The 66599-nt window shown below is 55.4% G+C and overlaps 5 protein-coding genes across 18 annotated transcripts in view; all 5 read right to left on the minus strand.

Moving 5' to 3' along the window:
- Window positions 1–2443: 2443 nt before the first annotated feature.
- On the minus strand, window positions 2444–7262 carry LOC137458885 (myosin heavy chain, clone 203-like). The gene is made up of 8 exons (XM_068170194.1): window positions 7132–7262; window positions 6768–6949; window positions 5954–6492; window positions 5247–5375; window positions 4684–4851; window positions 4311–4543; window positions 3650–3784; window positions 2444–2603 (listed from the first exon to the last, which is right to left on the minus strand). Exons 1-8 carry the CDS (start codon window positions 7260–7262, stop codon window positions 2444–2446), a joined length of 1677 nt encoding a protein of 558 aa, XP_068026295.1.
- Window positions 7263–9542: 2280 nt separating this feature from the next.
- On the minus strand, window positions 9543–15488 carry LOC137458880 (rho guanine nucleotide exchange factor 17-like). 6 transcript variants are annotated; one of them, XR_010991988.1, is made up of 10 exons: window positions 15351–15488; window positions 15009–15233; window positions 14578–14824; window positions 13701–13787; window positions 13194–13288; window positions 11985–12132; window positions 11543–11627; window positions 11145–11435; window positions 10136–10270; window positions 9543–9704 (listed from the first exon to the last, which is right to left on the minus strand). XR_010991988.1 is itself a non-coding variant. In XM_068170185.1 (9 exons), the coding sequence occupies exons 5-9, from the start codon at window positions 13229–13231 to the stop codon at window positions 9586–9588; spliced, it is 588 nt and encodes a 195-aa protein (XP_068026286.1). In that variant the 5' UTR covers window positions 13232–13288; window positions 13701–13787; window positions 14578–14824; window positions 15009–15226; window positions 15351–15486; the 3' UTR covers window positions 9543–9585. The 6 variants fall into 6 exon arrangements, 3 of the variants coding, with proteins under 3 accessions (XP_068026286.1, XP_068026285.1, XP_068026287.1); XR_010991987.1 differs by having other exon boundaries at window positions 11145–11438; XR_010991986.1 differs by lacking the exon at window positions 11543–11627 and having other exon boundaries at window positions 10136–10528; window positions 11145–11319; window positions 13221–13288.
- Window positions 15489–25489: 10001 nt separating this feature from the next.
- LOC137458877 (centrosomal protein of 131 kDa-like) lies at window positions 25490–35161 on the minus strand. 3 transcript variants are annotated; one of them, XM_068170177.1, is made up of 11 exons: window positions 35069–35161; window positions 34705–34886; window positions 33891–34333; window positions 33184–33312; window positions 32621–32788; window positions 32248–32480; window positions 31584–31718; window positions 30205–30282; window positions 28142–28237; window positions 26067–26153; window positions 25490–25696 (listed from the first exon to the last, which is right to left on the minus strand). In XM_068170177.1, the coding sequence occupies exons 1-8, from the start codon at window positions 35146–35148 to the stop codon at window positions 30258–30260; spliced, it is 1395 nt and encodes a 464-aa protein (XP_068026278.1). In that variant the 5' UTR covers window positions 35149–35161; the 3' UTR covers window positions 25490–25696; window positions 26067–26153; window positions 28142–28237; window positions 30205–30257. The 3 variants fall into 3 exon arrangements, with proteins under 3 accessions (XP_068026278.1, XP_068026277.1, XP_068026276.1); XM_068170176.1 differs by lacking the exon at window positions 28142–28237; XM_068170175.1 differs by lacking the exons at window positions 25490–25696; window positions 26067–26153; window positions 28142–28237; window positions 30205–30282 and having other exon boundaries at window positions 31298–31718.
- A 2343-nt stretch (window positions 35162–37504) lies between these two features.
- On the minus strand, window positions 37505–41702 carry LOC137458882 (rho guanine nucleotide exchange factor 17-like). 7 transcript variants are annotated; one of them, XR_010991992.1, is made up of 6 exons: window positions 41664–41702; window positions 41185–41252; window positions 39949–40096; window positions 39109–39283; window positions 38100–38492; window positions 37505–37666 (listed from the first exon to the last, which is right to left on the minus strand). XR_010991992.1 is itself a non-coding variant. In XM_068170189.1 (6 exons), exons 3-6 carry the CDS (start codon window positions 40066–40068, stop codon window positions 37548–37550), a joined length of 549 nt encoding a protein of 182 aa, XP_068026290.1. In that variant the 5' UTR covers window positions 40069–40096; window positions 41158–41252; window positions 41664–41702; the 3' UTR covers window positions 37505–37547. The 7 variants fall into 7 exon arrangements, 2 of the variants coding, with proteins under 2 accessions (XP_068026290.1, XP_068026289.1); XR_010991991.1 differs by having other exon boundaries at window positions 38100–38234; window positions 39109–39399; window positions 41158–41252; window positions 41664–41696; XR_010991990.1 differs by having other exon boundaries at window positions 38100–38234; window positions 39109–39402; window positions 41158–41252; window positions 41664–41696.
- An 18239-nt stretch (window positions 41703–59941) lies between these two features.
- LOC137458878 (centrosomal protein of 131 kDa-like) overlaps window positions 59942–66599 on the minus strand; it is a 9573-nt gene continuing 2915 nt past the window's right edge. The window contains exons 7-10 of the mRNA XM_068170178.1: window positions 65940–66074; window positions 64614–64691; window positions 60519–60605; window positions 59942–60148 (exon numbers count right to left, since the gene is read on the minus strand). Coding sequence (XP_068026279.1) covers window positions 64667–64691; window positions 65940–66074 — 160 coding nt within the window. The 3' untranslated portion in view covers window positions 59942–60148; window positions 60519–60605; window positions 64614–64666. The remainder of the gene's footprint in view (window positions 60149–60518; window positions 60606–64613; window positions 64692–65939; window positions 66075–66599) is intronic.

Below are 66599 nucleotides of genomic sequence, written 5' to 3' on the forward strand. Positions count from 1 at the left end.
CCAAGATCATCAGGGGCACCACCAGACCCTAAACCCTGCCTGGATAAGCCCCAGAGCTGGGCTCCTCTTGCACCCCCAAGCCAACATCTGCACTAGGAGCAGCCTCAAAGGGTCCTTCCCTCCTGCAACAACATCTGGTAGAGCATCTCTGGGTCCACCATGGGAAAAGCCTGGCTGGGTGTTGGGATTGAGGTCCTCAGGGCCGTGCCCAGCAGATGTCCTGCAGACACTGCTTTCTAGGGAGCAGAGCAGAGCTCTGCTCCTCTCGGTGTTTCCACTTGCAGACATGTGGTTGGACAACCCACACCTAAGCCAAGCCTGACCTAAGTCTCCAGGGCACTGATCACCATCAACCTGTGTGGTGAAGAGGTTATTAAATTTATGAGTATGAAATATGAATTATGAAAAATATTATTTTATTAATTATCAAACTATTAATAACCGACGAATCACCAACTTATATACATGTTCTAGTGCACGTTCGTGAAATAGATTCCACAACTGGCTTAGTGTTATGATTAGAACGTAATTGAACTATCTAGAAACCCTTTCTATATTTATATAACGAAGGGTGTAGTTCCGCCGCTTGGCCACTAGATGGAGACTCGGCGGGACGCGGGCGGCTTCTGGCTCTACACAGCAATATTATAATCTGTCTATGCGTCAGCGCTTACTCTGCTAGACGCGGATCCTTTGAACCGAGTGCTAGTGGGTGGAAAGCACGTGGACGATATTAAATCCCCTTCAGACAACAGGGATCGGTCCTGGTCAGGGTCGGCCCTGGGATCGACCCTCAGAAGTCGGCTCGCACGGCAGGGCGGGACGACGGTGGCCGGTAGGTGGGCTCGAACGACGGAAGCAGGCGAAGCTATGGGGGTCGGCCCAACCACGGCGGTTCTCGGGGCTGATGCAAACAGCCTCGGGGAGAGAATGCGGCTGCGTTAGACGGCGGATTCTCTTTACCGAGGTTAAAGGAGCAACAGGACTCTCAGAGTGGTCCCGGGTCCGGTGCAATACAAGCACGAACAATGCTCTGGTTTTCCCTGGAATTCACAGGGCTCAGAGCGGCACTCGACGGCTCTGAGAGAGCGGCACTCGGTATTGATCAAGTCCCTTCTCCCCGGCAACTGGGCAGATCTTACCCGCGGGGGTTGGTCCAGTCCTCCGGTGGCACGATGGGCTCTTCCGATCGGCACGACTGGTTGTAACAATGCTGAGCTCCTCAGGCTCAGCGAAGGTCCTCCCTCTGGGCTTCTTCAACAATGCAGAGGCTTCCAGTATGCGTGCATGTATAACAGAAGCTAACAACAATAGGCTCAATGGCAAAGGCTGCAGCTCGAGAGTTACTCTCTCGAGCTAGCACAGAGACAAAGTAAATGAGGGGGCAACGTGTTCACCAGCTGGGGTGATACTTATAGATTCCTCGAGGCTGGGCTTGACCAATGGGCACTCTCATAAGCAACTGGCTTCAGCCTATAGAAAGCGTGAAGCTAGAATTATGCCCATACTTGGTGTCAGCACAAGCGCTGCATGCGCTGGGTGCGTGCAAGCCTGGCTAATGCCTTGGCTTTTGTCTCCCTCCTAGAGGGAGGGGGAACTTGCCCACATGCTGGGACAAGATTGAGTATTGGGGCATAATGTGCCTTCACCACAACCTGAAACACCTTCATTAACATCTCAAACGTGGGGTGGGCCCTGGGGCCAGGTTGCTCCAGGGGGAGCTTTGGAACCAGCTTAGTGAAAACAATGTACAACCCAGGACTGGAGAAGAAGCCTCAGCCCATGGCTGAAGATGGTAAAGTTGAGCAGAGAATGGGGGGGGGGCATGGGTACTGGGGGTGTAAAGGGTCTCCCACCATGGCAGGGTCATCAGCAACCAGGAGATGAGGTTGCCGAAGAGAGCTTTGGGAGGGGGCTGGCGTCAAGCACTGGAAGGGGCTTGTGGACACACCACCTGCCAGGTGACAACCCACCAGGAACGTTCCAGGCTTCGTTTGGGGGGACAGATGTGACCCCTACACCCCACTGCTGCCACCACTGCCACCCTGATGCCCACCGCCCCCCACCAGCCCGCGCTGCCACCCCTTCCCAACCCACTCCTGTGCCACCTCGGTGCTGGCAGGGGACCCACAGCTTGAGGGCTGCGACTTGGGGGGGACGGGGGGACGGGGCCAAGCAAGGGAGGGCTACACACCACGAGGCATTTGGGGCGGGGGGAGGGGAGGCAAGGGGAGGGGAGGGAGTCACCTCCCCCGGCCCTGCCACCTTACCTGCATCAAGGTGCGCAAGGACTCCACGTAGGACTGCTGGCTGTCCAGCAGCGTCATGATGACGTGTTTCCTCGTGTCCTACCCGGGAAGGAAGGGGGGACAGAAGGACAAGATGAGGGTTTGGGGGGCGGGGTGGGGGGTGGTGACACGACGGCACGACGGAGAGGAGCAACCTAGTGGCCGTCGCTGGCTCGCTCGGGGCGGCTGCGAGGTCCGGGAGGCGGCCGGCTGGCCTCCAGCTCCCCCCTCTGCTCCCTCTCCAGCCCGATGGAGGAATCCGGGAGGATTAGGAAGTACATGACACCGAGCGTACAGACACTGCCTGCTTTCCTCCTCGGCAGCGTCAGCAGCCCGCCCCGGAGCTCACAGCCCTACACGGCTCGGGCCCGACGCCCTCCGGCTCTCCGCGGGCGCCTTGGCTCGGAGCGCTCCCCTAGGAATTCACCTCCCGCCCCAGCACCCCGGCGCCGGGATGCGGACCCCTAGCCAGGGGATTCGCGGGGTGCTGGAGCGGGATGGAGAGGGGCTGAGGGAGGGGATGGTTTGTCAGCCCTTGGGAAGCAGGTGGCTCGGGGTCTTGGTGCTGAGGCTTGGAGACCCACCTTGAGTGCAGCACCCAAGGGCAGAGCAGCCTAGGGGGAAGATGCTCCAGAGCACAGGCTCTAAGACACCCCAAAAGTGTGGGGCGCAGAGATGCTCCAAAGACTCTGAATGTAGACATGCCCCAAAAGTGTTGCGTGTGAGATGCTCCACAGACCCTGAGGGCTGTGAGACACCCCAAAAATCTGCATGTGGATCTGCTCCACAGACCCTGAGGGCTGTGAGACACCCCAAAAATCGGCATGTGCATCTGCTCCACAGACCCTGAGGGCTGTGAGACACCCCAAAAGTATGGAGTAAAACCATGCCCCAGAGACCCTAGGTGTGAGATCCCCCAAAAGCTCTGGGCGCAGAAATGCTCCAAAGGCCTTGGCTTCAGAGACACCTCAAGGGTTTGGATGGTGTGGCTTCTCCAGAGACCCTGGATGTGACACCCCAAATGTTTTGGGTGCAGAGGGCCTCTGCTGACCCTAGCAAAGGAGACGATGGTCCCAAGAGCTGGGTACGTGTGGTGGTTTAGGCTGGGTGCCGGCCCGGATGCCACTGCACAGGCCACACCTGGGATGTTCCCAAAGGGGGCCCACAACACACACAACTCCCAAATGGCATCTGCTGACCCTTAGACCCTACACCTTTTCTACCTCACAGGAACTGCCTTGGCCTCATCAGGAGAAGCAGGCAGCTTCTTTGCTCCCACTCCACCTGGCCACAAACGACACGGCAAAGACTCCCACTCTTTCACTAACACAGGCAAAAGCCAACCAGACTTCTGAACCCACCTGAAGACTGAGGAATCACACTGGAAGATGCTCCAAGGAATTTCCCCTCGCTCCCCAGCAAGCCCCAGGCAGGGTGTGAGAGTAGGGTTCTCCTCCAGACGCCGCTGCCAGTGCCATGCCAGCCTCTTGTGGCTCCTGTGGAAAAGGCAGGAGCATCAACAACAGCTGCTGCTCACACAGGCACAAAGCTGTCCCCCAAGTGGGAGATTTTGCTCTTAAACTTATGAACAGAGACTTCTGAGCCCCCCCCACCATGTCTTCCTGCTCAGGCGTCCGAGTGACCTGTGCTCTGGCTTTGGGGGACCTTTGCTAGAAGGTGGAGAGGACCCTGGCTCCTGCTCTCCTCCCAGTGCATACTCAGCCTGGCCATGCACCGTCAGCACAGCACCTGAGAGAGGACGTTTTGCCTCACAGGCTCCTCTTCTGTCCCCTCTGCCTTTTCCAGCCTGTCTGTCCCAAGAGGGAGGACAGCAGCAGCAGAAAGGGAGCTCCTCTTTCCCACCCTACGTGCGGGAAGACGAGAGGCCTACAGCAAATGCTGACAAGAAACTGGCTACAGCATCCCCCGGATGGGCCTGAGGAGCTCTGGTACCTCAGGGGCTGTCAAGAGAACTGTTCCCAGTGTCTTGTGTGGGCACAAAGAGAAAACATTTGCCCTTACAGTTCTAAATCCACTTGCAGGCTCCTGATGGTTTTGTCGCTCATCTGATAAAACTCCATAAAGGACTCTTTAGCTGTCTTCTCAAAGGCCAGTTGCCGCTCGGTCTCCTTCTGCCTTCTCCGGGCCCTCTCCAGCTCCTGCTCCAGAGCTTGACTCTTCTGCTCCAGCTTTATAATCTTTAAGGAGCTGGAGGCTTCAAGCAGTTTCAGGGCATTGCCTGCAGATGCCTCCAACTAAAAGAGAAGAGGTAGCCTTTTACAGCTTCCCCCCATGGCACCAAAGCCACCAGGCTGCCCAAGAAAGCAGATGCCCAAGAGAAGACACCTCACAGACGGGGCCACAGCCACACACATCCCACGGGAACATAACTCACCTGCTCAATCTTCTTCAGAAGCTTCATCTCTCTTCTCCGTGCCTGTGCCTTCTGCTCACACTGCTTCCTTTCAAGAGTCACAAGCAGCCCTTGCAGCTCCTGATTCCTGGCTGCGAGCTGCTGGCATGCCTGGGACTCCAGCTGCAGCTCCATGGTCAATTTGCCTATCTGAAGTGGGGAAAAAGCAGCCTGCCTTAGGCACAGGGGTCTGATGCCTACTGTCACTCACCTGTCCTTCTTGGCCATTCAGAAGCCTGACAGCTCTTAGAGCAAATGGCTGATGAGACACAGGCAAGCAAAAGAGGACTTTCCTTCCCCCAAAGGCTGCTGCCAGGCAACTCGGCACCAGCCGAGCACAGGCACCCGGAGAGGAAAAACCTTGTGAGGCAACAGCCAAGCCCAGAGACGCCTGGGAGTGCCTGGGGTGCAATATGGCATCATGGCCACGGCCGCTGGACAGTGGTGGAGCAGAAGTGAGGCTCCAAAGAGCATAGCTGCCTCACTCCTGCCCACCCAGATGCTGCCCCCAGGCTACTGCTTTGCCCCTCAGAGACTTTGCATACCTTGTCCCTATCTTCCTTCAGCTCTTCTTTCAGGTCACTGCAGGCACAGGCAGAAGCACTGGAGGTTTCTGTTAGCTGCAGGCGACTGAGGGCAGGCTCAGGGTGTCCTGGCAGCTGTCCCCCTCTTCTCTAGGGAAACAAGAAATGTCATTGCTTATTAATGAAGGTGTCTCTATCCAGGCACATCAAGAACTGTCTCAGCCTGTCCTCCCAGGGGTACAGCTGCAGCCCCAATCATCTTTGTGGTCCTCCCCTGGAGCTGCTTGAGCAGCTCCATGTCTGATTTGTGCTGGCAGAATCCTTCCCCTTCACCCGCTGCTGCTGCCCACACTGCTTCTGGTGCACTCCAGGATGCCACTGGCTCTCTGCGCTGCAAGTGCGCATAACCAGCGCCTCCCAGACACCAACCACTGACCGCAGCTCTGCAGTCTGTCTAGACAATTCCTTCCCCACCCACTGGGCCACCCCTAGAAAGCCAGGTCTCTTCACTCTACAGACAAGGATGTTGTGTGGGACAGCGTCAAATGCTCTCCATGAGCCCAGGGCGCTGACAGTAGATACACAGACACACACGTACAGAGGCAGCAGTGTGTCTCAAGGCTGGCCCAAACCTTCTGCAGCACCCCCACCCCCACAACAAATCTGGGCAGTGCTCCCCTCTCCTCTTCATCTACTCTCTCGGCCTCACACGCAAAGGCATCGCTCACCTGGCCTTCTTGGCCACCCTGCTGCAAGTTGCTCAGCTGCTGGCGGAGGGAGAGGTTCTCCTCTTTCAGCTGAGCCACTTGGTGCTGCAGCACTGCTGCCTTCTTCATCCTATCAGCTTGCTCTTCCTCTTGCTTCTTTTGCTGAGCTTCCAGCTCCTTCGCCATCCTCTTCAGCGCTCTTTTTGCCTTCCCCAAAGCCTCTGTCTTTTCCTGGAGTGCTTTATGCAGCTGGCTCACCTCACCCTCCAGCCTGCTCACATTTATGTTTACATTCTCCCCATGGAGTTGAAGCAGGCCCTTGCTGACTGCATTCCTGTCCACGATGCCCTCACTCAACTTCTCTTCAATCCGAGACAACTGCTCTACATGTCTCTGCAACTTGGCAGCCTGCTCAGACATCCACAGCTGGGCACGGTGCGGGTGGAGCTCTGTGGCGCACTCCTCTACAGGAAAACCATGTAGTTTGGGAATCAGAGTGAGCTTGGACAGCCCCATGATGCCTCCAGTGCCTTCCCAATCACCTGGCTTCCAGAGGCACCCTTAGCAGACACACACACCGCAAAGCCTTGAGATCCCAGCCAGCCCCCTACCAACACGCAGCTGGTTTCCAGCTTGGGAATGTGGTTTCCTGCAGCACACAGACCTGTCCCACGTGCCAGGGAGATGTCGCCAGGTGCTCAGGAACCAGCCCCAAAGGAAGCAGCGTCTACAGAATCCTGCTCTCCTTGGACCGTGCCTAGCAGAGCATCTTTGCCCAGCATCAGCAGCACCCCCACACCACCCTTCCCGGTCTCCCAGCTCCACAGCAACCTACCGAGAGGGCATCTGACAGCCTCGTCCCCACGGCCTCCTTGCGGCTGCACAGCGCTGCCTGCTGCGCTCACAGCAGGGGCAGCCTTCGTCTCTCCAGCAGCTCCCGCTGCACACAGAGCCCAGCTCGGAGCAACCTCTGCCCTCTTCCCCTGCTCCCGGGGCTCCACAGCCCGTGCTCTGCAGCTGTCAAGAGAGAAAACACAGCCCCGTGGAGGCCCGACCACGGCCCTGCTCACAGACCCTTCTCACCCGCCCGGCCCAGAGGGAGCTCCTGCAGAGGAGGAGGAGCCACAAGCCGCGGGGCAGGACGAGAGCCCCGGAGGCTGCCACCCAGCGCCTGCCTGCCTCTGCCCCAGCCCCACTACCTGCGCTGCTTGTGCTGGCTGCTGCTGGCATGCTCCTGGCCCTCAGGCTGCAGCTCATCTCTGCCGCTCCCAAAGGGCATGGGGCTCACCCGGGCCGTCCTGCGCCGCAGGAACCTCAGGACCCTCTTCATGGTGATCGGCAGCAGCACACGGGCAGCTTGCTGCGGGCTCTGCCACCACCACAGCCACCACGACCACTCCTCCCACTCCCACACCACCAGACCCACGCAGAACAAACCTCACCACCACCACCAAACCACAACCACTCCACCAAACCACACCTCCACAACCACTCCACCAAACCACACCTCCACAACCACTCCACCAAACCCAAACACCTGAACCACTCCACCAAAAACACACCACCACCAACTCACCACCACACCTACAGCACCAAAGCCACCAAACCCACACCACCAAAACCACTCCACCAGACCCACACCACCTAAACCACTCCACCAAAACCAAAGACCAGAACCACTCCACCAAACCCAAAGACCCAAAACCACTCCTCCGAACCCAAACAACCAAAACCACAGTCCCAGAACCACACCAGAAGAACCAAACCACCAAAGCACACCACCAACGCACTCGCCTAGCACACTCAGCACCGCCAGGTACCGAGTACACAGACGGTTGCCAAGGTGCCACAATTCAGGAACCCAGCTGTGACATCAGCAGGACCCTGGCTGAGGCCAGCAGCAGAGGCCAGTGGCTCAACCCAGCTCCTTCCTCGGCCCTTTGCGCTGTCCCTGGAGCCCTGCCGATGCCTCTCAGAGCATCCCCCCACACCTCGGCATCCCTTCCGGCACGCCCTGCACCGTCGGTGTTCTGCCATTTTGGGGGGGGGGGCTCCTCAGGAGCCTTTTCCCATAGCTTTCACCAGCCTGAACAACCCAACTCTCTCAGCCTGTCCACACAGTAGTCCTCAACTCATTCCTGTCTTCTCCTCTGGAGCAGCCTCCACAGGTCCCTGTACAAGTGGCAGCAGTTACTGACTCATCCCAGCTCAGGGGTGTCACAGCCGAGGAGATCCAGGCCTGATGGAGAGCACTTTGCAGCTCTTGGCACTGGTGCTGCTAAGGAAGGAGCTGGAGGTCTCCCTTTGGAGCTGCAGGGCAGCCACTGCCCTGTATTGGCACGTAGGAAGCGCTGCAGGAAGGCAAAGAGATTTCTGAGGCTAATGCTGCCACTGAACAGCCTCTGATCACCTTCATGGCCTACTCCAGCCCTGCTCCAGCAGCTCCTGTGCCGAGACCCCCAGAGCAGGAGCCAGCACTGCAGCTGGGGTCTCAGCAGAGCGGAGCAGAGCAGAGCAGAAGGGCAGAATCCAGGGCTGTAGCCCAGGACAGGCTTGGCTTTAAAGGAGGTTGTGTCACTGGTGGAGGGAGGTCAAGGGGAAGGGAGGCCAGGGAGCATTTGCTGGGGGTTAGGAGAGGAAATGGTGAACTGCTGTGACCGGGTTTGTGCAAGCTGGGTTTCCTCAGCTGCAGAAGAGGAAAGCAGAGCCTCGACCATTGCCACTAGCTCGGATGTGTTGCTTGATGCCAAATCTGGTTGGTTTGGGTGTTTTTTTATCAAGGCTTTGGAGACTGCTGGTGGCTTCAAAGGCCTGAACATTGTGGAGGTGACCTCCTGGATGTCACCTGATGTACGACGTCTCATGGGCCTAAAGGTGGTTGAACGTCCAAGGGCTGTGCCTGGCAGAGGTGGCTGAACCACTAGGCTTGGGAATTCATGGCCTTTTTTTGACCCCTTTTCTACCTTTTCTTAGGGAATACAGCCCTGCTGGGGGCAAATCTGCTGTGTGAGATGTCCTGTCTTCCCCCTGCAGCGAAGACAGTGTGAGCCTCTGCCCCAGGCCTGCTGCTTGTGCTGGCTGCTGCTGGCACGCTCCTGGCCCTCAGGCTGCAGCTCATCTCTGCCGCTCCCACAGGGCATGGGGCTCACCCGGGCTGTCCTGTGCCGCAGGAACCTCAGGACCCTCTGCGTGGTGATCGGCAGCAGCACACGGGCAGCTTGCTGCGGGCTCTGCCACCACCACAGCCACCACTGCCACTCCTCCCACTCCCACACCACCAGACCTACACCATTAGGCTAGAACCACACCACCAGAATCTCACCACAAGAACCACAACACAAAAAACTCACCACCAAACCACTCCACCGGACCCTCTCCACAAGCCACAATGCCAAACCACACCACCAGAACCACACCACTAAAGCCAAAAAACCAAACCACACCACCAGAACAACAGCACCAAACCACGCCAGAAGAAGGAGAGCTTGAGCCTCATTCTGAGAGCAGGGGAAGAGGAGCTGGATTTCCTGCCGGGGATACCCAGGTGTCTCCAGCAGCAGGACTGGTTTAGGCTCCTGGCATGTCGATGGAAACACACAGCCACCTCCTCTCAGGGTAAAATAGTTTATTGTGGCTGACAACCTGTGGTCAGCTCAAATCAAAATGACATCAGTGCCAACAAATAAAAAATAGACATCAGTTCCCAGTGGTGAAAGAGCAGGAGATGTCCAGGCAGAAGCCCACGCACATCTGGTTGTGTTGTCACGAGTGGCTGGGAGAGACAAAGCAAAATCCAGAGTTAGTTCTACGGCAGCAGACCCAGCCCAGGAGATGTCCATGCACAGCCATCGGCCATGACAGGACACTGTCAAGCTGTGGAGACATGAAAGCCCTCCAGAGGAAACAAAGGGTGAAAGGGACACACAGAGAGGAAGAAAGACCATTTTCCATGACTGTCCACTGGCTTGCTAAAGCCCAGGAAAGAAAGTCCAGAGGCTCCAAACAAACCAACCCAGGCACACCCCCAAATGGCATCTGCTGACCCTTAGACCCTACACCTTTTCTACCTCACAGGAACTGCCTTGGCCTCATCAGGAGAAGCAGGCAGCTTCTTTGCTCCCACTCCACCTGGCCACAAATGACACGGCAAAGACTCCCACTCTCACTAACACAGGCAAAAGCCAACCAGACTTCTGAACCCACCTGAAGACTGAGGAATCACACTGGAAGATGCTCCAAGGAATTTCCCCTCGCTCCCCAGCAAGCCCCAGGCAGGCTGTGAGAGTAGGGTTCTCCTCCAGACGCCGCTGCCAGTGCCATGCCAGCCTCTTGTGGCTCCTGTGAAAAAGGCAGGAGCATCAACAACAGCTGCTGCTCACACAGGCACAAAGCCACTTGTTGCTGCAGCACTGCTGCCTTCTTCATGCCATCAGCTTCCTCTTCCTCTTGCTTCTTTTGCTGAGCTTCCAGCTCCTTTGCCTCCTTGGTCCTCTTCAGTGCTCTTTTTGCCTTCCCCAAAGCCTCTGTCTTTTCCAGGAGGGCTTTGTGCAGTTGGCTCCCCTGACTTTCCTGCCTGCTCACATTTAGGCTTGCATTCTGGGGGAGTTGAAGCAGGGCCGTGCTGACTGCATGCCAGTCAGTGATGCCCTCACTCAACTTCCCTCCAATCTGAGGCAACTGCTCTGCATGTCTCTGCAACTTGGCAGCCAGGTCAGACATCCAAAGCGGGGCAGGCTGGAGGTGGAACTCTGTGGCCCACTCCTCTACAGTAAACCATTCAAAAGCCTGGAGCTCATTCAAAAGCCTGACAGCTCTTAGAGCAAATGGCTGATGAGACACAGGCAAGCAAAAGAGGACTTTCCTTCCCCCAAAGGTCTCTGCCGGGCAACTCGGCACCAGCCGAGCGCAGGCACCCAGAGAGGAAAAACCTTGCGAGGCAACAGCCAAGCCCAGAGACGTCTGGGAGTGCCTGGGGTGCAATATGGCATCATGGCCACGGCCGCTGGACAGTGGTGGAGCAGAAGTGAGGCCCTGAGCATCAACCAAGTCCAACCCAGAACCCTACTCCTACAAAGTTCACCCCCTCAAACCACAGCCCCCAAGCACCACATCCAAAACCCGCTGGCAACCGCGACGGGCATCCACAGGAGACCCTGATGGGTACGACCGCAGTGGGCACCCACAGGAGCTGTGCCTCCAGCTGGGGACTCACCAGCCAGCATTTTGTGCACGGGAGGGGTGATGTCAGCTTCGGCCAACTGCTCGTAGCTGGTGGCGTGGTAGAGCCGGACCTGGGCACTGCTCTGCAGTGCCACCCAGACGCCGCTGCCCGCGCTCACCATGCAGGTGACGCCGCGCCCGCTGTCCTGGCCCACCTGGAGCGTGTGCTGGGGGTGACAAGAGGCACAGCCATGCCAGTGAGGCTGCTGGGGGGGTTTCAGGCTGTGCCTTTAAAATTTCCCCACAGATCTTGAACAGAAAGCAGTCAAACGGCAACAAATCACTGCTGGGTGGAAAACGGGAAAATAAAGATCAGCTTTTTCATTTGCTTCCAACTGAGCTGCTCTGGCAAATTTAGTGTTGGGGGTGGGGGGGGAACTTTCAACCCACCACAATGCCAACAAACACAGGATCACAGGCTCCCAGGAGGCCAGGGGTTGGAAGGGACCTCTGGAGATCGTCGAGTCCAGCCCCGCTGCCAGAGCAGCACCATAGAATCCAGCACAGGTCACACAGGAACACATCCAGATGGGGCTTGGAAGACTCCAGAGAAGGAGACTCCACAGCCTCTCTGGGCAGCCTGTGCCAGGGCTGTGTGACCCTCACAGTTAAGGAGGTTCTGCCTCATGTTGAGGTGGAACCTCCTGTGCTGCAGTTTACACCCATTGCCCCTCTCTATCCCAGGGTGCAGCTGAGCAGAGCCTGTCCCCTCCCTCTTGACCCCCAGCCCTCAGGTATTGAAAACCATTTATCAAATCCCCTCTCAGTCTTCTCTTCTACAGACTAATGGTCACCACCACCCCTCCAGACCTCCCACTGCTGCCCACTGTACCTCTTGTGCCAAGGTGGTGTGCTGAGGACGATGACTTGGCTGTGGCAGCCGCACCACAGCTTCCCGGCCACTGCCACCATCTTGGTGATGAGGATCCCTGGGGAGCCCAGGGACAGGCATTTGGAGTTTTGGGGGTCCCAGAAGCAGCCTGTGAGGGTGGTGGGAGTGGGCTTGGTAGTCAAAAGTCTGCCAAAGAAATCTCCATCTTCACCAAGCCATTAGGACCATCCCATGTTGTGGGGGGCGGAGATGTCCACCTCCAGGTCCTCAGCAAAAGGGGACATGAGCTGAAGACACCAGGGGATGCAAGCTGGTAGGCAGGGACCAGAAGGAGGAGGCACACCTCCACCTGACTCCAGTTTTGGGTCTCCAGAACCCTTCAAGGGATGTCATAGAATCATAGAATTGTCAGGGTTGGAAGGGACCTCAAGGATCAGCCAGTTCCATCCCCCCTGCCATGGCCAGGGACACCTCACACTAGAGCAGGCTGCTCACAGCCACCTCCAGCCTGGCCTTAAAAACCTCCAGGCACCTCCCTAGGCAACCTGTGCCAGGCTCTCACCACCCTCCTGGGGAAGAACTTCTTCCTAACATCCAATCTGAATCTACCCACTTCTAGTTTTGCTTCATCCCCTCCTGTCCTACCACTTCCTGACACCCTCAAAAGTCCCTCCCCAGCTTTCCTTCAGATACTGGAAGGCCACAAGAAGGTCTCCTCGGAGCCTTCTCTTCTCCAGACTGCACAGCCCCAACTCCCTCAGGCTGTCCTCTTAGAAGAGGAGCTCCAGCCCTCTGCTCCTCCTCGTGGATCTTCTCTGGACACCCTCCAGCACCTCCAGATCCTTCCTGGAATAGAGGCTCTGGAACTGGACACAGTGCTCCAGGTGTGGTCTCACCAGACTGGACTAGAGGGGGAGCATCACCTCCCTCAACCTGCTGCCCCTTCCCTGCCCCAGCCCTGGAGGTGTTCAAGGCCAGGTTGGATGAGGCCTCGAGCAACCTGGGCTGGTGGGAGGTGTCCCTGCCCATGGCAGGGGCTTGCATCTAGATGACCTTTAAGGTCTCTCCCAACCCAATAGGATTGTATGATTCTATGATACTATGCAAGCAGGGAAGCCACCAGCACCTCAGGCATCCCTCAACAAGGGGCTGCCCATGCCACCCACCCAACAACTATCCCTTTGGGGCTGCCTTTAACCCCACCAGTACCTTTGGATGTCTCCAGACCAGCCTCACCTGCCTCCCATTGGTACACAACAGGCTCCCCATTGGCCAAGGAGACAATAACTTGGTTATCCAGGTACCTGCAGGGAGAAGAACTCGTTGGCAACCAGATGAAGAGTCCCAGGATCACAGGACCACAGGATGCTAGGGGTTGGGAGGGGCCTCTGGAGATCAGCGAGTCCAGCCCCCCTGCCAGAGCAGCACCATAGAATCCAGCACAGGTTGCACAGGAACACCTCCAGATGGGGCTTGGAAGTCTCCAGAGAAGGAGACTCCACAACCTCTCTGGGCAGCCTGCTCCAGGGCTCTGTCACCCTCACAATCAAGAAGTTCCTCCTCGGCCTGAGGTGCAGCCTCCTGTGCTGTAGTTTACATCCCTTGCCCCTTGCCCTATCAACAGGGTGAAAGTCCTGCTTGGCCCCCCACCCCCCACCCCGAAGCACCCTGCTAGGCACATCCTAGAGCCAAAAGAGCTTCTTGCTCATCACTTACAAGATGCACATGACAGCAGCAGCGTGTTGCATCTTCACGCTGCTCTCCCCGGTACGGATGTTGTCCGAGGACTGCTACACGTGGATGCTGCAGGAGAAGAGCAAAGCTGGAGGCTCACCTGGGATGGGGGTGGGGAGGGGCCCATACCCCATCCATGGTCTGGGATGCAAGGGACCTCCAAAGGTCATGCAGTTCAACCCCCTCTGCAGTTAGCAGGGACATCCTCAAGTAGCTCAGGTCGCCCAGGGCCCTGTCCAGCCTCACCTTGAATATCTCCAGGGATGGGACCTCAACCATCTCCCAGGGCAACCTGTTCCAGTGTTCCACCACCCTCATGGCGCAGAACTTGTTCCTAACATCCAATCTAAATCTGCTCTGCTCCAGTTTGAAGCCATTGCCTCTTCTCCTGTCACTGCAGGCCTTTGCAGTCTCGCTCCACCCTTCTTGTAGCCGCCTTCAGATACTGTAAGGTCACTCTTAGGTCTCCCCACAGCCTCTCTCCCATTCACAGAATCACAGAATTGTCAGGGTTGGAAGGGACCTCAAGGATCAGCCAGTTCCATCCCCCCTGCCGTGGGCAGGGACACCTCACACCAGAGCAGGCTGCTCACAGCCACATCCAGCCTGGCCTTAAAAACCTCCAGGCATGAGGCTTCCACCACCTCCCTGGGCAACGTGTTCCACTCTCTCACCACCCTCATGGGGAAGAACTTCTTCCTAATGTCTAATCTAAATCTCCCCTTCTCTAGCTTGGATCCAGCCTCCCAGTCCTATCACTCCCTGACACCCTAAAAAGTCCCTCCCCAGGTGTCTTGGACCCCTTGGACTCAGCCCCAACAGCCCCAACTCTCTCAGCCTGTCCTCACAGGATACACACCAGCCATCCTCACAGCCCAACCACATGGAGCTCTCATGGCCTTCAGGGTCCAGGCTGAGGAGGTCCTCCAGGCTGCCCCAGGTGAAGGAGCCGCGGCTCGAGCGGCGCAGGGCTCGCCCCTCCGCAGGGCTCTCGCCGCGCCGGCTCTGCCCAGAGCGGCCAGTGATGGGCATGAAGCCAGCTTCTGGCTCTTCCTCTGAGCTCGTGGTCTCCACAGAGACCTCCGTGCAGCTGGGGAGCTCTTCATCTGTGCAGGAGGAGGAAGGAGGAAGGAATGGGGGACAGAATCACAGAACCATCTGGCTTGGAAAAGACCCTCAGAGAGCAAAGAGGTCTCCCCTCAGCCTCCTCTTCTCCAAACTAACCACCCCCAGCTCCTTCAGTTGCTCTTCATCAGATTTATTCTCCAGGCCCTTCCCCAGCCTCCTTACCCTCCTCTGCACTGGCTGATCCACCTCCACATTTCTCCTCTATTGAGGTGTCAAGGTGGCTCAAGGCCTCAGCCAACCTGGCCTTGACCACCTACTGGGAGGGACTTGCAGGTCCTGTAGGATGCTTGAACCCAACACCAGCACCAAGTGCCTGCATCCCGCTCCTCATCTTCATGGTGGGGATGGCCTTGAGGAACTCTGGGTCCAGGCAGTTTTTGCTGGAATCTGGGAAAAAAAAAAACACATTGGAGAATGAGGAAGTGAGATGGATGGAGGCCTGCCTAGCCTGGCTTGTGATGCTGAGCCTAGTGCCACATCCACTCCCCCGGTCCCTGCTCTTACCCAGCTTCTTCTTGGCATCCGCAAAGGCTTCATCTGAGCTGAGCAGGGCATTGGGCTTGGAGAACTCGAAGGGGAAGGAGTGGGTGCCATCAGCTTTGGTGGTGCTGAGCTGCACCTTGTAGGGGGAAGGCCATGCTGCAGGACAGGGATTGCTTCTTGCGCTGCTATCCTGGTGCTGGTTACCTGGGACAAGACACCAATGCCCACCTGGTTACAACCTCCCTTCGGGCAGTTCTAGACAGCAATAAGGGTTTCCTCTGAGCCTCCTCTTCTCCAGGCTAATCAACCCCAGCTCCCTCAGATTCTCCTCATAGGGCTGGTGCTCCAAACCCCTCACCAGCTTTCGTCCCCTTCTCTGGACAAGATGACTTCAAGATCTCAAAGGTCTTTTCCAACCTGCTCTATTCTACTCTACTCTACTCTACTCTACTCTACTCTATTCTATTCTATTCTATTCTATTCTATTCTATTCTATTCTATTCTATTCTATTCTATTCTATTCATTCCCTCTTGGTTCTATCACTTCATTACCTGTAAGAAACCTCCCACAACCTCTCCACAACGTCCTTTCAGGGAGCTGTGAAGAGCAGTGAGATTCCCCCCTCTGCCTCCTCTTCTCCAAACTAACCATCCACAGCTCCCTCAGTCCATCTCCATCACATTAGTTCACCAGGCCCTTCCCCAGCATCCCTGCCCTCCTCTGCACCAGCTCCACCACCTCCACATCTCTCCTCTATTGAGGTTCTAAGGTGGCTCAAGGCCTCACCCAACCTGGCCTTGACCACCTCCAGGAAGGGACTTGCAGGTCCTGTAGGATGCTTGAACCCAAGCACCAGCACCAAGTACCTGCATCCCGCTCCTCATCTTCATGGTGGGGATGGCCTTGAGGAACTCTGGGTCCAGGCAGTTTTTGCTGGAAGATGGGAAAAAAACCACATTGGAGAATGAGGAAGTGAGATGGATGGAGGCCTGCCTAGCCAGGCTTGTGATGCTGAGCCTACTGCCACATCCACTCCCCCGGCCCCTGCTCTTACCCAGCTTCTTCTTGGCATCCTCAAAGGCTTGCTCAAAGCAGAGCCTGGCATCGCATTGGAGAACTTGAAGGGGAAGGACTGGCTGCCATCAGATTTGGTGGTGCTGAGCTCCACCTTGTAGGGGGAAGGCCATGCTGAAGGAAAGGGATTGCTTCCTCTGCTGCTATCCCGGTGCTGGTTACCTGGGAGAAGACACCAATGCCCACCTGGTTACAGCCTTCCTTCAGACAGGTCAAGACAGCAATAAGGGTTTCCTCTGAGCCTCCTCTTCTCCAGGCTAATCAACCCCAGCTCCCTTAGATTCTCCTCATAGAGCTGGTGCTCCAAACCCCTCACCAGCTTTCCTGCCCTTCTCTGCACACAGTGACTTCAAGATCTCAAAGGTCTTTTCCAACCTGGTTACTTCTAGTCTAGTCTATTCTTTTCTATTCTGTTGTCTTCCATTCTATTCTTTTCTATGCTGCTCTGCTCTGCTCCGTTCATTCCCTCCCATTCAGTACTACCTCCCAGGTAGTTCCCATTCATTCTAATTAGTCAACTCTGGTCTAATCTAAACCATTCTATTCTATTCTACTCATTCCCTCTTTGTACTATCACTTCATAACCTGTGAGAAGAGACCACCCCCAACATCTCCACAATGTCATTTCAGGTAGCTGGGAAGTGCAGTGAGGTTCCCCCTCTGCCTCCTCTTCTCCAAACTAACCATCCACAGCTCCCTCAGTCCATCTCCATCACATTAGTTCACCAGGCCCTTCCCCAGCATCCCTGCCCTCCTCTGCACCAGCTCCACCACCTCCACATCTCTCCTCTATTGAGGTTCTAAGGTGGCTCAAGGCCTCACCCAACCTGGCCTTGACCACCTCCAGGAAGGGACTTGCAGGTCCTGTAGGATGCTTGAACCCAAGCACCAGCACCAAGTGCCTGCATCCCGCTCCTCATCTTCATGGTGGGGATGGCCTTGAGGAACTCTGGGTCCAGGCAGATTTTGCTGGAAGCTGGGAAAAAAACAACTTTGGAGGATGAGGAAGTGAGATGGATGGAGGCCTGCCTAGCCTGGCTTGTGATGCTGAGCCCACTGCCACATCCACTCCCCCGGCCCCTGCTCTTACCCAGCTTCTTCTTGGCATCCTCAAAGGCTTGCTCAAAGCAGAGCCTGGCATCGCATTGGAGAACTTGAAGGGGAAGGACTGGCTGCCATCAGATTTGGTGGTGCTGAGCTCCACCTTGTAGGGGGAAGGCCATGCTGAAGGAAAGGGATTGCTTTCTGTGCTGCTATCCTGGTGCTGGTTACCTGGGAGAAGACACCAATGCCCACTTGCTTACAACCTCCCTTCAGGCAGGTCAAGACAGCAATAAGGGTTTCCTCTGAGCCTCCTCTTCTCCAGGCTAATCAACTCCAGCTCCCTCAAATTTTCCTCATAGAGCTGGTGCTCCAAACCCCTCACCAGCTTTCCTGCCCTTCTCTGCACACAGTGACTTCAAGATCTCAAAGGTCTTTTCCAACCTGGTTACTTCTAGTCTAGTCTATTCTTTTCTATTCTGTTGTCTTCCATTCTATTCTTTTCTATTCTGTTGTGTTCCATGCTATTCTATTCTATTCTGCTCTGCTCCGTTCATTCCCTCCCATTCAGTACTACCTCCCAGGTAGTTCCCATTCATTCTAGTTAGTCAAGTCTAGTCTAGTGTAAACCATTCCATTCTATTCTATTCTATTCTATTCTATTCATTCCCTCTTTGTACTATCACTACATCATCTGTGAGAGGAGACAACCCCCAGCCTCTCCACAACGTCCTTTCAGGGAGCTGGGAAGTGCAGTGAGGTTCCCCCTCTGCCTCCTCTTCTCCAAACTAACCATCCACAGCTCCCTCAGTCCATCTCCATCACATTAGTTCACCAGGCCCTTCCCCAGCTTCCCTGCCCTCCTCTGCACCGGCTCCTGAACCTCCACATCTCTCCTCTATTGAGGTTCTAAGGTGGCTCAAGGCCTCAACCATCCTGGCCTTGACCACCTCAAGGGAGGGACTTGCAGGTCCTGTAGGATGCTTGAACCCAAGCACCAGCACAAAGTGCCTGCATCCCGCTCCTCATCTTCATGGTGGGGATGGCCTTGAGGAACTCTGGGTCCAGGCAGTTTTTGCTGGAAGATGGGAAAAAAACAACTTTGGAGAATGAGGAAATGAGATGGATGGAGGCCTACCTAGCCTGGCTTGTGATGCTAAGCCCACTGCCACATCCACTCCCCCGGCCCCTGCTCTTACCCAGCTTCTTCTTGGCATCCTCAAAGGCTTCTCCGAGCTGAGCAGGGCATTGGGCTAGGGGAACTGGAAGGGGAAGGACTGGATGCCATCAGATTTGGTGGTGCTGAGATCCACCTTGTAGGGGGAAGGCCATGCTGCAGGACAGGGATTGCTTCTTGCGCTGCTATCCTGGTGCTGGTTACCTGGGACAAGACACCAATGCCCACCTGCCTATAATCTCCATTCGGGTAGTTCTGGACAGCAATAAGGGGCTCCTCAGAGCCTCCTCTTCTGCAGGCTAATCAACCCCAGCTCCCCCAGAGTCTCCTCATAGGGCTGGTGCCCCAAACCCCTCACCAGCTTTCAACCCCTTCTCTGGACAAGATCACTTCAAGATCTCAAAGGTCTTTTCCAACCTGGTCTATTCTACTCCGTTCTATTCCATCCTATTCCATTCTATCCTATCCTATCCGATCCATTCCCTCTTGGTTCTATCACTTCATTTCCTCTAAGAAACCACCCCCAGCCTCTCCACAATGTCCTTTCAGGTAGCTGGGAAGTGCAGTGAGGTTCCTCCTCTGCCTCCTCTTCTCCAAACTAACCATCCACAGCTCCCTCAGTCCATCTCCATCACATTAGTTCACCAGGCCCTTCCCCAGCTTCCCTGCCCTCCTCTGCACCGGCTCCTGCACCTCCACATCTCTCCTCTTTTGACATTCTAAGGTGGCTCAAGGCCTCACCCAACCTGGCCTTGACCACCTCCAGGAGGGACTTGCAGGTCCTGTAGGATGCTTGAACCCAAGCACCAGCACAAAGTACCTGCATCCCGCTCCTCATCTTCATGGTGGGGATGGCCTTGAGGAACTCTGGGTCCAGGCAGTTTTTGCTGGAAGCTGGGAAAAAAACAACTTTGGAGAATGAGGAAATGAGATGGATGGAGGCCTACCTATCCTGGCTTGTGATGCTCAGCCCACTGCCACATCCACTCCCCCGGCCCCTGCTCTTACCCAGCTTCTTCTTGGCATCCGCAAAGGCTTCTCCGAGCTGAGCAGGGCATTGGGCTTGGGGAACTCGAAGGGGAAGGAGTGGGTGCCAACAGCTTAGGTAGAGCTGAGATGCACCTGGTTGGGGGAAGGCCATGCTGAAGGACAGGGATTGCATCTTGTGCTGCTATCCTGGTGCTGGTTACCTGCGAGAAGACACCAATGCCCACCTGGCTATAATCTCCCTTCGGGTAGTTCTGAACAGCAATAAGGGGCTCCTCTGAGCCTCCTCTTCTCCAGGCTAATCAAGCCCAGCTCCCTCAGATTCTCCTCATAGAGCTGCTGTTCCAAACCCCTCACCAGATTTCTTGCCCTCCTCTGGACATGGTGACTTCATGATCTCAAAGGTCCTTGCCAACCTAGTTAGCTCTATTCTAGTCTAGTCTAGTCTAGACTACTCTACTCTATTCTATTCATTCACTCTTGGTTCTATCAGTTCATAACCTGTGAGAAGAGACCACCCCCAACATGTCCACAATGTCATTTCAGGTAGCTGTGAAGAGCAGTGAGGTCCCTCCTCCACCTCCTCTTCTCCAAACTAACCATCCACAGCTCCCTCAGTCAATCCCCATCAGATTTATTCTCCTCCTCTTCTCTCGGCTAAGAACCCCAGCTCCCTCAGTCTCTCCTCAAGGGCCTGTGCTCTGAAGTCCTCACCAGCTCTCTTGCCCTTATCGAGACACATTGATTTCATGATCTCAAAGGTCTTTTTCAATCTGGTTAGTTCTGGTCTAGTCTAAACCATTCTATTCTATTGTATTAATTCCCTCTTCGTACTATCACTTCATTACCTGTGAGAAGAGACCACCCCCAAGCTCTCCACAGTGTCCTTTCAGGGAGCTCTGAAGAGCAGTGAGGTTCCCCCTCTGCCTCCTCTTCTCCAAACTAACCATCCACAGCTTCCTCAGTCGATCCCCACCAGATTTGTTCTCCAGGCCCTTCCCCAGCTTCCCTGCCCTCCTCTGCACCGGCTCCTGCACCTCCACAACTCTCCTCTATTGAGGTGCTAAGGTGGCTCAAGGTCTCAACCAACCTGGCCTTGACCACCTCCAGGAGGGACTTACAGGTCCTGTAGGATGCTTGAACCCAAGCACCAGCACCAAGTGCCTGCATCCCGCTCCTCATCTTCATGGTGGGGATGGCCTTGAGGAACTCTGGGTCCAGGCAGTTTTTGCTGGAAGATGGGAAAAAAAACCACATTGGAGAATGAGGAAGTGAGATGGATGGAGGCCTGCCTAGCCTGGCTTGTGATGCTGAGCCTACTGCCACATCCACTCCCCCGGCCCCTGCTCTTACCCAGCTTCTTCTTGGCATCCTCAAAGGCTTCTCCGAGCTGAGCAGGGCATTGGGCTTGGGGAACTGGAAGGGGAAGGACTGGATGCCATCAGATTTGGTGGTGCTGAGATCCACCTTGTAGGGGGAAGGCCATGCTGCAGGACAGGGATTGCTTCTTGCGCTGCTATCCTGGTGCTGGTTACCTGGGACAAGACACCAATGCCCACCTGCCTATAATCTCCATTCGGGTAGTTCTGGACAGCAATAAGGGGCTCCTCAGAGCCTCCTCTTCTCCAGGCTAATCAACCCCAGCTCCCCCAGAGTCTCCTCATAGGGCTGGTGCCCCAAACCCCTCACCAGCTTTCAACCCCTTCTCTGGACAAGATCACTTCAAGATCTCAAAGGTCTTTTCCAACCTGGTCTATTCTACTCCGTTCTATTCCATCCTATTCCATTCTATCCTATCCTATCCGATCCATTCCCTCTTGGTTCTATCACTTCATTTCCTCTAAGAAACCACCCCCAGCCTCTCCACAATGTCCTTTCAGGGAGCTGTGAAGAGCAGTGAGGTTCCTCCTCTGCCTCCTCTTCTCCAAACTAACCATCCACAGCTCCCTCAGTCCATCTCCATCACATTAGTTCACCAGGCCCTTCCCCAGCTTCCCTGCCCTCCTCTGCACCAGCTCCACCACCACCACATCTCTCCTCTTTTGACATTCTAAGGTGGCTCAAGGCCTCACCCAACCTGGCCTTGACCACCTCCAGGAGGGACTTGCAGGTCCTGTAGGATGCTTGAACCCAGGCATCAGCACCAAGTACCTGCATCCCGCTCCTCATCTTCATGGTGGGGATGGCCTTGAGGAACTCTGGGTCCAGGCAGATTTTGCTGGAAGCTGGGAAAAAAACAACTTTGGAGGATGAGGAAGTGAGATGGATGGAGGCCTGCCTAGCCTGGCTTGTGATGCTGAGCCCACTGCCACATCCACTCCCCCGGCCCCTGCTCTTACCCAGCTTCTTCTTGGCATCCTCAAAGGCTTGCTCAAAGCAGAGCCTGGCATCGCATTGGAGAACTTGAAGGGGAAGGACTGGCTGCCATCAGATTTGGTGGTGCTGAGCTCCACCTTGTAGGGGGAAGGCCATGCTGAAGGAAAGGGATTGCTTTCTGTGCTGCTATCCTGGTGCTGGTTACCTGGGAGAAGACACCAATGCCCACTTGCTGACAACCTCCCTTCAGGCAGGTCAAGACAGCAATAAGGGTTTCCTCTGAGCCTCCTCTTCTCCAGGCTAATCAACTCCAGCTCCCTCAAATTTTCCTCATAGAGCTGGTGCTCCAAACCCCTCACCAGCTTTCCTGCCCTTCTCTGCACACAGTGACTTCAAGATCTCAAAGGTCTTTTCCAACCTGGTTACTTCTAGTCTAGTCTATTCTTTTCTATTCTGTTGTCTTCCATTCTATTCTTTTCTATTCTGTTGTGTTCCATGCTATTCTATTCTATTCTGCTCTGCTCCGTTCATTCCCTCCCATTCAGTACTACCTCCCAGGTAGTTCCCATTCATTCTAGTTAGTCAAGTCTAGTCTAGTCTAAACCATTCTATTCTATTCTATTCTATTCTATTCTATTCTATTCTATTCTATTCATTCCCTCTTTGTACTATCACTACATCATCTGTGAGAGGAGACAACCCCCAGCCTCTCCACAACGTCCTTTCAGGGAGCTGGGAAGTGCAGTGAGGTTCCCCCTCTGCCTCCTCTTCTCCAAACTAACCATCCACAGCTCCCTCAGTCCATCTCCATCACATTAGTTCACCAGGCCCTTCCCCAGCTTCCCTGCCCTCCTCTGCACCGGCTCCTGAACCTCCACATCTCTCCTCTATTGAGGTTCTAAGGTGGCTCAAGGCCTCAACCATCCTGGCCTTGACCACCTCAAGGGAGGGACTTGCAGGTCCTGTAGGATGCTTGAACCCAAGCACCAGCACAAAGTACCTGCATCCCGCTCCTCATCTTCATGGTGGGGATGGCCTTGAGGAACTCTGGGTCCAGGCAGTTTTTGCTGGAAGATGGGAAAAAAACAACTTTGGAGAATGAGGAAATGAGATGGATGGAGGCCTGCCTAGCCTGGCTTGTGATGCTGAGCCCACTGCCACATCCACTCCCCCGGTCCCTGCTCTTACCCAGCTTCTTCTTGGCATCCGCAAAGGCTTCTCCGAGCTGAGCAGGGCATTGGGCTTGGGGAACTCGAAGGGGAAGGAGTGGGTGCCAACAGCTTAGGTAGAGCTGAGATGCACCTGGTTGGGGGAAGGCCATGCTGAAGGACAGGGATTGCATCTTGTGCTGCTATCCTGGTGCTGGTTACCAATGCCCACCTGGCTATAATCTCCCTTCGGGTAGCTCTGAACAGCAATAAGGGGCTCCTCAGAGCCTCCTCTTCTCCAGGCTAATCAACCCCAGCTCCCTCAGAGTCTCCTCATAGAGCTGGTGCTCTATGGTGCTGGAGGGATGGAGGCCTTGCCTATTCTGGCTTGTGATGCTGAGCCCACTGCCACATCCACTCCCCCGGTCCCTGCTCTTACCCAGCTTCTTCTTGGCATCCTCAAAGCCTTCTCCGAGCTGAGCAGGGCATTGGGCTTGGGGAACTCGAAGGGGAAGGAGTGGGTCCCAATAGCTTAGGTAGTGCTAAGGTTCACTTTTTGGGGGAAGGCAATGCTGAAGGACAGAGATTGGCTCTTATGCTGCTATCCTGGTGCTGGTTACCTGGGACGAGACACCAGCCCCCACCTGGTTACAACCCAAATTCGGGCAGTTCTAGACAGCAATAAGGGGCTCCTCTGAACCTCCTCTTCTCTCAGCTAATCAACCCCAGCTCCCTCAGATTCTCCTCATAGAGCTGGTGTTCCAAACCCCTCACCAGATTTCTTGCCCTCCTCTGGACACGGTGACTTCATGATCTCAAAGGTCCTTGCCAACCTAGTTAGCACTAGTCTAGTCTAGTCTAGTCTAGACTACTCTACTCTATGCTATTCATTCACTCTTGGTTCTATCAGTTCATAACCTGTGAGAAGAGACCACCCCCAAGCTCTCCACAGTGTCCTTTCAGGGAGCTGTGAAGAGCAGTGAGGTTCCCCCTCTGCCTCCTCTTCTCCAAACTAACCATCCACAGCTCCCTCAGTCGATCCCCACCAGATTTGTTCTCCAGGCCCTTCCCCAGCTTCCCTGCCCTCCTCTGCACCGGCTCCTGCACCTCCACATCTCTCCTCCATTGAGGTGCCTATGTGGCTCAAGGCCTCAACCAACCTGGCCTTGACCACCTCCAGGAGGGACTTACAGGTCCTGTAGGATGCTTGAACCCAAGCACCAGCACCAAGTGCCTGCATCCCGCTCCTCATCTTCATGGTGGGGATGGCCTTGAGGAACTCTGGGTTCAGGCAGTTTTTGCTGGAAGATGGGAAAAAAAACCACATTGGAGAATGAGGAAGTGAGATGGATGGAGGCCTGCCTAGCCTGGCTTGTGATGCTGAGCCCACTGCCACATCCACTCCCCCGGCCCCTGCTCTTACCCAGCTTCTTTTTGGCATCCTCAAAGGCTTCTCCGAGCTGAGCAGGGCATTGGGCTTGGGGAACTGGAAGGGGAAGGACTGGATGCCATCAGATTTGGTGGTGCTGAGATCCACCTTGTAGGGGGAAGGCCATGCTGCAGGACAGGGATTGCTTCTTGCGCTGCTATCCTGGTGCTGGTTACCTGGGACAAGACACCAATGCCCACCTGCCTATAATCTCCATTCGGGTAGTTCTGGACAGCAATAAGGGGCTCCTCAGAGCCTCCTCTTCTCCAGGCTAATCAACCCCAGCTCTCTCAGAGTCTCCTCACAGGGCTGGTGCCCCAAACCCCTCACCAGCTTTCAACCCCTTCTCTGGACACGATCACTTCAAGATCTCAAAGGTCTTTTCCAACCTGGTCTATTCTACTCCGTTCTATTCCATCCTATTCCATTCTATCCTATCCTATCCGATCCATTCCCTCTTGGTTCTATCACTTCATTTCCTCTAAGAAACCACCCCCAGCCTCTCCACAATGTCCTTTCAGGGAGCTGTGAAGAGCAGTGAGGTTCCTCCTCTGCCTCCTCTTCTCCAAACTAACCCTCCACAGCTCCCTCAGTCCATCTCCATCACATTAGTTCACCAGGCCCTTCCCCAGCTTCCCTGCCCTCCTCTGCACTGGCTCCTGCACCTCCACATCTCTCCTCTATTGAGGTTCTAAGGTGGCTCAAGGCCTCTACCATCCTGGCCTTGACCACCTCCAGGAGGGACTTGCAGGTCCTGTAGGATGCTTGAACCCAGGCATCAGCACCAAGTACCTGCATCCCGCTCCTCATCTTCATGGTGGGGATGGCCTTGAGGAACTCTGGGTCCAGGCAGTTTTTGCTGGAAGATGGGAAAAAAAACAACTTTGGAGAATGAGGAAATGAGATGGATGGAGGCCTGCCTAGCCTGGCTTGTGATGCTGAGCCCACTGCCACATCCACTCCCCCGGTCCCTGCTCTTACCCAGCTTCTCCCTGGCACCCTCAAAGACTTGCTCCGAGCGGAGCTGGGCATCAGGCTTGGGAAACCCGAAGACAATGGCCTCAGTGCCATCAGATTTGGTGGTGCTGAGCTCCACCTCACTGGGGGGAAGGTCATGCTGAAGGACAGAGTTTGCTTCTCCTCCAGCTCCCGATATATGGCAGCCATCTGGTCCTTGATCACATCATGCACGCTCTGAGGAGGGGGACAACATTTCAGGTCTCAGGGATGGGCTACAACCAGCCACATGCCTGTTTAGGACCCCATCCATCCCCCTGCATCCTTCAGAAGCTGTCCAACCCCACTTTGGCTTTCAGGCTGGTGGGATCTTGGGGGTCTGAGTGCACACTCGTGGCCTTCAGCCCTTTCAGAGGTTCTCTCTCTCCCAGAGGACATCCTGGTAAGGGTGCCAGGGGCCAGCGTCATGGCCACCACACGACACTGCCCTCATCCATCCCCAGGCATCCTTCAGAGGCTGCCCCAATCCTCCTCTGGCATTGGGGTTGGTGATCTCTGAGCACTGGGTTTATGCTGGGATGGGACACTCCAGCAGGCAGGGGCAGACCTTTGACAATGTCCCACTTCCTCCAGGGGCAGCTTCCAGAGCGGTTTGTCCTTGCTGGCGGTGTCGATCACGCTGGCCGACGTGTGCCTGGGAAGCAGAGGGAGGCTTGGCTGAGCTGCACTCACATCCCAAACGCCTTCAAAGTCCATCCCAAGCGGTGAGGACCACCCTAAGGAGCTAGTGGGTGCCCTCCCTCCCCCAGGTGGCACTCACAGGCTCATGGAGCTGCGGCGCAGGGACCCCGCCTTGCGCTTCAGCGGGGTGCAGACCAGCAGGTCGGTGAAGAGGAAGAAGGAGCTCTCCTTCTTCCCACCCACTGCCTTCTGCAGAGCAGCAGGAGGCACTAAGGGGTTAGTACCCAGCCCCTGCCACTACTGGAAGTGCAACCCAGCCTCACTTTCCCCAGGCGTGGCTTTGGCCTGAAGTAGGATGGGGACATGGGTGCCATGGCCACAAAGGCAAAGTCACAGAGCTCCACTCACAGGGAAGCATCAAGGCCATGGCAACATCAGGCATGGGCACAGTAGGACTTCCACAGGTTTCACCTGGAGCCTCCCTATCCACCCCCAACCCAGGGTACCTCTAGGTTCTTCCCTGACTGCTCCCAAACTCATCTTCTCTTCCCCCACACTTGGGGAATTTTATATTGTCCACATCCTTCTGTCATCCATCCACCTGTCCATCCATCCATCCATCCATCCATCCATCCATCCATCCATCCATCCATCCATCCACCCACCAACCCATCCACTCTTCTATCTTGTCTATCCATCCATGCATCCATCCATGCATCCATCCATCATTCCATTCTTCTGTCCATCCTTCCATCCATCCACCCACCCACCCATCCATCCATCCATCATTCCATTCTTCTGTCCATCCTTCCTTCCATCCATCCATCCATCCACCCATCCATCCACCCATCCTTCTGTCCACCAATCCATCCATCTCTCCATTCTTACACCCATCCATCCCTGCTCAAGTTCCCTTGTGGCTCTCTGTTGGATTCTCTCCATCAGCTCTCTGTCTCTCTTGCACTGGGGAGCCCAGAACTGGACACAGGATTGCAGCTGTGGTCTCCCCAGGGCAGAGCAGAAGAGCAGAAGAACCTCCCTGGCCCTGCTGGCCACACTTCTCTTGCTGCACCCGAGGATCCCATTGGCTCTCTTGGCCACAAGGGCACATTGCTGTCCCCTGCAGCACTTGCTGCCCACCAGCACTCCAAGGTCTTTCTCCATGGAGCTGCTCTCCAGCAGGGCAGCCTCTAACCTCTCCTGGTGCCTGCTGTTACTCCTCCCCATCAGCGATGCCATGGCACCCCCAAGCAAGCCCCAACTGTGCTGCCCTGGCTGCTGGGGATGGAAACCAGCTCCATGCAGGAGAGGTTTGCCAAAGAAACCAGCCTTGCAGCTTTGGCCACCACCAGCGTGGTCTTTGTAACCTCCCAAGGGGCCACCAGCTCCTGAGAGATCATCATCACCTTGCATGGATGCCTCAAATGTATCACTGCAAGTGTTCAAGGAGAGGTTGGATGGTGCTTTGCAGAGCCTGATCTACTGGAAGATGTCCCTGCCCATGGCAGAGGGGTTGGACTTAGGTCATCAGTGCCAAGTGGTGTCCCTCAGGGGTCTGTACTGGGACCTGTGCTCTTTCAATTTTTTTAGCAATGACAGAGAGAGGGAGATTGAGGCACCATCAGCAGTGTGCAGGTGGCACCAAGCTGAGTGGGGCTGTGGATCCACCAGAGGGACAGGATGGCATCCAGAGGGGCCTGGACAGGCTGGAGAGGTGAAGCCCAGGTGAACCTCAGGAGGTTCCACAAGAGCAAGTGCAGGGCTCTGCCCCTGGGCTGGAACAATCCTCACTAGCAATACAGACTGGGGGAGGAGGGCAGAGAAAGCAGCCCTGAGGGAAAGGACCTGGAGGTGCTGGCGGGGGAGAAGCTGGCCAGGAGCAGGCAGTGTGAGCTTGCAGCACAGAAGGCCAAGGGCAGCCTGGGCTGCATCCAAAGCAGCGCTGGCAGCAGAGCCAGAGAGGTGATTCTGCCACTTTGCTCTGCTCCGGGGAGACCTCACCTGGAGTGCTGTGTGCAGCTCTGGAGCCCTCAGCACAGCCTGACCCAGCTGGGAAGTCATGGCAGCACGACCTTGGGGGCCACATCTGGTGCATTCCTGGTGGGATTTAGGATGTTTGGATCCAGCAGGGTAGATGCTGTGGATCAAACCCTGGACCACTTCACCCAGCAGCCTCTCTTGGGCAACGGCTCAGAGCTAGCAGGAAAAGCAGGTCCTCTGCAAGGCTGGGTGGGAAGCTCTGCTGGGAAAGCTCTTTCCCATGGGAAGGGCAGGGATGGTGCCCTCAGCAATCTGCAAGGAATGCAGGATGGGGAAAGTCTTCTGAACCTCCTTGACACCTCCCCAGCCTGACCTGTACGAGATGCCAGTGCCCTTCAAGGATGCTGGAAGGATCATGGAGATGATCAGTGAGGACAGGACCCACCTGGAGTGGCTTCAAACATCTCCATCCAAGCTGGCAAACCTCCACCCCAAGGATGAGGTTGCTCAAGCTGATGGTAGATATCTCATGGAGACCCAAGTCAGAAGAGCCAAACCCTTCCTGAGGCCCCTAACCCACTTCACCTGCCCTACGGTGGCCCAGCTCCTCCATCAGGAGAAGGGCTGGGCTGTGCCACACATCCCACCCACTATGAAACTAGGGGAGCAAGGAGCAGATGGGGAAGAAGAGCACAGAGACAGCTTCCACCTCAGCACACAGGGAGAGCAGGCAGGGCTTGCTCATGTACCATCTGGCTTGGATGGAAGATCATGCTCCAAGGTAGTCCTTGCCCTCGGTAGCCACCATGCTACGTGCCACCAGGCCACACCATGATGGATCCAAGCACCTGGTGCCAGCTGAGATGGGGAGCTGGGGGCATCTGGAGCCCTGTGACTCTCTCCCCAGAAAGCCAGATCCCCCTGGTTGCACCGTGCCAGGACATATCCCATGGGCAAGGGTTTGGGCCTTCCATTCATGCCCACCATGGCCTCCATTCATGCCCACCCAGTCCCTCCAGTGGGGAACCACTGACCCCCAGCACGGCTGTCCCCTCCAACCAGCCTCCTGTCCCACCTCAGAGGAGGGCACAGCCCAAGGGACAGCCTCCACCCACGCCAAGATCATCAGGGGCACCACCAGACCCTAAACCTTGCCTGGATAAGCCCCAGAGCTGGGCTCCTCTTGCACCCCCAAGCCAACATCTGCACTAGGAGCAGCCTCAAAGGGTCCTTCCCTCCTGCAACAACATCTGGTAGAGCATCTCTGGGTCCACCATGGGAAAAGCCTGGCTGGGGGTTGGGATTGAGGTCCTCAGGGCCATGCCCAGCAGATGTCCTGCAGACACTGCTTTCTAGGGAGCAGAGCAGAGCTCTGCTCCTCTCGGTGTTTCCACTTGCAGACATGTGGTTGGACAACCCACACCTAAGCCAAGCCTGACCTAAGTCTCCAGGGCACTGATCACCATCAACCTGAAACACCTTCATTAACATCTCAAACGTGGGGTGGGCCCTGGGGCCAGGTTGCTCCAGGGGGAGCTTTGGAACCAGCTTAGTGAAAACAATGTACAACCCAGGACTGGAGAAGAAGCCTCAGCCCATGGCTGAAGATGGTAAAGTTGAGCAGAGAATGGGGGGGGGCATGGGTACTGGGGGTGTAAAGGGTCTCCCACCATGGCAGGGTCATCAGCAACCAGGAGATGAGGTTGCCGAAGAGAGCTTTGGGAGGGGGCTGGCGTCAAGCACTGGAAGGGGCTTGTGGACACACCACCTGCCAGGTGACAACCCACCAGGAACGTTCCAGGCTTCGTTTGGGGGGACAGATGTGACCCCTACACCCCACTGCTGCCACCACTGCCACCCTGATGCCCACCGCCCCCCACCAGCCCGCGCTGCCACCCCTTCCCAACCCACTCCTGTGCCACCTCGGTGCTGGCAGGGGACCCACAGCTTGAGGGCTGCGACTTGGGGGGGACGGGGGGACGGGGCCAAGCAAGGGAGGGCTACACACCACGAGGCATTTGGGGCGGGGGGAGGGGAGGCAAGGGGAGGGGAGGGAGTCACCTCCCCCGGCCCTGCCACCTTACCTGCATCAAGGTGCGCAAGGACTCCACGTAGGACTGCTGGCTGTCCAGCAGCGTCATGATGACGTGTTTCCTCGTGTCCTACCCGGGAAGGAAGGGGGGACAGAAGGACAAGATGAGGGTTTGGGGGGCGGGGTGGGGGGTGGTGACACGACGGCACGACGGAGAGGAGCAACCTAGTGGCCGTCGCTGGCTCGCTCGGGGCGGCTGCGAGGTCCGGGAGGCGGCCGGCTGGCCTCCAGCTCCCCCCTCTGCTCCCTCTCCAGCCCGATGGAGGAATCCGGGAGGATTAGGAAGTACATGACACCGAGCGTACAGACACTGCCTGCTTTCCTCCTCGGCAGCGTCAGCAGCCCGCCCCGGAGCTCACAGCCCTACACGGCTCGGGCCCGACGCCCTCCGGCTCTCCGCGGGCGCCTTGGCTCGGAGCGCTCCCCTAGGAATTCACCTCCCGCCCCAGCACCCCGGCGCCGGGATGCGGACCCCTAGCCAGGGGATTCGCGGGGTGCTGGAGCGGGATGGAGAGGGGCTGAGGGAGGGGATGGTTTGTCAGCCCTTGGGAAGCAGGTGGCTCGGGGTCTTGGTGCTGAGGCTTGGAGACCCACCTTGAGTGCAGCACCCAAGGGCAGAGCAGCCTAGGGGGAAGATGCTCCAGAGCACAGGCTCTAAGACACCCCAAAAGTGTGGGGCGCAGAGATGCTCCAAAGACTCTGAATGTAGACATGCCCCAAAAGTGTTGCGTGTGAGATGCTCCACAGACCCTGAGGGCTGTGAGACACCCCAAAAATCTGCATGTGGATCTGCTCCACAGACCCTGAGGGCTGTGAGACACCCCAAAAATCTGCATGTGGATCTGCTCCACAGACCCTGAGGGTTGTGAGACACCCCAAAAGTATGGAGTAAAACCATGCCCCAGAGACCCTAGGTGTGAGATCCCCCAAAAGCTCTGGGCGCAGAAATGCTCCAAAGGCCTTGGCTTCAGAGACACCTCAAGGCTTTGGATGGTGTGGCTTCTCCAGAGACCCTGGATGTGACACCCCAAATGTTTTGGGTGCAGAGGGCCTCTGCTGACCCTAGCAAAGGAGACGATGGTCCCAAGAGCTGGGTACGTGTGGTGGTTTAGGCTGGGTGCCGGCCCGGATGCCACTGCACAGGCCACACCTGGGATGTTCCCAAAGGGGGCCCACAACACACACAACTCCCAAATGGCATCTGCTGACCCTTAGACCCTACACCTTTTCTACCTCACAGGAACTGCCTTGGCCTCATCAGGAGAAGCAGGCAGCTTCTTTGCTCCCACTCCACCTGGCCACAAATGACACGGCAAAGACTCCCACTCTCTCACTAACACAGGCAAAAGCCAACCAGACTTCTGAACCCACCTGAAGACTGAGGAATCACACTGGAAGATGCTCCAAGGAATTTCCCCTCGCTCCCCAGCAAGCCCCAGGCAGGCTGTGAGAGTAGGGTTCTCCTCCAGACGCCGCTGCCAGTGCCATGCCAGCCTCTTGTGGCTCCTGTGGAAAAGGCAGGAGCATCAACAACAGCTGCTGCTCACACAGGCACAAAGCTGTCCCCCAAGTGGGAGATTTTGCTCTTAAACTTATGAACAGAGACTTCTGAGCCCCCCCCCCCACCATGTCTTCCTGCTTAGGCGTCCGAGTGACCTGTGCTCTGGCTTTGGGGGACCTTTGCTAGAAGGTGGAGAGGACCCTGGCTCCTGCTCTCCTCCCAGTGCATACTCAGCCTGGCCATGCACCGTCAGCACAGCACCTGAGAGAGGACGTTTTGCCTCACAGGCTCCTCTTCTGTCCCCTCTGCCTTTTCCAGCCTGTCTGTCCCAAGAGGGAGGACAGCAGCAGCAGAAAGGGAGCTCCTCTTTCCCACCCTACGTGCGGGAAGACGAGAGGCCTACAGCAAATGCTGACAAGAAACTGGCTACAGCATCCCCCGGATGGGCCTGAGGAGCTCTGGTACCTCAGGGGCTGTCAAGAGAACTGTCCCCAGTGTCTTGTGTGGGCACAAAGAGAAAACATTTGCCCTTACAGTTCTAAATCCACTTGCAGGCTCCTGATGGTTTTCCCGCTCATCTGATAAAACTCCATAAAGGACTCTTTAGCTGTCTTCTCAAAGGCCAGTTGCCGCTCGGTCTCCTTCTGCCTTCTCCGGGCCCTCTCCAGCTCCTGCTCCAGAGCTTGACTCTTCTGCTCCAGCTTTATAATCTTTAAGGAGCTGGAGGCTTCAAGCAGTTTCAGGGCATTGCCTGCAGATGCCTCCAACTAAAAGAGAAGAGGTAGCCTTTTACAGCTTCCCTCCATGGCACCAAAGCCACCAGGCTGCCCAAGAAAGCAGATGCCCAAGAGAAGACACCTCACAGACGGGGCCACAGCCACACACATCCCACGGGAACATAACTCACCTGCTCAATCTTCTTCAGAAGCTTCATCTCTCTTCTCCGTGCCTGTGCCTTCTGCTCACACTGCTTCCTTTCAAGAGTCACAAGCAGCCCTTGCAGCTCCTGATTCCTGGCTGCGAGCTGCTGGCATGCCTGGGACTCCAGCTGCAGCTCCATGGTCAATTTGCCTATCTGAAGTGGGGAAAAAGCAGCCTGCCTTAGGCACAGGGGTCTGATGCCTACTGTCACTCACCTGTCCTTCTTGGCCATTCAGAAGCCTGACAGCTCTTAGAGCAAATGGCTGATGAGACACAGGCAAGCAAAAGAGGACTTTCCTTCCCCCAAAGGCTGCTGCCAGGCAACTCGGCACCAGCCGAGCGCAGGCACCCGGAGAGGAAAAACCTTGTGAGGCAACAGCCAAGCCCAGAGACGCCTGGGAGTGCCTGGGGTGCAATATGGCATCATGGCCACGGCCGCTGGACAGTGGTGGAGCAGAAGTGAGGCTCCAAAGAGCATAGCTGCCTCACTCCTGCCCACCCAGATGCTGCCCCCAGGCTACTGCTTTGCCCCTCAGAGACTTTGCATACCTTGTCCCTATCTTCCTTCAGCTCTTCTTTCAGGTCACTGCAGGCACAGGCAGAAGCACTGGAGGTTTCTGTTAGCTGCAGGCGACTGAGGGCAGGCTCAGGGTGTCCTGGCAGCTGTCCCCCTCTTCTCTAGGGAAACAAGAAATGTCATTGCTTATTAATGAAGGTGTCTCTATCCAGGCACATCAAGAACTGTCTCAGCCTGTCCTCCCAGGGGTACAGCTGCAGCCCCAATCATCTTTGTGGTCCTCCCCTGGAGCTGCTTGAGCAGCTCCATGTCTGATTTGTGCTGGCAGAATCCTTTCCCTTCACCCGCTGCTGCTGCCCACACTGCTTCTGGTGCACTCCAGGATGCCACTGGCTCTCTGCGCTGCAAGTGCGCATAACCAGCGCCTCCCAGACACCAACCACTGACCGCAGCTCTGCAGTCTGTCTAGACAATTCCTTCCCCACCCACTGGGCCACCCCTAGAAAGCCAGGTCTCTTCACTCTACAGACAAGGATGTTGTGTGGGACAGCGTCAAATGCTCTGCATGAGCCCAGGGCGCTGACAGTAGATACACAGACACACACGTACAGAGGCAGCAGTGTGTCTCAAGGCTGGCCCAAACCTTCTGCAGCACCACCACCCCCACAACAAATCTGGGCAGTGCTCCCCTCTCCTCTTCATCTACTCTCTCGGCCTCACACGCAAAGGCATCGCTCACCTGGCCTTCTTGGCCACCCTGCTGCAAGTTGCTCAGCTGCTGGCGGAGGGAGAGGTTCTCCTCTTTCAGCTGAGCCACTTGGTGCTGCAGCACTGCTGCCTTCTTCATCCTATCAGCTTGCTCTTCCTCTTGCTTCTTTTGCTGAGCTTCCAGCTCCTTCGCCATCCTCTTCAGCGCTCTTTTTGCCTTCCCCAAAGCCTCTGTCTTTTCCTGGAGTGCTTTATGCAGCTGGCTCACCTCACCCTCCAGCCTGCTCACATTTATGTTTACATTCTCCCCATGGAGTTGAAGCAGGCCCTTGCTGACTGCATTCCTGTCCACGATGCCCTCACTCAACCTCTCTTCAATCTGAGACAACTGCTCTACATGTCTCTGCAACTTGGCAGCCTGCTCAGACATCCACAGCTGGGCACGGTGCGGGTGGAGCTCTGTGGCGCACTCCTCTACAGGAAAACCATGTAGTTTGGGAATCAGAGTGAGCTTGGACAGCCCCATGATGCCCCCAGTGCCTTCCCAATCACCTGGCTTCCAGAGGCACCCTTAGCAGACACACACACCGCAAAGCCTTGAGATCCCAGCCAGCCCCCTACCAACACGCAGCTGGTTTCCAGCTTGGGAATGTGGTTTCCTGCAGCACACAGACCTGTCCCACGTGCCAGGGAGATGTCGCCAGGTGCTCAGGAACCAGCCCCAAAGGAAGCAGTGTCTACAGAATCCTGCTCTCCTTGGACCGTGCCTAGCAGAGCATCTTTGCCCAGCATCATCAGCACCCCCACACCACCCTTCCCGGTCTCCCAGCTCCACAGCAACCTACCGAGAGGGCATCTGACAGCCTCGTCCCCACGGCCTCCTTGCGGCTGCACAGCGCTGCCTGCTGCGCTCACAGCAGGGGCAGCCTTCGTCTCTCCAGCAGCTCCCGCTGCACACAGAGCCCAGCTCGGAGCAACCTCTGCCCTCTTCCCCTGCTCCCGGGGCTCCACAGCCCGTGCTCTGCAGCTGTCAAGAGAGAAAACACAGCCCCGTGGAGGCCCGACCACGGCCCTGCTCACAGACCCTTCTCACCCGCCCGGCCCAGAGGGAGCTCCTGCAGAGGAGGAGGAGCCACAAGCCGCGGGGCAGGACGAGAGCCCCGGAGGCTGCCACCCAGCGCCTGCCTGCCTCTGCCCCAGCCCCACTACCTGCGCTGCTTGTGCTGGCTGCTGCTGGCATGCTCCTGGCCCTCAGGCTGCAGCTCATCTCTGCCGCTCCCACAGGGCATGGGGCTCACCCGGGCCGTCCTGCGCCGCAGGAACCTCAGGACCCTCTTCATGGTGATCGGCAGCAGCACACGGGCAGCTTGCTGTGGGCTCTGCCACCACCACAGCCACCACGACCACTCCTCCCACTCCCACACCACCAGACCCACGCAGAACAAACCTCACCACCACCACCAAACCACAACCACTCCACCAAACCACACCACCAGGACCTCTCCACCAAACCACACCTCCACAACCACTCCACCAAACCACACCTCCACAACCACTCCACCAAACCCAAACACCTGAACCACTCCACCAAAAACACACCACCACCAACTCACCACCACACCTACAGCACCAAAGCCACCAAACCCACACCACCAAAACCACTCCACCAGACCCACACCACCTAAACCACTCCACCAAAACCAAAGACCAGAACCACTCCACCAAACCCAAAGACCCAAAACCACTCCTCCGAACCCAGACAACCAAAACCACAGTCCCAGAACCACACCAGAAGAACCAAACCACCAAAGCACACCACCAACGCACTCGCCTAGCACACTCAGCACCGCCAGGTACCGAGTACACAGACGGTTGCCAAGGTGCCACAATTCAGGAACCCAGCTGTGACATCAGCAGGACCCTGGCTGAGGCCAGCAGCAGAGGCCAGTGGCTCAACCCAGCTCCTTCCTCGGCCCTTTGCGCTGTCCCTGGAGCCCTGCCGATGCCTCTCAGAGCATCCCCCCACACCTCGGCATCCCTTCCGGCACGCCCTGCACCGTCGGTGTTCTGCCATTTTGGGGGGGGGCTCCTCAGGAGCCTTTTGCCATAGCTTTCACCAGCCTGAACAACCCAACTCTCTCAGCCTGTCCACACAGTAGTCCTCAACTCATTCCTGTCTTCTCCTCTGGAGCAGCCTCCACAGGTCCCTGTACAAGTGGCAGCAGTTACTGACTCATCCCAGCTCAGGGGTGTCACAGCCGAGGAGATCCAGGCCTGATGGAGAGCACTTTGCAGCTCTTGGCACTGGTGCTGCTAAGGAAGGAGCTGGAGGTCTCCCTTTGGAGCTGCAGGGCAGCCACTGCCCTGTATGGGCACGTAGGAAGCGCTGCAGGAAGGCAAAGAGATTTCTGAGGCTAATGCTGCCATTGAACAGCCTCTGATCACCTTCATGGCCTACTCCAGCCCTGCTCCAGCAGCTCCTGTGCCGAGACCCCCAGAGCAGGAGCCAGCACTGCAGCTGGGGTCTCAGCAGAGCGGAGCAGAGCAGAGCAGAAGGGCAGAATCCAGGGCTGTAGCCCAGGACAGGCTTGGCTTTAAAGGAGGTTGTGTCACTGGTGGAGGGAGGTCAAGGGGAAGGGAGGCCAGGGAGCATTTGCTGGGGGTTAGGAGAGGAAATGGTGAACTGCTGTGACCGGGTTTGTGCAAGCTGGGTTTCCTCAGCTGCAGAAGAGGAAAGCAGAGCCTCGACCATTGCCACTAGCTCGGATGTGTTCCTTGATGCCAAATCTGGTTGGTTTGGGTGTTTTTTTATCAAGGCTTTGGAGACTGCTGGTGGCTTCAAAGGCCTGAACATTGTGGAGGTGACCTCCTGGATGTCACCTGATGTACGACGTCTCATGGGCCTAAAGGTGGTTGAACGTCCAAGGGCTGTGCCTGGCAGAGGTGGCTGAACCACTAGGCTTGGGAATTCATGGCCTTTTTTTGACCCCTTTTCTACCTTTTCTTAGGGAATACAGCCCTGCTGGGGGCAAATCTGCTGTGTGAGATGTCCTGTCTTCCCCCTGCAGCGAAGACAGTGTGAGCCTCTGCCCCAGGCCCGCTGCTTGTGCTGGCTGCTGCTGGCACGCTCCTGGCCCTCAGGCTGCAGCTCATCTCTGCCGCTCCCACAGGGCATGGGGCTCACCCGGGCCGTCCTGTGCCGCAGGAACCTCAGGACCCTCTGCGTGGTGATCGGCAGCAGCACACGGGCAGCTTGCTGCGGGCTCTGCCACCACCACAGCCACCACTGCCACTCCTCCCACTCCCACACCACCAGACCTACACCATTAGGCTAGAACCACACCACCAGAATCTCACCACAAGAACCACAACACAAAAAACTCACCACCAAACCACTCCACCGCACCCTCTCCACAAGCCACAATGCCAAACCACACCACCAGAACCACACCACTAAAGCCAAAAAACCAAACCACACCACCAGAACAACAGCACCAAACCACGCCAGAAGAAGGAGAGCTTGAGCCTCATTCTGAGAGCAGGGGAAGAGGAGCTGGATTTCCTGCCGGGGATACCCAGGTGTCTCCAGCAGCAGGACTGGTTTAGGCTCCTGGCATGTCGATGGAAACACACAGCCACCTCCTCTCAGGGTAAAATAGTTTATTGTGGCTGACAACCTGTGGTCAGCTCAAATCAAAATGACATCAGTGCCAACAAATAAAAAATAGACATCAGTTCCCAGTGGTGAAAGAGCAGGAGATGTCCAGGCAGAAGCCCACGCACATCTGGTTGTGTTGTCACGAGTGGCTGGGAGAGACAAAGCAAAATCCAGAGTTAGTTCTACGGCAGCAGACCCAGCCCAGGAGATGTCCATGCACAGCCATCGGCCATGACAGGACACTGTCAAGCTGTGGAGACATGAAAGCCCTCCAGAGGAAACAAAGGGTGAAAGGGACACACAGAGAGGAAGAAAGACCATTTTCCATGACTGTCCACTGGCTTGCTAAAGCCCAGGAAAGAAAGTCCAGAGGCTCCAAACAAACCAACCCAGGCACACCCCCAAATGGCATCTGCTGACCCTTAGACCCTACACCTTTTCTACCTCACAGGAACTGCCTTGGCCTCATCAGGAGAAGCAGGCAGCTTCTTTGCTCCCACTCCACCTGGCCACAAATGACACGGCAAAGACTCCCACTCTCTCACTAACACAGGCAAAAGCCAACCAGACTTCTGAACCCACCTGAAGACTGAGGAATCACACTGGAAGATGCTCCAAGGAATTTCCCCTCGCTCCCCAGCAAGCCCCAGGCAGGCTGTGAGAGTAGGGTTCTCCTCCAGACGCCGCTGCCAGTGCCATGCCAGCCTCTTGTGGCTCCTGTGAAAAAGGCAGGAGCATCAACAACAGCTGCTGCTCACACAGGCACAAAGCCACTTGTTGCTGCAGCACTGCTGCCTTCTTCATGCCATCAGCTTCCTCTTCCTCTTGCTTCTTTTGCTGAGCTTCCAGCTCCTTTGCCTCCTTGGTCCTCTTCAGTGCTCTTTTTGCCTTCCCCAAAGCCTCTGTCTTTTCCAGGAGGGCTTTGTGCAGTTGGCTCCCCTGACTTTCCTGCCTGCTCACATTTAGGCTTGCATTCTGGGGGAGTTGAAGCAGGGCCGTGCTGACTGCATGCCAGTCAGTGATGCCCTCACTCAACTTCCCTCCAATCTGAGGCAACTGCTCTGCATGTCTCTGCAACTTGGCAGCCAGGTCAGACATCCAAAGCGGGGCAGGCTGGAGGTGGAACTCTGTGGCCCACTCCTCTACAGTAAACCATTCAAAAGCCTGGAGCTCATTCAAAAGCCTGACAGCTCTTAGAGCAAATGGCTGATGAGACACAGGCAAGCAAAAGAGGACTTTCCTTCCCCCAAAGGTCTCTGCCGGGCAACTCGGCACCAGCCGAGCGCAGGCACCCAGAGAGGAAAAACCTTGCGAGGCAACAGCCAAGCCCAGAGACGTCTGGGAGTGCCTGGGGTGCAATATGGCATCATGGCCACGGCCGCTGGACAGTGGTGGAGCAGAAGTGAGGCCCTGAGCATCAACCAAGTCCAACCCAGAACCCTACTCCTACAAAGTTCACCCCCTCAAACCACAGCCCCCAAGCACCACATCCAAAACCCGCTGGCAACCGCGACGGGCATCCACAGGAGACCCTGATGGGTACGACCGCAGTGGGCACCCACAGGAGCTGTGCCTCCAGCTGGGGACTCACCAGCCAGCATTTTGTGCACGGGAGGGGTGATGTCAGCTTCGGCCAACTGCTCGTAGCTGGTGGCGTGGTAGAGCCGGACCTGGGCACTGCTCTGCAGTGCCACCCAGACGCCGCTGCCCGCGCTCACCATGCAGGTGACGCCGCGCCCGCTGTCCTGGCCCACCTGGAGCGTGTGCTGGGGGTGACAAGAGGCACAGCCATGCCAGTGAGGCTGCTGGGGGGGTTTCAGGCTGTGCCTTTAAAATTTCCCCACAGATCTTGAACAGAAAGCAGTCAAACGTCAACAAATCACTGCTGGGTGGAAAACGGGAAAATAAAGATCAGCTTTTTCATTTGCTTCCAACTGAGCTGCTCTGGCAAATTTAGTGTTGGGGGTGGGGGGGGAACTTTCAACCCACCACAATGCCAACAAACACAGGATCACAGGCTCCCAGGAGGCCAGGGGTTGGAAGGGACCTCTGGAGATCGTCGAGTCCAGCCCCGCTGCCAGAGCAGCACCATAGAATCCAGCACAGGTCACACAGGAACACATCCAGATGGGGCTTGGAAGACTCCAGAGAAGGAGACTCCACAGCCTCTCTGGGCAGCCTGTGCCAGGGCTGTGTGACCCTCACAGTTAAGGAGGTTCTGCCTCATGTTGAGGTGGAACCTCCTGTGCTGCAGTTTACACCCATTGCCCCTCTCTATCCCAGGGTGCAGCTGAGCAGAGCCTGTCCCCTCCCTCTTGACCCCCAGCCCTCAGGTATTGAAAACCATTTATCAAATCCCCTCTCAGTCTTCTCTTCTACAGACTAATGGTCACCACCACCCCTCCAGACCTCCCACTGCTGCCCACTGTACCTCTTGTGCCAAGGTGGTGTGCTGAGGACGATGACTTGGCTGTGGCAGCCGCACCACAGCTTCCCGGCCACTGCCACCATCTTGGTGATGAGGATCCCTGGGGAGCCCAGGGACAGGCATTTGGAGTTTTGGGGGTCCCAGAAGCAGCCTGTGAGGGGGGTGGGAGTGGGCTTGGTAGTCAAAAGTCTGCCAAAGAAATCTCCATCTTCACCAAGCCATTAGGACCATCCCATGTTGTGGGGGGCGGAGATGTCCACCTCCAGGTCCTCAGCAAAAGGGGACATGAGCTGAAGACACCAGGGGATGCAAGCTGGTAGGCAGGGACCAGAAGGAGGAGGCACACCTCCACCTGACTCCAGTTTTGGGTCTCCAGAACCCTTCAAGGGATGTCATAGAATCATAGAATTGTCAGGGTTGGAAGGGACCTCAAGGATCAGCCAGTTCCATCCCCCCTGCCATGGCCAGGGACACCTCACACTAGAGCAGGCTGCTCACAGCCATCTCCAGCCTGGCCTTAGAAACCTCCAGGCACCTCCCTGGGCAACCTGTGCCAGGCTCTCACCACCCTCCTGGGGAAGAACTTCTTCCTAACATCCAATCTGAATCTACCCACTTCTAGTTTTGCTTCATCCCCTCCTGTCCTACCACTTCCTGACACCCTCAAAAGTCCCTCCCCAGCTTTCCTTCAGATATTGGAAGGCCACAAGAAGGTCTCCTCGGAGCCTTCTCTTCTCCAGACTGCACAGCCCCAACTCCCTCAGGCTGTCCTCTTAGAAGAGGAGCTCCAGCCCTCTGCTCCTCCTCGTGGATCTTCTCTGGACACCCTCCAGCACCTCCAGATCCTTCCTGGAATAGAGGCTCTGGAACTGGACACAGTGCTCCAGGTGTGGTCTCACCAGACTGGACTAGAGGGGGAGCATCACCTCCCTCAACCTGCTGCCCCTTCCCTGCCCCAGCCCTGGAGGTGTTCAAGGCCAGGTTGGATGAGGCCTCGAGCAACCTGGGCTGGTGGGAGGTGTCCCTGCCCATGGCAGGGGCTTGCATCTAGATGACCTTTAAGGTCTCTTCCAACCCAATAGGATTGTATGATTCTATGATACTATGCAAGCAGGGAAGCCACCAGCACCTCAGGCATCCCTCAACAAGGGGCTGCCCATGCCACCCACCCAACAACTATCCCTTTGGGGCTGCCTTTAACCCCACCAGTACCTTTGGATGTCTCCAGACCAGCCTCACCTGCCTCCCATTGGTACACAACAGGCTCCCCATTGGCCAAGGAGACAATAACTTGGTTATCCAGGTACCTGCAGGGAGAAGAACTCGTTGGCAACCAGATGAAGAGTCCCAGGATCACAGGACCACAGGATGCTAGGGGTTGGGAGGGGCCTCTGGAGATCAGCGAGTCCAGCCCCCCTGCCAGAGCAGCACCATAGAATCCAGCACAGGTTGCACAGGAACACATCCAGATGGGGCTTGGAAGTCTCCAGAGAAGGAGACTCCACAACCTCTCTGGGCAGCCTGCTCCAGGGCTCTGTCACCCTCACAATCAAGAAGTTCCTCCTCGGCCTGAGGTGCAGCCTCCTGTGCTGTAGTTTACATCCCTTGCCCCTTGCCCTATCAGCAGGGTGAAAGTCCTGCTTGCCCCCCCACCCCCCACCCCGAAGCACCCTGCTAGGCACATCTAGAGCCAAAAGAGCTTCTTGCTCATCACTTACAAGATGCACATGACAGCAGCAGCGTGTTGCATCTTCACGCTGCTTTCCCCGTTACGGATGTTGTCCGAGGACTGCTACACGTGGATGCTGCAGGAGAAGAGCAAAGCTGGAGGCTCACCTGGGATGGGGGTGGGGAGGGGCTCTACCCCATATTAAGTGTCATAGAATGGTCTGGGATGCAAGGGACCTCCAAAGGTCATGCAGTTCAACCCCCTCTGCAGTTAGCAGGGACATCCTCAAGTAGCTCAGGTCGCCCAGGGCCCTGTCCAGCCTCACCTTGAATATCTCCAGGGATGGGACCTCAACCATCTCCCAGGGCAACCTGTTCCAGTGTTCCACCACCCTCATGGTGCAGAACTTGTTCCTAACATCCAATCTAAATCTGCTCTGCTCCAGTTTGAAGCCATTGCCTCTTCTTCTGTCACTGCAGGCCTTTGCAGTCTCGCTCCACCCTTCTTGTAGCCGCCTTCAGATACTGTAAGGTCACTCTTAGGTCTCCCCACAGCCTCTCTCCCATTCACAGAATCACAGAATTGTCAGGGTTGGAAGGGACCTCAAGGATCAGCCAGTTCCATCCCCCCTGCCTTGGGCAGGGACACCTCACACCAGAGCAGGCTGCTCACAGCCACATCCAGCCTGGCCTTAAAAACCTCCAGGCATGAGGCTTCCACCACCTCCCTGGGCAACGTGTTCCACTCTCTCACCACCCTCATGGGGAAGAACTTCTTCCTAATGTCTAATCTAAATCTCCCCTCCTCTAGCTTGGATCCAGCCTCCCAGTCCTATCACTCCCTGACACCCTAAAAAGTCCCTCCCCAGGTGTCTTGGAGCCCCTTGGACTCAGCCCCAACAGCCCCAACTCTCTCAGCCTGTCCTCACAGGATACACACCAGCCATCCTCACAGCCCAACCACATGGAGCTCTCATGGCCTTCAGGGTCCAGGCTGAGGAGGTCCTCCAGGCTGCCCCAGGTGAAGGAGCCGCGGCTCGAGCGGCGCAGGGCTCGCCCCTCCGCAGGGCTCTCGCCGCGCCGGCTCTGCCCAGAGCGGCCAGTGATGGGCATGAAGCCAGCTTCTGGCTCTTCCTCTGAGCTCGTGGTCTCCACAGAGGCCTCCGTGCAGCTGGGGAGCTCTTCATCTGTGCAGGAGGAGGAAGGAGGAAGGAATGGGGGACAGAATCACAGAACCATCTGGCTTGGAAAAGACCCTCAGAGAGCAAAGAGGTCTCCCCTCAGCCTCCTCTTCTCCAAACTAACCACCCCCAGCTCCTTCAGTTGCTCTTCATCAGATTTATTCTCCAGGCCCTTCCCCAGCCTCCTTACCCTCCTCTGCACGGGCTGATCCACCTCCACATTTCTCCTCTATTGAGGTGTCAAGGTGGCTCAAGGCCTCAGCCAACCTGGCCTTGACCACCTACTGGGAGGGACTTACAGGTCCTGTAGGATGCTTGAACCCAACACCAGCACCAAATGCCTGCATCCCGCTCCTCATCTTCATGGTGGGGATGGCCTTGAGGAACTCTGGGTCCAGGCAGTTTTTGCTGGAAGCAGGGAAAAACAATATATTGGAGAATGAGGAAGTGAGATGGATGGAGGCCTGCCTAGCCTGGCTTGTGATGCTGAGCCCACTGCCACATCCACTCCCCCGGCCCCTGCTCTCACCCAGCTTCTTCTTGGCATCCTCAAAGGCTTGCTCAAAGCAGAGCCTGGCATCGCATTGGGGAACTCGAAGGGGAAGGACTGGCTGCCATCAGATTTGGTGGTGCTGAGCTGCACCTTGTAGGGGGAAGGCCATGCTGATGGAAAGGGATTGCTTCCTGTGCTGCTATCCTGGTGCTGGTTACCTGGGAGAAGACACCAATGCACACTTGCTTACAACCTCCCTTCAGGCAGGTCAAGACAGCAATAAGGGTTTCCTCTGAGCCTCCTCTTCTCCAGGCTAATCAACCCCAGCTCCCTTAGATTCTCCTCATAGAGCTGGTGCTCCAAACCCCTCACCAGCTTTCCTGCCCTTCTCTGCACACAGTGACTTCAAGATCTCAAAGGTCTTTTCCAACCTGGTTACTTCTAGTCTAGTCTATTCTTTTCTATTCTGTTGTCTTCCATTCTATTCTTTTCTATTCTGTTGTGTTCCATGCTATTCTATTCTATTCTGCTCTGCTCCGTTCATTCCCTCCCATTCAGTACTACCTCCCAGGTAGTTCCCATTCATTCTAGTTAGTCAAGTCTAGTCTAGTCTAAACCATTCTATTCTATTCTATTCTATTCTATTCTATTCTATTCTATTCTATTCATTCCCTCTTTGTACTATCACTACATCATCTGTGAGAGGAGACAACCCCCAGCCTCTCCACAACGTCCTTTCAGGGAGCTGGGAAGTGCAGTGAGGTTCCCCCTCCACCTCCTCTTCTCCAAACTAACCATCCACAGCTCCCTCAGTCAATCCCCATGAGATTTATTCTCCTCTTCTCTCGGCTAAGAACCCCCAGCTCCCTCAGTCTCTGCTCAAGGGCCTGTGCTCTGAAGTCCTCACCAGCTCTCTTGCCCTTATCGAGACACATTGATTTCATGATCTCAAAGGTCTTTTTCAATCTGGTTAGTTCTGGTCTAGTCTAAACCATTCTATTCTATTCTATTAATTCCCTCTTTGTACTATCACTTCATTACCTGTGAGAAGAGACCACCCCCAAGCTCTCCATAGTGTCCTTTCAGGGAGCTGTGAAGAGCAGTGAGGTTCCCCCTCTGCCTCCTCTTCTCCAAACTAACCATCCACAGCTCCCTCAGTCGATCCCCACCAGATTTGTTCTCCAGGCCCTTCCCCAGCTTCCCTGCCCTCCTCTGCACCAGCTCCTGCACCTCCACAACTCTCCTCTATTGAGGTGCCTACGTGGCTCAAGGCCTCAACCAACCTGGCCTTGACCACCTCCAGGAAGGGATTTGCAGGTCCTGTAGGATGCTTGAACCCAAGCACCAGCACCAAGTACCTGCATCCCGCTCCTCATCTTCATGGTGGGGATGGCCTTGAGGAACTCTGGGTCCAGGCAGTTTTTGCTGGAAGATGGGAAAAAAAAACAACTTTGGAGGATGAGGAAGTGAGATGGATGGAGGCCTGCCTAGCCTGGCTTGTGATGCTGAGCCTACTGCCACATCCACTCCCCCGGCCCCTGCTCTTACCCAGCTTCTTCTTGGCATCCTCAAAGGCTTCTCCGAGCTGAGCAGGGCATTGGGCTTGGGGAACTGGAAGGGGAAGGACTGGATGCCATCAGATTTGGTGGTGCTGAGATCCACCTTGTAGGGGGAAGGCCATGCTGTAGGACAGGGATTGATTCTTGTGCTGCTATCCTGGTGCTGGTTACCTGGGACAAGACACCAATGCCCACCTGCCTATAATCTCCCTTCAGGCAGGTCTAGACAGAAATAAGGGGCTCCTCAGAGCCTCCTCTTCTGCAGGCTAATCAACCCCAGCTGCCTCAGATTCTCCTCATAGGGCTGGTGCTCCAAACCCCTCACCAGCTTTCTTCCCCTTCTCTGGACAAGATCACTTCAAGATCTCAAAGGTCTTTTCCAACCTGGTCTATTCTATTCTATTCTATTCTATTCTATCCTATCCTATCCTATCGTATCCTATCCTATCGTATCCTATCCTATCGTATCCTATCCTATCCTATCCTATCCTATCCTATCCTATCCATACCCTCTTGGGTCTATCAGGGTTTCCTCTGAGCCTCCTCTTCTCCAGGCTAATCAACTCCAGCTCCCTCAAATTCTCCTCATAGAGCTGGTGCTCCAAACCCCTCACCAGCTTTCCTGCCCTTCTCTGCACACGGTGACTTCAAGATCTCAAAGGTCTTTTCCAACCTGGTTACTTCTGGTCTAGTCTATTCTTTTCTATTCTGTTGTGTTCCATGCTATTCTATTCTATTCTGCTCTGTTCTTCCCTCCCATTCAGTACTACCTCCCAGGTAGTTCCCATTCATTCTAGTTAGTCAAGTCTAGTCTAGTCTAAACCATTCTATTCTATTCTATTCTATTCTATTCTATTCATTCCCTCTTTGTACTATCACTACATTACCTGTGAGAAGAGACCACCCCCAGCCTCTCCACAATGTCCTTTCAGGGAGCTGTGAAGAGCAGAGAGATTCCCCCCTCTGCCTCCTCTTCTCCAAACTAACCATCCACAGCTCCCTCAGTCCATCTCCATCACATTAGTTCACCAGGCCGTTCCCCAGCTTCCCTGCCCTCCTCTGCACTGGCTCCTACACCTCCACAACTCTCCTCTATTGAGGTGCTAATGTGGCTCAAGGCCTCAACCAACCTGGCCTTGACCACCTCCATGGAGGGACTTACAGGTCCTGTAGAATGCTTGAACCCAAGCACCAGCACCAAGTGCCTGCATCCCGCTCCTCATCTTCATGGTGGGGATGGCCTTGAGGAACTCTGGGTCCAGGCAGTTTTTGCTGGAAGATGGGAAAAAAACAACTTTGGAGAATGAGGAAGTGAGATGGATGGAGGCCTGCCTAGCCTGGCTTGTGATGCGGAGCCCACTGCCACATCCACTCCCCCGGCCCCTGCTCTTACCCAGCTTCTTCTTGGCATCCTCAAAGGCTTGCTCAAAGCAGAGCCTGGCATCGCATTGGAGAACTGGAAGGGGAAGGACTGGCTGCCATCAGATTTGGTGGTGCTGAGCTCCACCTTGTAGGGGGAAGGCCATGCTGATGGAAAGGGATTGCTTCTTGCGCTGCTATCCTGGTGCTGGTTACCTGGGAGAAGACACCAATGCCCACTTGCTTACAACCTCCCTTCAGGCAGGTCAAGACAGCAATAAGGGTTTCCTCTGAGCCTCCTCTTCTCCAGGCTAATCAACTCCAGCTCCCTCAAATTCTCCTCACAGGGCTGGTGCTCCAAACACCTCACCAGCTTTCTTGCCCTTCTCTGCACACGGTGACTTCAAGATCTCAAAGGTCTTTTCCAACCTGGTCTATTCTATTCTATTCTATTCTATTCTATTCTATTCTATTCTATTCTATTCTATTCTATTCTATTCTATTCTATTCTATCCTATCCTATCCTATCCTATCCTATCCCATCCTATCCTATCCATTCCCTCTCGGGTCTATCAGGGATTCCTCTGAGCCTCCTCTTCTCCAGGCTAATCAACTCCAGCTCCCTCAAATTTTCCTCATAGAGCTGGTGCTCCAAACCCCTCACCAGCTTTCCTGCCCTTCTCTGCACACAGTGACTTCAAGATCTCAAAGGTCTTTTCCAACCTGGTTACTTCTAGTCTAGTCTATTCTTTTCTATTCTGTTGTCTTCCATTCTATTCTTTTCTATTCTGTTGTGTTCCATGCTATTCTATTCTATTCTGCTCTGCTCCGTTCATTCCCTCCCATTCACTACTACCTCCCAGGTAGTTCCCATTCATTCTAGTTAGTCAAGTCTAGTCTAGTCTAAACCATTCTATTCTATTCTATTCTATTCATTCCCTCTTTGTACTATCACTACATTACCTGTGAGAAGAGACCACCGCCAGCCTCTCCACAATGTCCTTTCAGGGAGCTGTGAAGAGCAGTGAGGTTCCTCCTCTGCCTCCTCTTCTCCAAACTAACCATCCACAGCTCCCTCAGTCCATCTCCATCACATTAGTTCACCAGGCCCTTCCCCAGCTTCCCTGCCCTCCTCTGCACCGGCTCCTGAACCTCCACATCTCTCCTCTATTGAGGTTCTAAGGTGGCTCAAGGCCTCAACCATCCTGGCCTTGACCACCTCAAGGGAGGGACTTGCAGGTCCTGTAGGATGCTTGAACCCAAGCACCAGCACAAAGTACCTGCATCCCGCTCCTCATCTTCATGGTGGGGATGGCCTTGAGGAACTCTGGGTCCAGGCAGTTTTTGCTGGAAGCTGGGAAAAAAACAACTTTGAAGAATGAGGAAATGAGATGGATGGAGGCCTGCCTAGCCTGGCTTGTGATGCTGAGCCCACTGCCACATCCACTCCCCCGGTCCCTGCTCTTACCCAGCTTCTTCTTGGCATCCTCAAAGCCTTCTCCGAGCTGAGCAGGGCATTGGGCTTGGGGAACTCGAAGGGGAAGGAGTGGGTGCCAACAGCTTAGGTAGTGCTAAGGTTCACTTTTTGGGGGAAGGCAATGCTGAAGGACAGAGATTGGCTCTTATGCTGCTATCCTGGTGCTGGTGACCTGGGACGAGACACCAGCCCCCACCTGGTTACAACCCAAATTCGGGCAGTTCTAGACAGCAATAAGGGGCTCCTCTGAACCTCCTCTTCTCTCAGCTAATCAACCCCAGCTCCCTCAGATTCTCCTCATAGAGCTGCTGTTCCAAACCCCTCACCAGATTTCTTGCCCTCGTCTGGACACGGTGACTTCATGATCTCAAAGGTCCTTGCCAACCTAGTTAGCTCTATTCTAGTCTAGTCTAGTCTAGACTACTCTGCTCTATGGTATTCATTCACTCTTGGTTCTATCAGTTCATAACCTGTGAGAAGAGACCACCCCCAACATCTCCACAATGTCCTTTCAGGGAGCTGTGAAGAGCAGTGAGGTTCCCCCTCTGCCTCCTCTTCTCCAAACTAACCATCCACAGCTCCCTTAGTCGATCCCCACCAGATTTGTTCTCCAGGCCCTTCCCCACCTTCCCTGCCCTCCTCTGCACCGGCTCCTGCACCTCCACAACTCTCCTCTATTGAGGTGCCTACGTGGCTCAAGGTCTCAACCAACCTGGCCTTGACCACCTCCAGGAAGGGACTTGCAGGTCCTGTAGGATGCTTGAACCCAAGCACCAGCACCAAGTACCTGCATCCCGCTCCTCATCTTCATGGTGGGGATGGCCTTGAGGAACTCTGGGTCCAGGCAGTTTTTGCTGGAAGATGGGAAAAAAAACCACATTGGAGAATGAGGAAGTGAGATGGATGGAGGCCTGCCTAGCCTGGCTTGTGATGCTGAGCCTACTGCCACATCCACTCCCCCGGCCCCTGCTCTTACCCAGCTTCTTTTTGGCATCCTCAAAGGCTTCTCCGAGCTGAGCAGGGCATTGGGCTTGGGGAACTGGAAGGGGAAGGACTGGATGCCATCAGATTTGGTGGTGCTGAGATCCACCTTGTAGGGGGAAGGCCATGCTGTAGGACAGGGATTGCTTCTTGCGCTGCTATCCTGGTGCTGGTTACCTGGGACAAGACACCAATGCCCACCTGCCTATAATCTCCATTCGGGTAGTTCTGGACAGCAATAAGGGGCTCCTCAGAGCCTCCTCTTCTCCAGGCTAATCAACCCCAGCTCTCTCAGAGTCTCCTCATAGGGCTGGTGCCCCAAACCCCTCACCAGCTTTCAACCCCTTCTCTGGACAAGATCATTTCAAGATCTCAAAGGTCTTTTCCAACCTGGTCTATTCTACTCTGTTCTATTCCATCCTATTCCATCCTATTCCATTCTATCCTATCCTATCCGATCCATTCCCTCTTGGTTCTATCACTTCATTTCCTCTAAGAAACCACCCCCAGCCTCTCCACAATGTCCTTTCAGGGAGCTGTGAAGAGCAGTGAGGTTCCTCCTCTGCCTCCTCTTCTCCAAACTAACCATCCACAGCTCCCTCAGTCAATCCCCATCAGATTTGTTCTCCAGGCCCTTCCCCAGCTTACTTGCTCTCCTCTGCACTGGCTGTGGCCTCGCCAGAGCTGAGTCCCAGGGGACAATCCCCTCCCTGCTCCTGCTAGACACAGCATTGCTGATCCCAGCCAGGAGGCCTTTGGCGCTCTTGGGCACACTGCTGGCTCATATTCAGCTGCTTGTCCATTAGCACCCCCAGGTTCCTTTCTACTAGGCAGCTTTCAGGCCACACTACCCCAAGCCTGGAGTCTTGGCCCACCTGGTGACAACCTCCCTTGGGGCAGTTCTAGACAGCAATAAGGGGCTCCTCTGAGCCTCCTCTTCTCCAGGCTAATCAACCCCAGCTCCCTCAGATTCTCCTCATAGGGCTGGTGCTCCAAACCCCTCACCAGCTTTCCTGCCCTTCTCTGGACAAGATGACTTCAAGATCTCAAAGGTCTTTTCCAACCTGCTCTACTCTACTCTACTCTACTCTACTCTACTCTACTCTACTCTACTCTACTCTACTCTACTCTATTCATTCCCTCTTGGTTCTATCACTTCATTACCTGTAAGAAACCTCCCACAACCTCTCCACAATGTCCTTTCAGGGAGCTGTGAAGAGCAGTGAGGTTCCCCCTCTGCCTCCTCTTCTCCAAACTAACCATCCACAGCTCCCTCAGTCCATCTCCATCACATTAGTTCACCAGGCCCTTCCCCAGCATCCCTGCCCTCCTCTGCACCGGCTCCTGAACCTCCACATCTCTCCTCTATTGAGGTTCTAAGGTGGCTCAAGGCCTCACCCAACCTGGCCTTGACCACCCCCAGGAAGGGACTTGCAGGTCCTGTAGGATGCTTGAACCCAAGCACCAGCACCAAGTGCCTGCATCCCGCTCCTCATCTTCATGGTGGGGATGGCCTTGAGGAACTCTGGGTCCAGGCAGTTTTTGCTGGAAGATGGGAAAAAAAACCACATTGGAGAATGAGGAAGTGAGATGGATGGAGGCCTGCCTAGCCTGGCTTGTGATGCTGAGCCTACTGCCACATCCACTCCCCCAGTACCTGCTCTTATCCAGCTTCTTTTTGGCATCCTCAAAGGCTTCTCCGAGCTGAGCAGGGCATTGGGCTTGGGGAACTGGAAGGGGAAGGACTGGATGCCATCAGATTTGGTGGTGCTGAGATCCACCTTGTAGGGGGAAGGCCATGCTGCAGGACAGGGATTGCTTCTTGCGCTGCTATCCTGGTGCTGGTTACCTGGGACAAGACACCAATGCCCACCTGCCTATAATCTCCATTCGGGTAGTTCTGGACAGCAATAAGGGGCTCCTCAGAGCCTCCTCTTCTCCAGGCTAATCAACCCCAGCTCTCTCAGAGTCTCCTCACAGGGCTGGTGCCCCAAACCCCTCACCAGCTTTCAACCCCTTCTCTGGACACGATCACTTCAAGATCTCAAAGGTCTTTTCCAACCTGGTCTATTCTACTCCGTTCTATTCCATCCTATTCCATTCTATCCTATCCTATCCGATCCATTCCCTCTTGGTTCTATCACTTCATTTCCTCTAAGAAACCACCCCCAGCCTCTCCACAATGTCCTTTCAGGGAGCTGTGAAGAGCAGTGAGGTTCCTCCTCTGCCTCCTCTTCTCCAAACTAACCATCCACAGCTCCCTCAGTCCACCTCCATCACATTAGTTCACCAGGCCCTTCCCCAGCTTCCCTGCCCTCCTCTGCACCCGCTCCACCACCTCCACATCTCTCCTCTTTTGACATTCTAAGGTGGCTCAAGGCCTCACCCAACCTGGCCTTGACCACCTCCAGGAGGGACTTGCAGGTCCTGTAGGATGCTTGAACCCAGGCATCAGCACCAAGTACCTGCATCCCGCTCCTCATCTTCATGGTGGGGATGGCCTTGAGGAACTCTGGGTCCAGGCAGATTTTGCTGGAAGCTGGGAAAAAAACAACTTTGGAGGATGAGGAAGTGAGATGGATGGAGGCCTGCCTAGCCTGGCTTGTGATGCTGAGCCCACTGCCACATCCACTCCCCCGGCCCCTGCTCTTACCCAGCTTCTTCTTGGCATCCTCAAAGGCTTGCTCAAAGCAGAGCCTGGCATCGCATTGGAGAACTTGAAGGGGAAGGACTGGCTGCCATCAGATTTGGTGGTGCTGAGCTCCACCTTGTAGGGGGAAGGCCATGCTGAAGGAAAGGGATTGCTTTCTGTGCTGCTATCCTGGTGCTGGTTACCTGGGAGAAGACACCAATGCCCACTTGCTTACAACCTCCCTTCAGGCAGGTCAAGACAGCAATAAGGGTTTCCTCTGAGCCTCCTCTTCTCCAGGCTAATCAACTCCAGCTCCCTCAAATTCTCCTCACAGGGCTGGTGCTCCAAACACCTCACCAGCTTTCTTGCCCTTCTCTGCACACGGTGACTTCAAGATCTCAAAGGTCTTTTCCAACCTGGTCTCGTCTATTCTATTCTATTCTATTCTATTCTATTCTATTCTATTCTATTCTATTCTATTCTATCCTATCCTATCCTATCCTATCCATTCCCTCTCGGGTCTATCAGGGATTCCTCTGAGCCTCCTCTTCTCCAGGCTAATCAACTCCAGCTCCCTCAAATTTTCCTCATAGAGCTGGTGCTCCAAACCCCTCACCAGCTTTCCTGCCCTTCTCTGCACACAGTGACTTCAAGATCTCAAAGGTCTTTTCCAACCTGGTTACTTCTAGTCTAGTCTATTCTTTTCTATTCTGTTGTCTTCCATTCTATTCTTTTCTATTCTGTTGTGTTCCATGCTATTCTATTCTATTCTGCTCTGCTCCGTTCATTCCCTCCCATTCAGTACTACCTCCCAGGTAGTTCCCATTCATTCTACTTAGTCAAGTCTAGTCTAGTCTAAACCATTCTATTCTATTCTATTCTATTCTATTCTATTCTATAATATTCTATTCTATTCATTCCCTCTTTGTACTATCACTACATCATCTGTGAGAGGAGACAACCCCCAGCCTCTCCACAACGTCCTTTCAGGGAGCTGGGAAGTGCAGTGAGGTTCCCCCTCTGCCTCCTCTTCTCCAAACTAACCATCCACAGCTCCCTCAGTCCATCTCCATCACATTAGTTCACCAGGCCCTTCCCCAGCTTCCCTGCCCTCCTCTGCACCGGCTCCTGAACCTCCACATCTCTCCTCTATTGAGGTTCTAAGGTGGCTCAAGGCCTCAACCATCCTGGCCTTGACCACCTCAAGGGAGGGACTTGCAGGTCCTGTAGGATGCTTGAACCCAAGCACCAGCACAAAGTACCTGCATCCCGCTCCTCATCTTCATGGTGGGGATGGCCTTGAGGAACTCTGGGTCCAGGCAGTTTTTGCTGGAAGCTGGGAAAAAAACAACTTTGAAGAATGAGGAAATGAGATGGATGGAGGCCTGCCTAGCCTGGCTTGTGATGCTGAGCCCACTGCCACATCCACTCCCCCGGCCCCTGCTCTTACCCAGCTTCTTCTTGGCATCCGCAAAGGCTTCTCCGAGCTGAGCAGGGCATTGGGCTTGGGGAACTGGAAGGGGAAGGAGTGGGTGCCAACAGCTTAGGTAGAGCTGAGATGCACCTGGTTGGGGGAAGGCCATGCTGAAGGACAGGGATTGCATCTTGTGCTGCTATCCTGGTGCTGGTTACCTGCGAGAAGACACCAATGCCCACCTGGCTATAATCTCCCTTCGGGTAGTTCTGAACAGCAATAAGGGGCTCCTCTGAGCCTCCTCTTCTCCAGGCTAATCAAGCCCAGCTCCCTCAGATTCTCCTCATAGAGCTGCTGTTCCAAACCCCTCACCACATTTCTTGCCCTCCTCTGGACATGGTGACTTCATGATCTCAAAGGTCCTTGCCAACCTAGTTAGCTCTATTCTAGTCTAGTCTAGTCTAGACTACTCTACTCTATTCTATTCATTCACTCTTGGTTCTATCAGTTCATAACCTGTGAGAAGAGACCACCCCCAACATCTCCACAACGTCCTTTCAGGTAGCTGTGAAGAGCAGTGAGGTCCCTCCTCCACCTCCTCTTCTCCAAACTAACCATCCACAGCTCCCTCAGTCAATCCCCATCAGATTTATTCTCCTCCTCTTCTCTCGGCTAAGAACCCCCAGCTCCCTCAGTCTCTGCTCAAGGGCCTGTGCTCTGAAGTCCTCACCAGCTCTCTTGCCCTTATCGAGACACATTGATTTCATGATCTCAAAGGTCTTTTTCAATCTGGTTAGTTCTGGTCTAGTCTAAACCATTCTATTCTATTGTATTAATTCCCTCTTCGTCCTATCACTTCATTACCTGTGAGAAGAGACCACCCCCAAGCTCTCCACAGTGTCCTTTCAGGGAGCTCTGAAGTGCAGTGAGGTTCCCCCTCTGCCTCCTCTTCTCCAAACTAACCATCCACAGCTCCCTCAGTCGATCCCCACCAGATTTGTTCTCCAGGCCCTTCCCCAGCTTCCCTGCCCTCCTCTGCACCGGCTCCTGCACCTCCACAACTCTCCTCTATTGAGGTGCCTACGTGGCTCAAGGTCTCAACCAACCTGGCCTTGACCACCCCCAGGAAGGGACTTGCAGGTCCTGTAGGATGCTTGAACCCAAGCACCAGCACCAAGTACCTGCATCCCGCTCCTCATCTTCATGGTGGGGATGGCCTTGAGGAACTCTGGGTCCAGGCAGTTTTTGCTGGAAGATGGGAAAAAAAACCACATTGGAGAATGAGGAAGTGAGATGGATGGAGGCCTGCCTAGCCTGGCTTGTGATGCTGAGCCTACTGCCACATCCACTCCCCCGGCCCCTGCTCTTACCCAGCTTCTTTTTGGCATCCTCAAAGGCTTCTCCGAGCTGAGCAGGGCATTGGGCTTGGGGAACTGGAAGGGGAAGGACTGGATGCCATCAGATTTGGTGGTGCTGAGATCCACCTTGTAGGGGGAAGGCCATGCTGTAGGACAGGGATTGCTTCTTGCGCTGCTATCCTGGTGCTGGTTACCTGGGACAAGACACCAATGCCCACCTGCCTATAATCTCCATTCGGGTAGTTCTGGACAGCAATAAGGGGCTCCTCAGAGCCTCCTCTTCTGCAGGCTAATCAACCCCAGCTCCCTCAGAGTCTCCTCATAGGGCTGGTGCCCCAAACCCCTCACCAGCTTTCAACCCCTTGTCTGGACAAGATCACTTCAAGATCTCAAAGGTCTTTTCCAACCTGGTCTATTCTACTCCGTTCTATTCCATCCTATTCCATCCTATTCCATTCTATCCTATCCTATCCGATCCATTCCCTCTTGGTTCTATCACTTCATTTCCTCTAAGAAACCACCCCCAGCCTCTCCACAATGTCCTTTCAGGGAGCTGTGAAGAGCAGTGAGGTTCCTCCTCTGCCTCCTCTTCTCCAAACTAACCATCCACAGCTCCCTCAGTCCATCTCCATCACATTAGTTCACCAGGCCCTTCCCCAGCTTCCCTGCCCTCCTCTGCACCAGCTCCACCACCACCACATCTCTCCTCTTTTGACATTCTAAGGTGGCTCAAGGCCTCACCCAACCTGGCCTTGACCACCTCCAGGAGGGACTTGCAGGTCCTGTAGGATGCTTGAACCCAGGCATCAGCACCAAGTACCTGCATCCCGCTCCTCATCTTCATGGTGGGGATGGCCTTGAGGAACTCTGGGTCCAGGCAGATTTTGCTGGAAGCTGGGAAAAAAACAACTTTGGAGGATGAGGAAGTGAGATGGATGGAGGCCTGCCTAGCCTGGCTTGTGATGCTGAGCCCACTGCCACATCCACTCCCCCGGCCCCTGCTCTTACCCAGCTTCTTCTTGGCATCCTCAAAGGCTTGCTCAAAGCAGAGCCTGGCATCGCATTGGAGAACTTGAAGGGGAAGGACTGGCTGCCATCAGATTTGGTGGTGCTGAGCTCCACCTTGTAGGGGGAAGGCCATGCTGAAGGAAAGGGATTGCTTTCTGTGCTGCTATCCTGGTGCTGGTTACCTGGGAGAAGACACCAATGCCCACTTGCTTACAACCTCCCTTCAGGCAGGTCAAGACAGCAATAAGGGTTTCCTCTGAGCCTCCTCTTCTCCAGGCTAATCAACTCCAGCTCCCTCAAATTCTCCTCACAGGGCTGGTGCTCCAAACACCTCACCAGCTTTCTTGCCCTTCTCTGCACACAGTGACTTCAAGATCTCAAAGGTCTTTTCCAACCTGGTCTATTCTATTCTATTCTATCCTATCCTATCCTATCCTATCCTATCCTATCCTATCCATTCCCTCTCGGGTCTATCAGGGATTCCTCTGAGCCTCCTCTTCTCCAGGCTAATCAACTCCAGCTCCCTCAAATTTTCCTCATAGAGCTGGTGCTCCAAACCCCTCACCAGCTTTCCTGCCCTTCTCTGCACACAGTGACTTCAAGATCTCAAAGGTCTTTTCCAACCTGGGTACTTCTAGTCTAGTCTATTCTTTTCTATTCTGTTGTCTTCCATTCTATTCTTTTCTATTCTGTTGTGTTCCATGCTATTCTATTCTATTCTGCTCTGCTCCGTTCATTCCCTCCCATTCAGTACTACCTCCCAGGTAGTTCCCATTCATTCTAGTTAGTCAAGTCTAGTCTAGTCTAAACCATTCTATTCTATTCTATTCTATTCTATTCTATTCTATTCTATTCTATTCTATTCTATTCTATTCTATAATATTCTATAATATTCTATTCTATTCATTCCCTCTTTGTACTATCACTACATCATCTGTGAGAGGAGACAACCCCCAGCCTCTCCACAACGTCCTTTCAGGGAGCTGGGAAGTGCAGTGAGGTTCCCCCTCTGCCTCCTCTTCTCCAAACTAACCATCCACAGCTCCCTCAGTCCATCTCCATCACATTAGTTCACCAGGCCCTTCCCCAGCTTCCCTGCCCTCCTCTGCACCGGCTCCTGAACCTCCACATCTCTCCTCTATTGAGGTTCTAAGGTGGCTCAAGGCCTCAACCATCCTGGCCTTGACCACCTCAAGGGAGGGACTTGCAGGTCCTGTAGGATGCTTGAACCCAAGCACCAGCACAAAGTGCCTGCATCCCGCTCCTCATCTTCATGGTGGGGATGGCCTTGAGGAACTCTGGGTCCAGGCAGTTTTTGCTGGAAGCTGGGAAAAAAACAACTTTGGAGAATGAGGAAGTGAGATGGATGGAGGCCTGCCTATCCTGGCTTGTGATGCTGAGCCCACTGCCACATCCACTCCCCCAGCCCCTGCTCTTACCCAGCTTCTTCTTGGCATCCGCAAAGGCTTCTCCGAGCTGAGCAGGGCATTGGGCTTGGGGAACTCGAAGGGGAAGGAGTGGGTCCCAATAGCTTAGGTAGTGCTAAGGTTCACTTTTTGGGGGAAGGCAATGCTGAAGGACAGAGATTGGCTCTTATGCTGCTATCCTGGTGCTGGTTACCTGGGACGAGACACCAGCCCCCACCTGGTTACAACCCAAATTCGGGCAGTTCTAGACAGCAATAAGGGGCTCCTCTGAACCTCCTCTTCTCTCAGCTAATCAACCCCAGCTCCCTCAGATTCTCCTCATAGAGCTGGTGTTCCAAACCCCTCACCAGATTTCTTGCCCTCCTCTGGACACGGTGACTTCATGATCTCAAAGGTCCTTGCCAACCTAGTTAGCTCTAGTCTAGTCTAGTCTAGTCTAGACTACTCTACTCTATGCTATTCATTCACTCTTGGTTCTATCAGTTCATAACCTGTGAGAAGAGACCACCCCCAAGCTCTCCACAGTGTCCTTTCAGGGAGCTGTGAAGAGCAGTGAGGTTCCCCCTCTGCCTCCTCTTCTCCAAACTAACCATCCACAGCTCCCTCAGTCCATCTCCATCACATTAGTTCACCAGGCCCTTCCCCAGCATCCCTGCCCTCCTCTGCACCAGCTCCACCACCTCCACATCTCTCCTCTATTGAGGTTCTAAGGTGGCTCAAGGCCTCACCCAACCTGGCCTTGACCACCCCCAGGAAGGGACTTGCAGGTCCTGTAGGATGCTTGAACCCAAGCACCAGCACCAAGTGCCTGCATCCCGCTCCTCATCTTCATGGTGGGGATGGCCTTGAGGAACTCTGGGTCCAGGCAGTTTTTGCTGGAAGATGGGAAAAAAACCACATTGGAGAATGAGGAAGTGAGATGGATGGAGGCCTGCCTAGCCTGGCTTGTGATGCTGAGCCCACTGCCACATCCACTCCCCCGGCCCCTGCTCTTACCCAGCTTCTTCTTGGCATCCTCAAAGGCTTGCTCAAAGCAGAGCCTGGCATCGCATTGGGGAACTCGAAGGGGAAGGACTGGCTGCCATCAGATTTGGTGGTGCTGAGCTCCACCTTGTAGGGGGAAGGCCATGCTGAAGGAAAGGGATTGCTTTCTGTGCTGCTATCCTGGTGCTGGTTACCTGGGAGAAGACACCAATGCCCACTTGCTTACAACCTCCCTTCAGGCAGGTCAAGACAGCAATAAGGGTTTCCTCTGAGCCTCCTCTTCTCCAAGCTAATCAACTCCAGCTCCCTCAAATTCTCCTCACAGGGCTGGTGCTCCAAACACCTCACCAGCTTTCTTGCCCTTCTCTGCACACGGTGACTTCAAGATCTCAAAGGTCTTTTCCAACCTGGTCTGGTCTATTCTATTCTATTCTATTCTATTCTATTCTATTCTATTCTATCCTATCCTATCCTATCCTATCCTATCCTATCCTATCCATTCCCTCTCGGGTCTATCAGGGATTCCTCTGAGCCTCCTCTTCTCCAGGCTAATCAACTCCAGCTCCCTCAAATTTTCCTCATAGAGCTGGTGCTCCAAACACCTCACCAGCTTTCCTGCCCTTCTCTGCACACAGTGACTTCAAGATCTCAAAGGTCTTTTCCAACCTGGTTACTTCTAGTCTAGTCTATTCTTTTCTATTCTGTTGTCTTCCATTCTATTCTTTTCTATTCTGTTGTGTTCCATGCTATTCTATTCTATTCTGCTCTGCTCCGTTCATTCCCTCCCATTCAGTTCTACCTCCCAGGTAGTTCCCATTCATTCTAGTTAGTCAAGTCTAGTCTAGTCTAAACCATTCTATTCTATTGTATTGTATTGTATTGTATTGTATTGTATTGTATTCTATTCTATTCTATTCTATTCTATTCATTCCCTCTTTGTACTATCACTACATCATCTGTGAGAGGAGACAACCCCCAGCCTCTCCACAACGTCCTTTCAGGGAGCTGGGAAGTGCAGTGAGGTTCCCCCTCTGCCTCCTCTTCTCCAAACTAACCATCCACAGCTCCCTCAGTCCATCTCCATCACATTAGTTCACCAGACCCTTCCCCAGCTTCCCTGCCCTCCTCTGCACCGGCTCCTGAACCTCCACATCTCTCCTCCATTGAGGTTCTAAGGTGGCTCAAGGCCTCAACCAACCTGGCCTTGACCACCTCCAGGAGGGACTTACAGGTCCTGTAGGATGCTTGAACCCAAGCACCAGCACCAAGTGCCTGCATCCCGCTCCTCATCTTCATGGTGGGGATGGCCTTGAGGAACTCTGGGTCCAGGCAGTTTTTGCTGGAAGATGGGAAAAAAAAACCACATTGGAGAATGAGGAAGTGAGATGGATGGAGGCCTGCCTATCCTGGCTTGTGATGCTGAGCCTACTGCCACATCCACTCCCCCAGTACCTGCTCTTACCCAGCTTCTTTTTGGCATCCTCAAAGGCTTCTCCGAGCTGAGCAGGGCATTGGGCTTGGGGAACTGGAAGGGGAAGGACTGGATGCCATCAGATTTGGTGGTGCTGAGCTCCACCTTGTAGGGGGAAGGCCATGCTGCAGGACAGGGATTGCTTCTTGCGCTGCTATCCTGGTGCTGGTTACCTGGGACAAGACACCAATGCCCACCTGCCTATAATCTCCATTCGGGTAGTTCTGGACAGCAATAAGGGGCTCCTCAGAGCCTCCTCTTCTCCAGGCTAATCAACCCCAGCTCTCTCAGAGTCTCCTCACAGGGCTGGTGCCCCAAACCCCTCACCAGCTTTCAACCCCTTCTCTGGACAAGATCACTTCAAGATCTCAAAGGTCTTTTCCAACCTGGTCTATTCTACTCCGTTCTATTCCATCCTATTCCATTCTATCCTATCCTATCCAATCCATTCCCTCTTGGTTCTATCACTTCATTTCCTCTAAGAAACCACCCCCAGCCTCTCCACAACGTCCTTTCAGGGAGCTGTGAAGAGCAGTGAGGTTCCTCCTCTGCCTCCTCTTCTCCAAACTAACCATCCACAGCTCCCTCAGTCCATCTCCATCACATTAGTTCACCAGGCCCTTCCCCAGCTTCCCTGCCCTCCTCTGCACTGGCTCCTGCACCTCCAGATCTCTCCTCTATTGAGGTTCTAAGGTGGCTCAAGGCCTCTACCATCCTGGCCTTGACCACCTCCAGGAGGGACTTGCAGGTCCTGTAGGATGCTTGAACCCAGGCATCAGCACCAAGTGCCTGCATCCCGCTCCTCATCTTCATGGTGGGGATGGCCTTGAGGAACTCTGGGTCCAGGCAGTTTTTGCTGGAAGATGGGAAAAAAAACAACTTTGGAGAATGAGGAAATGAGATGGATGGAGGCCTGCCTAGCCTGGCTTGTGATGCTGAGCCCACTGCCACATCCACTCCCCCGGTCCCTGCTCTTACCCAGCTTCTCCCTGGCACCCTCAAAGACTTGCTCCGAGCGGAGCTGGGCATCAGGCTTGGGAAACCCGAAGACAATGGCCTCAGTGCCATCAGATTTGGTGGTGCTGAGCTCCACCTCACTGGGGGGAAGGTCATGCTGAAGGACAGAGTTTGCTTCTCCTCCAGCTCCCGATATATGGCAGCCATCTGGTCCTTGATCACATCATGCAGGCTCTGAGGAGGGGGACAACATTTCAGGCCTCAGGGATGGGCTACAACCAGCCACATGCCTGGTTAGGACCCCATCCATCCCCCTGCATCCTTCAGAAGCTGTCCAACCCCACTTTGGCTTTCAGGCTGGTGGGATCTTGGGGGTCTGAGTGCACACTCGTGGCCTTCAGCCCTTTCAGAGGTTCTCTCTCTCCCAGAGGACATCCTGGTAAGGGTGCCAGGGGCCAGCGTCATGGCCACCACACGACACTGCCCTCATCCATCCCCAGGCATCCTTCAGAGGCTGCCCCAATCCTCCTCTGGCATTGGGGTTGGTGATCTCTGAGCACTGGGTTTATGCTGGGATGGGACACTCCAGCAGGCAGGGGCAGACCTTTGACAATGTCCCACTTCCTCCAGGGGCAGCTTCCAGAGCGGTTTGTCCTTGCTGGCGGTGTCGATCACGCTGGCCGACGTGTGCCTGGGAAGCAGAGGGAGGCTTGGCTGAGCTGCACTCACATCCCAAACGCCTTCAAAGTCCATCCCAAGCGGTGAGGACCACCCTAAGGAGCTGGTGGGTGCCCTCCCTCCCCCAGGTGGCACTCACAGGCTCATGGAGCTGCGGCGCAGGGACCCCGCCTTGCGCTTCAGCGGGGTGCAGACCAGCAGGTCGGTGAAGAGGAAGAAGGAGCTCTCCTTCTTCCCACCCACTGCCTTCTGCAGAGCAGCAGGAGGCACTAAGGGGTTAGTACCCAGCCCCTGCCACTACTGGAAGTGCAACCCAGCCTCACTTTCCCCAGGCGTGGCTTTGGCCTGAAGTAGGATGGGGACATGGGTGCCATGGCCACAAAGGCAAAGTCACAGAGCTCCACTCACAGGGAAGCATCAAGGCCATGGCAACATCAGGCATGGGCACAGTAGGACTTCCACAGGTTTCACCTGGAGCCTCCCTATCCACCCCCAACCCAGGGTACCTCTAGGTTCTTCCCTGACTGCTCCCAAACTCATCTTGTCTTCCCCCACACTTGGGGAATTTTATATTGTCCACAGCCTTCTGTCATCCATCCACCTGTCCATCCTTCTGTCCATCCATCCATCCATCCATCCATCCATCCATCCATCCATCCATCCATCCATCCACCCACCAACCCATCCACTCTTCTATCTTGTCTATCCATCTATGCATCCATCCATGCATCCATCCATCATTCCATTCTTCTGTCCATCCTTCCTTCCATCCATCCATCCATCCATCCACCCATCCATCCACCCATCCTTCTGTCCACCAATCCATCCATCTCTCCATTCTTACACCCATCCATCCCTGCTCAAGTGCCCTTGTGGCTCTCTGTTGGATTCTCTCCATCAGCTCTCTGTCTCTCTTGCACTGGGGAGCCCAGAACTGGACACAGGATTGCAGCTGTGGTCTCCCCAGGGCAGAGCAGAAGAGCAGAAGAACCTCCCTGGCCCTGCTGGCCACACTTCTCTTGCTGCACCCGAGGATCCCATTGGCTCTCTTGGCCACAAGGGCACATTGCTGTCCCCTGCAGCACTTGCTGCCCACCAGCACTCCAAGGTCTTTCTCCATGGAGCTGCTCTCCAGCAGGGCAGCCTCTAACCTCTCCTGGTGCCTGCTGTTACTCCTCCCCATCAGCGATGCCATGGCACCCCCAAGCAAGCCCCAACTGTGCTGCCCTGGCTGCTGGGGATGGAAACCAGCTCCATGCAGGAGAGGTTTGCCAAAGAAACCAGCCTTGCAGCTTTGGCCACCACCAGCGTGGTCTTTGTAACCTCCCAAGGGGCCACCAGCTCCTGAGAGATCATCATCACCTTGCATGGATGCCTCCAATGTATCACTGCAAGTGTTCAAGGAGAGGTTGGATGGTGCTTTGCAGAGCCTGATCTACTGGAAGATGTCCCTGCCCATGGCAGAGGGGTTGGACTTAGGTCATCAGTGCCAAGTGGTGTCCCTCAGGGGTCTGTACTGGGACCTGTGCTCTTTCAATTTTTTTAGCAATGACAGAGAGAGGGAGATTGAGGCACCATCAGCAGTGTGCAGGTGGCACCAAGCTGAGTGGGGCTGTGGATCCACCAGAGGGACAGGATGGCATCCAGAGGGGCCTGGACAGGCTGGAGAGGTGAAGCCCAGGTGAACCTCAGGAGGTTCCACAAGAGCAAGTGCAGGGCTCTGCCCCTGGGCTGGAACAATCCTCACTAGCAATACAGACTGGGGGAGGAGGGCAGAGAAAGCAGCCCTGAGGGAAAGGACCTGGAGGTGCTGGCGGGGGAGAAGCTGGCCAGGAGCAGGCAGTGTGAGCTTGCAGCACAGAAGGCCAAGGGCAGCCTGGGCTGCATCCAAAGCAGCGCTGGCAGCAGAGCCAGAGAGGTGATTCTGCCACTTTGCTCTGCTCCGGGGAGACCTCACCTGGAGTGCTGTGTGCAGCTCTGGAGCCCTCAGCACAGCCTGACCCAGCTGGGAAGTCATGGCAGCACGACCTTGGGGGCCACATCTGGTGCATTCCTGGTGGGATTTAGGATGTTTGGATCCAGCAGGGTAGATGCTGTGGATCAAACCCTGGACCACTTCACCCAGCAGCCTCTCTTGGGCAACGGCTCAGAGCTAGCAGGAAAAGCAGGTCCTCTGCAAGGCTGGGTGGGAAGCTCTGCTGGGAAAGCCCTTTCCCATGGGAAGGGCAGGGAGGGTGCCCTCAGCAATCTGCAAGGAATGCAGGATGGGGAAAGTCTTCTGAACCTCCTTGACACCTCCCCAGCCTGACCTGTGCGAGATGCCAGTGCCCTTCAAGGATGCTGGAAGGATCATGGAGATGATCAGTGAGGACAGGACCCACCTGGAGTGGCTTCAAACATCTCCATCCAAGCTGGCAAACCTCCACCCCAAGGATGAGGTTGCTCAAGCTGATGGTAGATATCTCATGGAGACCCAAGTCAGAAGAGCCAAACCCTTCCTGAGGCCCCTAACCCACTTCACCTGCCCTACGGTGGCCCAGCTCCTCCATCAGGAGAAGGGCTGGGCTGTGCCACACATCCCACCCACTATGAAACTAGGGGAGCAAGGAGCAGATGGGCAAGAAGAGCACAGAGACAGCTTCCACCTCAGCACACAGGGAGAGCAGGCAGGGCTTGCTCATGTACCATCTGGCTTGGATGGAAGATCATGCTCCAAGGTAGTCCTTGCCCTCGGTAGCCACCATGCTACGCGCCACCAGGCCACACCATGATGGATCCAAGCACCTGGTGCCAGCTGAGATGGGGAGCTGGGGGCATCTGGAGCCCTGTGACTCTCTCCCCAGAAAGCCAGATCCCCCTGGTTGCACCGTGCCAGGACATATCCCATGGGCAAGGGTTTGGGCCTTCCATTCATGCCCACCATGGCCTCCATTCATGCCCACCCAGTCCCTCCAGTGGGGAACCACTGACCCCCAGCACGGCTGTCCCCTCCAACCAGCCTCCTGTCCCACCTCAGAGGAGGGCACAGCCCAAGGGACAGCCTCCACCCACGCCAAGATCATCAGGGGCACCACCAGACCCTAAACCCTGCCTGGATAAGCCCCAGAGCTGGGCTCCTCTTGCACCCCCAAGCCAACATCTGCACTAGGAGCAGCCTCAAAGGGTCCTTCCCTCCTGCAACAACATCTGGTAGAGCATCTCTGGGTCCACCATGGGAAAAGCCTGGCTGGGGGTTGGGATTGAGGTCCTCAGGGCCATGCCCAGCAGATGTCCTGCAGACACTGCTTTCTAGGGAGCAGAGCAGAGCTCTGCTCCTCTCGGTGTTTCCACTTGCAGACATGTGGTTGGACAACCCACACCTAAGCCAAGCCTGACCTAAGTCTCCAGGGCACTGATCACCATCAACCTGAAACACCTTCATTAACATCTCAAACGTGGGGTGGGCCCTGGGGCCAGGTTGCTCCAGGGGGAGCTTTGGAACCAGCTTAGTGAAAACAATGTACAACCCAGGACTGGAGAAGAAGCCTCAGCCCATGGCTGAAGATGGTAAAGTTGAGCAGAGAATGGGGGGGGGGCATGGGTACTGGGGGTGTAAAGGGTCTCCCACCATGGCAGGGTCATCAGCAACCAGGAGATGAGGTTGCCGAAGAGAGCTTTGGGAGGGGGCTGGCGTCAAGCACTGGAAGGGGCTTGTGGACACACCACCTGCCAGGTGACAACCCACCAGGAACGTTCCAGGCTTCGTTTGGGGGGACAGATGTGACCCCTACACCCCACTGCTGCCACCACTGCCACCCTGATGCCCACCGCCCCCCACCAGCCCGCGCTGCCACCCCTTCCCAACCCACTCCTGTGCCACCTCGGTGCTGGCAGGGGACCCACAGCTTGAGGGCTGCGACTTGGGGGGGACGGGGGGACGGGGCCAAGCAAGGGAGGGCTACACACCACGAGGCATTTGGGGCGGGGGGAGGGGAGGCAAGGGGAGGGGAGGGAGTCACCTCCCCCGGCCCTGCCACCTTACCTGCATCAAGGTGCGCAAGGACTCCACGTAGGACTGCTGGCTGTCCAGCAGCGTCATGATGACGTGTTTCCTCGTGTCCTACCCGGGAAGGAAGGGGGGACAGAAGGACAAGATGAGGGTTTGGGGGGCGGGGTGGGGGGTGGTGACACGACGGCACGACGGAGAGGAGCAACCTAGTGGCCGTCGCTGGCTCGCTCGGGGCGGCTGCGAGGTCCGGGAGGCGGCCGGCTGGCCTCCAGCTCCCCCCTCTGCTCCCTCTCCAGCCCGATGGAGGAATCCGGGAGGATTAGCAAGTACATGACACCGAGCGTACAGACACTGCCTGCTTTCCTCCTCGGCAGCGTCAGCAGCCCGCCCCGGAGCTCACAGCCCTACACGGCTCGGGCCCGACGCCCTCCGGCTCTCCGCGGGCGCCTTGGCTCGGAGCGCTCCCCTAGGAATTCACCTCCCGCCCCAGCACCCCGGCGCCGGGATGCGGACCCCTAGCCAGGGGATTCGCGGGGTGCTGGAGCGGGATGGAGAGGGGCTGAGGGAGGGGATGGTTTGTCAGCCCTTGGGAAGCAGGTGGCTCGGGGTCTTGGTGCTGAGGCTTGGAGACCCACCTTGAGTGCAGCACCCAAGGGCAGAGCAGCCTAGGGGGAAGATGCTCCAGAGCACAGGCTCTAAGACACCCCAAAAGTGTGGGGCGCAGAGATGCTCCAAAGACTCTGAATGTAGACATGCCCCAAAAGTGTTGCGTGTGAGATGCTCCACAGACCCTGAGGGCTGTGAGACACCCCAAAAATCTGCATGTGGATCTGCTCCACAGACCCTGAGGGCTGTGAGACACCCCAAAAGTATGGAGTAAAACCATGCCCCAGAGACCCTAGGTGTGAGATCCCCCAAAAGCTCTGGGCGCAGAAATGCTCCAAAGGCCTTGGCTTCAGAGACACCTCAAGGGTTTGGATGGTGTGGCTTCTCCAGAGACCCTGGATGTGACACCCCAAATGTTTTGGGTGCAGAGGGCCTCTGCTGACCCTAGCAAAGGAGACGATGGTCCCAAGAGCTGGGTACGTGTGGTGGTTTAGGCTGGGTGCCGGCCCGGATGCCACTGCACAGGCCACACCTGGGATGTTCCCAAAGGGGGCCCACAACACACACAACTCCCAAATGGCATCTGCTGACCCTTAGACCCTACACCTTTTCTACCTCACAGGAACTGCCTTGGCCTCATCAGGAGAAGCAGGCAGCTTCTTTGCTCCCACTCCACCTGGCCACAAACGACACGGCAAAGACTCCCACTCTTTCACTAACACAGGCAAAAGCCAACCAGACTTCTGAACCCACCTGAAGACTGAGGAATCACACTGGAAGATGCTCCAAGGAATTTCCCCTCGCTCCCCAGCAAGCCCCAGGCAGGCTGTGAGAGTAGGGTTCTCCTCCAGACGCCGCTGCCAGTGCCATGCCAGCCTCTTGTGGCTCCTGTGAAAAAGGCAGGAGCATCAACAACAGCTGCTGCTCACACAGGCACAAAGCTGTCCCCCAAGTGGGAGATTTTGCTCTTAAACTTATGAACAGAGACTTCTGAGCCCCCCCCACCATGTCTTCCTGCTCAGGCGTCCGAGTGACCTGTGCTCTGGCTTTGGGGGACCTTTGCTAGAAGGTGGAGAGGACCCTGGCTCCTGCTCTCCTCCCAGTGCATACTCAGCCTGGCCATGCACCGTCAGCACAGCACCTGAGAGAGGACGTTTTGCCTCACAGGCTCCTCTTCTGTCCCCTCTGCCTTTTCCAGCCTGTCTGTCCCAAGAGGGAGGACAGCAGCAGCAGAAAGGGAGCTCCTCTTTCCCACCCTACGTGCGGGAAGACGAGAGGCCTACAGCAAATGCTGACAAGAAACTGGCTACAGCATCCCCCGGATGGGCCTGAGGAGCTCTGGTACCTCAGGGGTTGTCAAGAGAACTGTCCCCAGTGTCTTGTGTGGGCACAAAGAGAAAACATTTGCCCTTA

Source organism: Melanerpes formicivorus, unplaced genomic scaffold, assembly GCF_026170545.1.
Source record: "Melanerpes formicivorus ecotype bairdi unplaced genomic scaffold, bMelFor1.0.p_v2 SCAF_291, whole genome shotgun sequence".
Classification (NCBI taxonomy): domain Eukaryota; kingdom Metazoa; phylum Chordata; class Aves; order Piciformes; family Picidae; genus Melanerpes; species Melanerpes formicivorus.

Coding starts and splice junctions, on each gene's coding strand:
- LOC137458885 (XM_068170194.1), bottom strand. CDS start 7,262: ATGAAGAGGGTCCTGAGGTTCCTGCGGCGCAGGACGGCCCGGGTGAGC. Junction 6,950..7,131: donor AGCCAGCACAAGCAGCGCAG/GTAGTGGGGCTG, acceptor CTCTCTTGACAG/CTGCAGAGCACGGGCTGTGG. Junction 4,852..5,246: donor TGAAGGAAGATAGGGACAAG/GTATGCAAAGTC, acceptor TCCCCACTTCAG/ATAGGCAAATTGACCATGGA.
- LOC137458880 (XM_068170185.1), bottom strand. Junction 11,320..11,984: donor ACACCACCTTGGCACAAGAG/GTACAGTGGGCA, acceptor TGTCACCCCCAG/CACACGCTCCAGGTGGGCCA. Junction 9,705..10,135: donor TGTGATTCCTCAGTCTTCAG/GTGGGTTCAGAA, acceptor TGTCTCTCCCAG/CCACTCGTGACAACACAACC.
- LOC137458877 (XM_068170175.1), bottom strand. CDS start 35,148: ATGCCCTGTGGGAGCGGCAGAGATGAGCTGCAGCCTGAGGGCCAGGAG. Junction 33,313..33,890: donor AGGGTGGCCAAGAAGGCCAG/GTGAGCGATGCC, acceptor TTGTTTCCCTAG/AGAAGAGGGGGACAGCTGCC. Junction 31,719..32,247: donor CTGCAAGTGGATTTAGAACT/GTAAGGGCAAAT, acceptor CCTTTTCCACAG/GAGCCACAAGAGGCTGGCAT.
- LOC137458882 (XM_068170188.1), bottom strand. Junction 39,284..39,948: donor ACACCACCTTGGCACAAGAG/GTACAGTGGGCA, acceptor TGTCACCCCCAG/CACACGCTCCAGGTGGGCCA. Junction 37,667..38,099: donor TGTGATTCCTCAGTCTTCAG/GTGGGTTCAGAA, acceptor TGTCTCTCCCAG/CCACTCGTGACAACACAACC.